The 57,336-nt window shown below is 41.7% G+C and overlaps 1 protein-coding gene across 3 annotated transcripts; it reads right to left on the minus strand.

The window, feature by feature from the left end:
• Window positions 1-2,773: 2,773 nt before the first annotated feature.
• Window positions 2,774-33,514, minus strand: SMAD5 (SMAD family member 5). 3 transcript variants are annotated; one of them, XM_058848521.1, is made up of 7 exons: window positions 33,359-33,514; window positions 14,440-15,055; window positions 12,977-13,228; window positions 11,893-12,012; window positions 11,059-11,280; window positions 8,519-8,775; window positions 2,774-7,578 (listed from the first exon to the last, which is right to left on the minus strand). In XM_058848521.1, exons 2-7 carry the CDS (start codon window positions 14,840-14,842, stop codon window positions 7,435-7,437), a joined length of 1,398 nt encoding a protein of 465 aa, XP_058704504.1. In that variant the 5' UTR covers window positions 14,843-15,055; window positions 33,359-33,514; the 3' UTR covers window positions 2,774-7,434. The 3 variants fall into 3 exon arrangements, with proteins under 3 accessions (XP_058704504.1, XP_058704505.1, XP_058704503.1); XM_058848522.1 differs by lacking the exon at window positions 33,359-33,514 and adding an exon at window positions 25,065-25,219 and having other exon boundaries at window positions 14,440-14,975; XM_058848520.1 differs by lacking the exon at window positions 33,359-33,514 and adding an exon at window positions 25,065-25,219.
• Between the last annotated feature and the right edge of the window lie 23,822 nt (window positions 33,515-57,336).

Raw genomic sequence — 57,336 nt, forward strand, 5'->3', positions numbered from 1 at the left:
AGACCTGATTGTGCTCACAGCACATTTGTGTTTAGGAGGCTCTTTCTTCCAGAAACTACATGTGTAAGTAGAAAAGTTTGCTGTAAATCCATTAATCCATACAGAAAATCTCCCAGGCAACAAGGTACAGACACAGTTATGTCAAGTTTTTTTTTCCTCTTCTTGCCTTCCTTTTTGCCCTCCTGGTATCATAAAATTCTTCTCTGCAGGGCTGAGCATCTGCATAGGGCACCACTGGTGAATTCTATTCATGGACACAACCTGGTCACTCCTAAGTTTGCACTTTTAAAATACTGTATTTACCTTAATTTCTTAGAGGAAACTTAAGAATTCCTTCTATTAAAATCTTTTTATGACACTGCTCATCAGAGACCTGAAATTTCAGAAAAAATAGTCTCCATTTGGCTCTTACAGAACAGAGCCCGTTTTGTCTGTTTTGTGTCTGAAGTCAAAGTCACACACACAGCTCAAAGCTGTCTCAAGTGACTCCTGAGTTGGCCATCAGCAGTTTCTCTAAGAGACTTCAGAAAATCAGGATTTGCAGGAGTGACTGGGTTACACAGCATTTCTAATTTAGTCCTGGAAATAAATTCTGTTATTGCAAACAACAGTTATTTCAAAAAAGAGAATGGAAAAAAAGGGAAAAAAATATTTATAAACAACAAAGTAAAATTTGCCTTAGAACAGAAAAGCTGCTAATTTAAAAGGTGTGGGGTTTTTCTTCCAATGCCTTGTGGAAAAAAGGAGTCCTGCAAGAAGCTGGAACACAGAATGGCTGGAGATGACCCAACAGCTTCTACCCCCCAGAATGTCACCCTTCAACACCCTCACCTCACATCTCCATGGAAGTGGCTTTACAGCATTTGTCATTGGGAAGGGAAATGTTATCTAAGTACCCTTATTTCTGAACACAAGTTGGAAGCTTATTTTCAAGGCCTAAGTCTGAAAAAAAATTGATTTCCCATTAATCTGCTGGTGTGTATAAATAGCACCTGTCCTTTTGTCATGATGAGATTTATCCCTTGCCCTCGCTGTCCCACATCACCTGGAGCAGGGACACTTTGGTGCCACGGTCCCTGTCTGTGCAAATCCCACTCAGTGCAGCAGCTCAGTCCCTGCTGACTCTGAGCAGCTCTTTGGTGACAGCCAAGCCAGCCCCAGTCTGGGGCAGGAGCTGCAGCTGGTGACAGGGACACTCCTGCCCAGGACACCTCTGGGTGCTGCCTCTGCTGCTCCCTCCAGCACAGCACAGGCAGCTCCAACAGCAACCCAGCTCAGCAATTCCATATGGAACCGGCAGAAACCTGCCCTGAACTCCAGGACAAGCATTGCTCCTGTCCCAGGGTACGGGACACCCCATGTTTAATTACTTTAAATGACTCTGAGGTATTGGCTTTTCACATAGCAGTGAACAGAAGCGGCATCTGACTTATTTAACACACAGTGAAGGTTGGAGAGGGGGTGGAAGAGGGGTGTTTCACCCAAAACCTTTTTTCCATCTGTAAAAATCCCATGAATAAAGAATTTCAGAGATTACTTTGGCTACCTGCTCCTGGAGTTGTTACTGTACCTCCAAATTCCCCAGAAAGACCAGTAAGATTAAAAAAACCCTCTTCATTTCTACATTACTTAAAACTTTTAATAATCAAAGTATTTTGTTTTCTTGATTTTTACTTAAAAATAAAATTCCAGCTTCTGGAAAGCAAATAAACCACTGAAACTTCATCTGAGATCTTGCTCACAAATTAGGCTGTATAATCTGTGTAATACCATCACAGTAAATCTTCCAGGGATTATCATCAAAATCATTGTTTTGGAAGCAAGCCCATAAAAATAGTACAATATAAAGTTTAATTAAAAATACAATTTTTTTTTTACCTGAGTGATTGGATTTTCATTCAGGAATGAGAATCCAGAGGATTCTCATCCTGAGAGGAAAAAACCTCATTATCGAGAAAATGGCAGAATTTCAGAGTATTACTGCAGGTGGCAGTCTGCTGGTAAAATTAAATCCCAAAGCAGGAAGCCCAGACAAGATAAAGTTGTATCAATATTTTCATTTCAGTTTTATACTAAATAAATTATTTGTCATTGTGGAACTAGGATTCAATGTTTTTTACTCACACTGCCAAAAAAAAAAAAAAAAAAAAAAAAGTACACCACTTTTCAGCCTCTATTTCTGTAGTATTTTGGTAAAAAAGGGAAAAATTGCCTTCCCATCAATCTTTAAAAATAAGCTAATATACAGTTCTAAATGTACATTTTATTTCAGCAGTAATGATACAAGAGATATCTGAGCAACCTTCAATTCACTGAAACACTTGGTCATTAGTTCAAAGCTCAACACATTCAGACCCATTGAGTTGTTTCAAAATGTTACAGTTGGCCCCAGTGGTAAAAGAAAACCCCAACCACACCCAACAATCACCAGACTGCTGAAGTCTTACAGATAAACAATTTTCTGTACTACCAACTGAAGTATTTCTGTAAGTGTATCAAAATGATACCATTTTGGCTACTGCATTCTACAAGAAAAAACAAAACTCTTTAAAATGAAGTAATGAAATAATTTAAGTCTCTGCTTCCAAGAGCACAGCAGCTTTTATGTTACCAAAAAGCTGCAGAAAAGTATTTTCAAAAATACAGGATCACCTCTGTGTGAGGAGGAATATGGGCATGGAGAGATACCAGCAGCAAGTTACACATGATAAATTAACCCTTGTAAACAAATACTTGAGACACAGAGTTACAGATAAAAGAAATCAGGAGAATATGTGGGGTTTTTGTTTTGTTTATTGAAATATGAGCAGCAATATGCAAAAAACATCTTTAAAAACATTACATAGCAAAACCTAGTAATTTTAAAATTAACAAAATAAAAAGATGTTTAGAGTTAAATGAAAAAAACCTCATTGCTAGAACTGTGTTTCCTACAATGTAAACAAAAGCATAAAGGTTATGCTCGCAACAAACACAGAAGCAGGTTTATGGAGCAGCACAAGAAAGCAACATTACGTTGTAATCTGATGGTTTGGTCTATTGATTTGAATTCAGAATGGCAAACCCTCCTCAAAAGAAACTTCTCAACTACAGAAGAAAGTTAGTCACATGTCTGTCATTTGAAGCAAAACATTCAGAAAATAGTTTGGTTTCGTTTTTGGTTTTTGTTTGTTTGCTTTTCCAGAAACTATCACCAGCAACACTTTGAGCAAGTAAAACAATACCCTGAAAGTTATTATTTCAGACTAGTGAGGACATTTTCATGTCTTCTAGAGTTATACTGCAAGAATCCAAGTTGATCTTACACCCAAGAATTGACAACTTTCACACTGTAATACTGTAGGGAAGAAAAAAAATCATTGCTTCAAGTAAAAGTAAAAGAATTCCAGCATTTTAAACAATTCTATCCTGAATCATAACACCTGGGCTGTTTCATCACTATTTTGCCTGTTGGGCTGTTGTGTCAGATTTGTCTCTCACTGCTCAGTTGTGCTAGAAGGTTTGATTTTGGTCCTGTAGATTCTACAACCCAGTGTCAGCCCTTCACAGACAACTACTTGATGCTGATGCAGCTCACGAGTGTGATACACAAGGCACTGCCTGACTGCCAGCAAGGCCCAGGTGTCTAAGGAGCAACAGCCAAGCTGCTGTCCTATCTCAGGGACTAGAAAAGCACTCCCAGGAAAGTGTCCAGGATACGCCTGATCAAGGCTCTCTGCTGGTATTGCCAAAGCTGACAGTCAGTGTGGGGTTGGTGCAAAGCAGAAAGATGCTCAGAAAGAATGCACTAGGAAAGCCAAATCATTTTTTACTGAGGAGTAACAAGGGGTCTAAGCTGGGCTACACTGGAAAGGCTCCATCTGCCACTGTCTGAGTCAATGACCCCATCCCTCCAGCTAGACCAAGGGTGTTTTCTGCCCAGTGTGCTGTACCAGGAGCAGCACTCCCTGCTCTCACTACACTTTACACATCGTTGGCACCAACTTTCCATCCAATCTATCCATGCACCCATGTCTGAATTTTGTATCAGCAGCACAGATGAACAAAACAGGATTAGCAACACCATGAACCAGTAGCACACAAAATCTGCTCACCAGAAAGCTCCCAAAAAGCCCTAATAGGAGAGAAGTGGAACGCAGACAAATCTGACTGGGTTTGCTCCTGCAAGCCTGCCCTGCCAAAACCAGCAGTCACAAGGATATCCCAGCACTGCAACTATTACAGTCCCAGAATATGTACACAAGCAGAAAAACACCAGAGCATTTCAGTACTTAATGACAGCATCAGAATTGGTTAACTGGATATTATTGCAGAAATTATGGTTCAGTGCATGGGTAGCCAATCTAACCACAATACTAGCACTAAGCACCAGCTCTGGCTCACAACACCCACTGCAGCACCCACTCTTGAGTCATTCAGTTGGCCACACATAAGCATACAAGTGAACAGAGAAGAAGCCAGGCGAAAAACATTTTGGATAAAGTAAAATCTTGTACCTACAACTGCAATCTTTTCTTAATTCAATGTGCCATGTCGTTCATTACATAAGCTAGTCAAGAAATAGAATATACTGTAGTGTCAGAACAGCAACTTGACAAATGTCAGGCCCCAAGAAGAAAATAGAAGCTGGATCCTGTGGCCAACTGACTTGGCATCTTATTCAATCAAAATAACTCTGTGTGGGTTGCAGCATCAAAGAATGAAAGGGAAGAAAACAAACCTATGTGGCAAATAATGTCACTCCCCCTTCTGAAGATGCACTCATCTGTTTTCAAACATACTTGAGAAACTGTTTAAAAAAACACAACAAAACACAAAAAGCCAAGACAGTAATACAGAAATTCCTGTACAAAAAAACATTAGGGTTCTGCAGAAGTGTTACAGTTTATTCCTTTAAGGCAATTCATAAAAAACATTTTAATGACACGTAAACAATTTTAATCCTTTAAGATAATTTGTTACTTAGGTACCATACGATGCACGGTTTCCACATTTGAGGAGAAACTGTCATTCAACAGAAGACACAAGAACTTGTTTAAAAATAATTTTCTCAGGATTGCAGCAATTAACTGCAACATATCTTTTAGTAAATATTTGCATATTAGTTTTCAGCTTCTCCCCCAAACACTGAACCCTTTTCTGAAGAGGTGCTCAGGAAAGAGAAAAAGCAAGGTGAGGTTAAAAATATAATAGAGTCTTTCTGCATGCAAAAATTTTGTATATAATTCACTTCTAATTTTCTTAACATGTTTCAGCCTCTTTTTTATCATATAAAGGAGGGAAATATGCATATGTTATGTAATTGATTTTTAGTGTTTAACATAATATTTAAATTCTCTACCAAAGTTTGCCAAATGCAAACATCATGAAGTTCAACAAAGTCAAGTGCAAGGTCCTACAGCTGGGTCCCAGCGATCTGAGACACACCCACAGGTTGGGCAGAGAAGTGACCAAGAGCAGCCCTGCAGAGAAAGATTTGGTGATGGCTGATGAAAAGCTCACCAGGAACTGGCACTGAGCACTCAGAGCCCAGAAAGCCCATGGAATCCTGCGCTGCATCCCAAGGAATGTGGGCAGCAGGGTGAGGGAGGGCACTGCCCTCTCTGCTCTGCTCTTGTGAGAACACACCTGCAGTGCTGACAACAGTTCTGGGGCCCTCAGCAAAAGGAGGACATGGAAGTGCTGGAGCAAGTCCAGAGGTCACAATGCTGGTAAGAGGACTGGAGCACCTCTCCTGCAAAGAGAGGCTGAACAAGTTGGGGCTGTTCAGCCTGGAGAAGGAAGGTTGAGTGGAGACCTCATGGGAACCTTCCACTGTCTGAAGGGGCTACAGGGAAGCTGGAGAGGGACTCTTTGTCTGGAGCTGTAGTGACAGGACAAGGAGTAAGGGGTCCAAATTGAAAGCGGGCAAATTTAGCTTAGACATACAGAAGACATTCTTTACTGTGAGGCTGGTAAGGCACTGGCACAGGTTGCCCAGAGAGGCTGTGGATGCCCCAACCCTGGTAGTGTTCAAAGCCAGGTTGGAGAAGGCCTGGAGCAACCTGGTTTGGTGGCAGGTGTCCCTGCCCATGGAAGGGAAGTTGGGACCGGGAGATCTTTAAGGTCCCTTCCAAACCTTAATATTCTGTGATTCTTTAGCTATGAGAGAGAAATTCCATTGTCATATAAATACAGTCCTTCAATCCCATAAAGATGCCAACCACAGTTACAAGTCTTCTGATTGAACCCCTGCCATCAGGGACAGGATCGAGAGCACTGTTTAATTCAGGCTACAAAGAAGTGATTACTTTTGGTCATTACCAACAGGTCTGAATTAAATTACATGATCTGGAAGTAAAAGCTTCTGCATTCAGTTACTCATCTGCTAAGCCACTCACAGTCTTCAGAGACTCAAATTCATACTTGAAAGTGAATTAAATACAGTGTCATCACTAATACTGCATAGTGTCTACTGAGAGACTAAAAGGCCTAATACAGATCAATTCCAGACAGGCAAAATAAACAGCTAAAACACCAAAAAGAAAACAAAAAAACCTAATCCTTCCAAAAAGTAGTAAGCACTGCCATTTACAAATAGTAGTGTTTATGTTAAAATAGAGAAAGGTACCTAAAAAGAAATAGCCTTGGCAACCAAATCCAAACGGCATGAGTGTAAATCAAAGCAAAACAAGAATCACTACTCCAGAAACGTGCAGGATGTTTACCTTGGATCAATTACTACTTTAAATGGTGGTTAAAAGAGATATTACAAAACCAAAGTGGGAAAAGGCTAAGAACTGCTATTCTGCATTAATATACATTGTGTTTATGACAGCATTTTCCAATAGAAAATACAAGTATTTTTACACCACTCCAATATTTGTAAAAAGTATATTTCATGTGTACACTTACAAAAAAAAAAAATCACATTGCTCCATCTGAGGCAAATTAGCCATGATAAAGTCTAATTTTGCTTATGACAGATGTCAACCTTAAGATGTTAAAACACTATGCTAAAAATACAGCTTGCAAGCTTTGCTGCATATGTTCAAACAGTTTCATAAACATTAAAAAATCCCAAATTATGATATGTATTTATTTTCTGAAGTCAGTCTTCATTAACTCTCATCCCTACAGGACAAAAAGGTTTTCCAGTTAAGACATTTGTCTGTTTAAGCTTTAAGGGGAAGAAAAGTGTTCTGAATTTTTCAAGACTATTTTTTCCCTTAGGGCTCAACTGTCACTTAAGCATCACAAGAACAATTTGAAATGTAAAACTGATTAGCTATACACAATGGAATTGGTCACAAGGGATCTAAAAAAAAAAAACAAAAAAACCCGAGAAGTTAAATCATTAGATCCATTCTCCATATAGCTCACAGTATCCACTGGAAGTTTCTCTAGAATTAGAATAAGTTCGCTAAAAATAAGGCTGAAGATGGAATTTCAGCACTATGAAACAGATGAGATGGGATTAAGAGGAGAACCCATTTGTGTAAGTACTTTATCCAGCCACTGGAGGGGCCCATGAAGATGAATTTCTATCCAGCACGGGGTGCTTGTGACATCCTGCCGGTGATATTCAGCTCCCCAGCCCTAGAAAATAAACAAAGTGGTACTGATCAACTTGAGAACATGATTGTCTTGTAAAATGTAACTACTAACAAGAAGCAGGAAATCTTGATCTCAAGATACTTATCTGAAGGTAATTCACAATCTAATAACAGTGATCAAAAGGAACAAACCCGAGGCTGGGAAGGAGCAGGAAGGAAGCTGCACCTGGAAGTCTGAATCAAGTCCTGCGTGCTCCAGCCTCCTGTGGAGCTCACTGTTGACTTGAGGATGACTCCTGGCCATGGCCAGGAACACCTCTCTTCACTTTCAACCTCCTGTTCCCTTCTCCTCCACACTCTCAAACTGAGCAGTATTCGTCATAACTGACTGACAAAGCCAAAGAGACATCTATTGGACAAGATGCAAACAAAATGCCTGGAAAGCCCAAATTTGGACTCCAGACTAAACCTGAGACAGACTGAGATGCGATTAAACAATCCTCAGGAAACACTCCTGTGACAGTAACAGCACAGCTTGACTTGAGCTGTGTCAAAACTCAAATTCTGTCTTTTTTCCATAACCAGGAATTTTTTAAAACTAATAATCAATTTGAAGAAGCTGAAAATTTTCTTCAATAATTATGCTCCTTTCTACTCACATTCTTTTAGTGGACTTGTTATTCACTTTACTCCTTGAAATTTAGAGCATAAACTTAAATCTCCTTTAACAAAATTACAGCAACCATAATGAATAAATTCCTGTTCTGAATACTGAAGTAACTGAACACATAGCCAATATTCAATACAGCAATCTGTGCTTTTCCTTTCTTGCACTGATTTCCTTCTCCCCCAGTTAATCACTTTAATCACTTATCATTACAAAGAACCACATCAGGCCAGAACAGCTTTTGCTACAGTGCTAATGGAATTACTGCTAAATACCCAAACCCACAATAAGCTTAAATACCCTCGCCATAATTTACCTTTACAAAACTCATTCGAATTGTGCACATTTTGGTGAGCTCATATACTGCTTCAAATCCATGGTTGACAGACTGAGCTAAAAGCTGAGCAAACTCCTGATTGTTAAAAATTTTCAGACTGCATCCGCTGGGAATCTTGCATACAGTTGTTGGATGAAAGCCATGGTGGTAGTTGCAGTTCCTGCTCTGTACAAATATGCTGCTATCACTTAAACACTCAGCATAGACTTCTCCACCAACATAGTAGAGATGAACTCCTTGAAAACAAAGATAAAAACATTTTAAATTACTTTGTTGTCTCTGATTTTGAGGTAATCGTAAATTCTATTTTATTGGAAAAAAAAAAGAAGTATCTGCCTGAGGAGGTTTTCAGAAATGCTTTTGCTCACACTGTAACACACTGTCTCATTTCAACATAGCAGGTTCATGATACACCAAGCCACTAGATGTCCTTCTCTGATCAGTTACAGAATAGAATTAAAAAATCACTGCTACATTTCAACTGTTATTTAAAGCTATTTTTCTAGAGAATTTATGTGGATTTCCAGTTTTATGCACCTGGCAGCTTCTGCCTATGCCAAGTAGAACAGAAATAGGTGTGTCCTGGGAAAAGGGTCAGTGATGGACATAAAGGAGAAAGTATATCCACAGTGTGCTCTAACTTTCAGTACATTTTATCAAGCCAAAGGACAAGTAAGTCCAACAGTTGCTGCACTTAATTAGCATCAGGCTTTACAAACCTTAACATCAACAAAGTCCCCAGATTTATCACATCTGTCTGCGTTCAGCTATGCATGTTTTGAAGTCTACACAGCATTATTACTGACTAAAAATTAATATACAGAAGTTGCCCATCCCTTCAGCACCCAAAACTCAGGTGGTGCTGCTTCACTGAGACACCTGATTTCTTTCCCCTATCCCAGATTCTACATGGTTGGGATACAGCTCCTCCTAAGTCTTCCCTGCAATACCCTGAGAATCCACTATGGACTATCCTGTGGTGTGCAGAGGAGGCTGCAGCAAGTCAACAAATGCAAGTTAATCTTTCAGACAGCAGCAACTGTTGTGAATGTTGCTAGACCCGCCTGGGACTAAGGTGGGATGGAGGTTACAGAGGAACCGTTGGTTCAACACCTACAAGCAGCTGCCAGGCAATCTGGGGTGGGCAAGAATGCATCTTCAAAACACAACCCTACTTATTTAAAAGTGACCACCACTTGCCAGCTACAGTAAAAAACCTTAGCACATAGGATTGGGTGATTCTAAGGAGGCAAAACCTCACGACCTTTCAAGCAAAAGTCATAAATAAACAGTATTTTATCCCTAAACAACCTTAACTGTTGTCAGAACAGTTACCATAAAGCAAAGTTTAAGTTCAATAATTATTATTAGAGATGCAGACATTTTAAAGCTCATTACAACATGATGATGGGTCCTGGTTACACTTCTGACCTTATGCAGATGCACAAGATTTCTCTGCCAATACCATCAAAAGGGGTGAGCCAAAACAAAAGAGCCTGACAAACCACCCACGCCCCACAAATCATTTGTTCCCTTTATAATATTATTTTATTTATAATTTTTTTTTGACAACTGCATTGCAGAGCCAAGTTTCCAACAGATAAAAATAGAACTTCTGGTCTCCAAATTATCTGCAAAATTTTGTCATATTTAACATCGTTTCTAATTAAAAGAATCTTATGGGACGGGATGAATTTTCATCAGTCAAAACTCAAGACCAACTTTATCAAATGCTTTTAGGTGGTAAAAAGGCTTCCAAACATTGGCAAGAGAAACAGGGTTCCCTCATCAGGACCCATCACAAAAAAAACCCACAAAAAAAAAAAATCAGAAAAAGTGTTCTACAATTTAAGATAATCCAGGCACATTCCATCAAAGATGAAAACTCTGCATCTCTATGTACTATCAGCCAAAACAGTACAGGAAAACTAGAAGATCTTGCAAAACCTGCTGTCTCCAGGAATCCCTCCCACACACATCCACACCCCATGGATTCACTCAGACAAATGAGCCCTTGCAGTTTTGCATTAGCACTTCAAAGTCCTGCTGCCAACTCACCAAGATATTTGAACATACCGTAGACAGCAGGTAATACCTTACAACAACAAAACAAAACAAAAAATCTGACATACTGTAAAGGTGTAGGGAGAATTTGATTTAAGAAGTAGATATAATGTAGAATATCATGGCATATCCTGTCATGTTTCTTGGTGCTGAAACATAAACCACTACACATCATTTACCCTAACAAGCAAGCCCCAATGGCAATCTAGTTTGGTAAGGAAAGGGGAATATTTAGTCTTTTTAATTAGTGACAAAGAAAAATGCATGCAATTCCTGACTAATTAGAACCAAACCATGCCTAACTAAGCTGTTTTCTGATACTGGAGAGGTAGATAATGTATCACAGATTACCTCTAGCATTCTCATCTGAGAATAATCACCACTACAGTACAGAGAAGCTGAAATAAAACCAAGGACTTGGTTACTCAGTCGTGGGTAAGACAACCCAGTTTTACCTTTGCCAATGTGCCGTCGAGTGTTCTCAATCGTTGAGTTGCGATTAACATTGGAGAGCAAACCTAAGCAGAACCTGTTCTTGTTATTGGAGGGATCTGTAAACCCATCTACTAAGACACTTGTGGAAGATGCATGGAAAGCCTCCCCAACACGGTTATTTAACTCATAATACACAATGGAACACCAGTGTTTGGGTTCTTCATAGGCAACGGGCTGAACATCTGAAAAGCAAATGGAAGTAACAGTTTACATAAGTGTTAAAATAGTAAAGCTTCAACTGTCAAGCAAACCTTCCAAAACACCAACGACCAAGTAAAATCTTAGTGAACAATTACGATGGGCATGAAGTGTCCTGATTTAGACCTTCATGCATTTTAGCTGGCCTGTTGATTTTACCATTATTTTCCAGCTTTAAGCCAAACATTACACAAAAACAACCTTACACACACACACACAAGACTATGTGACAGCAGGTAAAACATAACTCTCCTGCCCACTTTCAAAAAATGTGTTTTAACTGGTATTTTGGGACTCAATTTTCAGAGCCTTTGTGCTCTTTGTGCTGAAATCTTATTTGTAGCAGAAAAGATATGAAAGTTCAACTCTCTGTAAGCGACATTATGCACCTGAGGCTTTAAAAGGAAAAGATGAAAATAAAAATAAGCAAGGCAAGTTTTATTTCTCAATTATGTCTCTCACAGCCCCAGTTTGCTAGAAGAACTGCTCCTACCTATCAGCAAGATTTACTGGCCCATTTAAAGTTATTCATTTAGTTTGGTCATGAGTTGCAAGAAGCTAAACTATGTAATTTTACACCAGACTACACAACTTACCTCTGGTAGATATATTTGGCATGATTTGAGGGATCATTGTATTGCTTGTGTCCATAGACTGTGAATTATCCTGTGCCATTTGTTCATCAGGGGGCATATATGCAGGAGGTGGAGTATCAGCTACAAACATGAAAAAAATAAGAATAAACTTCAACAGTTCAGAGTATTTATGAACTTTTCTTTCTGTGTTTTTTTTTTATCTTTAATACCTACACCTGCATTTGGACAAGATGACTCTGCTTTAACATTAACTTTCTTGATTACTGTCTTTTCAGTGTTCAGAAATAAAGCCACAGAAAAGTAATCATTTGTTTAGTATAACAAAGGCCTAGAACAGTTTGGGGCTTTTTGCTGCTCCTGCAAGCTGAGTTCATTATGAAAGTCTGGACCTGTTCTCTGCAATCAGCACAACACTCAGTGTGGCAACACCCCATTGTGCCCCATAAACGCATCCACCCCAGTGATCCCAGAACTTGGCCAACACAGATACCCAGACTGGGACACTTCTGGGGAACTGAGCAACCAGACAGAACCAACATGAGGCCACTGAGCTAGTGGAAAAATGACATCTTTATTAAATTCCTGGCTTTATAAACCACACCAATAATCAGACAGAATCAATAAGACTTCTTTCCTTCGCCCCTATCAATTGTTTCTTCTGTATTTTCCAACTCAGTTAAACAGAAACAGTTTAAGCCAATCTGTTCCCAACAGAAACATTACTTTTTTCCAGTTAAACACCATATTTTAAGTACTTTTATTCAATAAAAGACATCAGTAAACTTCCTGTTCAGCATCATGCATTTGCTTTTTTTTCATTGCTAAATATTATTCTAAAGTATGGATTAAATATTCTATAGTGAAGCTGTGCAAAATAACTCACCAGTATTACATCCATGACAAAAAACAGTCGGAAAAATAAAACTGTAACAATCAACCAGTAACAAAACTAGGAAGAAAATCCCATAAAATTCGAAAGAAAAAGCCATTTATTGCAAATTCCACAAACTCCTCAGGTCATAGGTCACAACAATATGTGACATTTCAATGATTTTTATTAAACTGACATTCAGGCTGTACTCACCTGGCAGCTGAAAGGGACTGGATGGCCCAGAGCTGGCTGGGGAGCTCGGGTAAGTGCTGCTGGCTGGAGAAGGGGGGTAGGGGCTGTTTGGCGAGATGGAGAACGGAGTGCTGTTGGGCTGCTGGAAGGAGTCTGGAAATGTCGCGTTGTGTGGCATGTGGGGCTCGTTGTGGCTGAGGTTCCTGAACTGAACTAGCAGACTGTGCTGGGGGTTGAATTCACTATGTCTAGGCACTAACACTGGAGGTAGAACTGCAAAACACAAACAAAACCCAGATACATTTAGATTAAAACCTGAGATATAAGGTAAGAGAACAAATAATGCGTTATTCTGCTCATCATGATAATTTCAACTCTAGCTGGGGTGGAAAGAGGAGCAGGGGATGAATATGGCGTGCCTTTACCCATCCTCTCGCCTTTATTTTTCTACATCATGCTTGATGGAAGATTCAAGCTTCCCTCTTGCAAGAATCATGAAAACACACATGTGTTTCACACAACTCGAAGATGACCTTTTTTTAAAAAATAATAAACCCAACCAGGCTACATGTGGCACATACAAAAATACTGATGCAGAAGTGAAAAACTCACATCTGCACACATCAGCAAATCAGAGAAAATGGAAATACAGTCTATACTACTACAGTCAAATTATATAAGTACATATTGTCCCTTCCACTGAAGAGAAACAAAATCTATACTGCAATATGTTATAACTTCAGGACTGGTGGAGTCTGGAATTCCATTGCTGCAGCAGTGTACTTGAGCACCACAGTCAATGCAGTAGAGTTACAACCACTTTGGGGAGCAAGGGAAGCAACTTCTCACCACACTGTCCACAGAAACATCCTTCATCTCTCCCACTGCAATCCCAATCCTCCTCACCTTTCCCACGGCAGCACACTTTGACAGCAGGCTCCTTACCTGACACACACCTTCCTCTAACTGATCACATCTCTTGGTTCTATTCAGCTCTGCTGTCTCCTAACTGGGAATTTATGTGGGGAACTCTATCACCCTAGAATTTGATTAATTTTACTTTTTATCTCCTCAGGTCATGTCACACATTGATTAAATAGCAAGTCCCTTAAAGGCAGCCATCAACCTCCTTGCAAGGACTGAGATTTTGAAACAAGTTTCTCAAAGAAACTGAAACTGAAAGAACTTATCACTGCTTTCTATTTTATGACAAAGGAGAGTTTTGCTACTAGCTTTAAGGGCAGCAGGCTTAAGAGGTCAGTGGGAAAAAGGTGATTAATCTCAAAAAAACAGCTAGTACAGAATAGACCACACACCTCCCCAAAACACCACCAGTAAGGTACACTTTGAACATTCCTCTCCCAAACTGCCTCATAAACCACTTTCAATTGGTTGCACAGTACCAGAGGAGGAGGATTGAGTGAACAGTTAAATGATTACCAAAGATTCTGTTCAGTTTTTAGGACAGTAACTTTCAAACCTACCTGGGCTCTCCACCCTCTTGTAGTGGTATGGATTGATGCAGACTTCCTTTTGTTTGGATCCAAAAGGAAATTCACAAATATCCAATGGCTTCAGCTCGTGATGGCTTTGTAGATCCGGCCAGCGCCACACACGACAGTAAATCACGTGGGGAAGGCCTTTTCTGTGAGAAACCTGGAGCCGTCCATCCAAAGAGCGGGGGATAGTAACGCACTTGCTGGGCTGCCCTGGACTGCTCAAGGCTTTCTCCAGTTCTTCCATAGCACCCTTCTTCTTTTTCAGCTTTTTTACCAAAGCATCGACAGCTTTTTCTGCCCATTTTTCCTCTTCATCTCCTTGTTTCCAGCCCAACAGACGCTTTACAGCTGGGCTAGTAAAGGAGAACAAACTGGCCATTGACGTCATTTGACACAAGTCTTCAGAAAGTTTGTTGGGTTTTGTCTGTTGGGGTTTTTTTGTTTATTTATTTGGGCTCTTTCTAAATAGATGTCAGTGTATACCCAAAGCAGTTATTACAACTGATGAGCCGTATTATTTCCTGGAGGATGACAAACGAACAGAGATGTCAGTGATGAAGTCTTCACATCAAAAATGATGATCGATTCCTCCAATTTAGTACTAGGAAAAAGATAATTTAACAAGGAATTAGCAAACAAATAAAGGCTGCGGTAAAACAAAAAGGCAAATATGAAAAAACTTCCTGTTTCAACCCCAGCATTGCACCTGATTTTGTTTCAAAACAAAATCCCAGAAGTACTATGATCACATTCCAAAAAAGCTCTCAATCCCCAAAGCTTCCATTATTGATTAGTGGGAAGAGGGATCATCAAGGGATGATAGGGACAGCACAGTTCCTGTTAATATTCCTTAAATTGATTCCTTTCTCTCAGAAGAACCTTGTGGAATATGCTTTAAAACTAATACTACCCCTGTCACAGTGCTGCATTAGAAGACTAAACTTGCTATGAAGAAATGAGGAAGAGGCAGGGTGGAACCTGCCAATGCCAATTCTGCACAGAAATACTCAGCTTCTCAAATGGATATTTATTTCCAAAAAGGAAAAAAAATCTGAAAGCATCTGCTTTCTCTTGAGCTCTAATTAGTTTCCCCATGTTTTTGGGAGCATTAAAAAAAAATAAGAAGAAACTGTAGTACAATTAGAAGAAAAACCCAATGAAGAGCACAAACCATTTTCTATCCACCTAGAGACGTGGTCAACGTTTTTTCAGCTGTAGCTAATTTTATGCTGCACTTCCTTATATCTTTTAAGAAGAGTATTTGAAGAGTTAGATATTTTTAGCCTTGGCAAAAAAAAAAAAAAAAAAAAAATTGTTTTCTTCTCCCCAGAAAAAAGAAGTGGGGAAAATACACGGTGGAGTCAGCAATAGGAATGCGACCTTTACTACAAAGTGCCTCAGAAAGGAGAGGAGCAGAACAACTGGCTCATGAATGGTGTTTTACCACTCACCAGCCCTAATGCAAATCCTCCCCCCAGCAATTCAAGGAGTACCGATGACAAGAGGAAATGATGTGCTGTGGCAACGAACTGATAAGAACTTGTAAAATCCCTTGTGAATACTAAATAAGCAAGTATAGACAATGAGCAGCTGGCAAAAAGCAAGAGCAGAGCTAAGAGAAAGGATGTCAATAACAAAAGATGCTTCCTCTCTTGCTACAGAGACTGCCAAACAACATTGTCTCTCCACTTTTGATAAACCACGGTGAATTAGAACACCTACCTAGCCTGAGACACCAAATCTGCACATAAGAGGAAAAGAAGGTGGGGGGGGAAGCAAAATGTTAAATATCTGTGCTGGTTCTTTCAGATTGCTACCTTTAATCAAGAACATCTTTTTTCCTCCCATCTTTGATAAACTAAAAGTCATCTGATAAGGCTTTTTAAGTGTCTGGGCACATTTACAGGTTCATTCAGGCACCTGGACAGATACTTTTATATAACAGAACTGTGTACTAAGCACCATCAGCCAAAGCTAAAGCAAACATTCCTAGGCAAGGCATTCATGTCCCACAGGTAACCATCCTATGTCTTCTATTATGGAGTTAGAGTGGGGAAAGCAGGGAACAAACCCAAGGACACTTGGTGTTCCTTTACAGGAAAAAAATCCATTTATTTCATGCAGTAGCTTAATCCCATTGGTACTTATTTGATTACTCAGCTTTGTTTCAGTAATATGGAAAAAAAAATCAGAAAAGCAAAACAAACAGAAAAATTGTTTGAAGGTCTTTCTTCCTAAAGCTCTCTTAAAAAAAAAAAAAAAAAAGGAAAAAAATAAGATAATAGAAGCCTCCCACTGCTTCAGTAATTCCTGAGAAGAAGGTATTGAGAAAAAAAAAGGAATAAAACCATCAAATAATTACCTATCACCTCTGTTTTCTTCAGAAATATCACCATGTCTGCACTTTCAGACTAATTTAGTTCCCCCAGACTTACACATGAGAACCTCTGCACCCTTCAAAGTAACAGGAAATACATAAAGGGAGATAAACTTGGCCAGGAACTCAGACTGAATTTTTTCTTTTACTGAGGATAAAAGTTTAGTGTTTTAAAAAGTAAAAGCTGTTTATAGTTGCAACTAACTTGCTTTCAAGCCTTGCATACATTCAATAGCTGCAAGATCAGCAACCGCTCACACCCCTAGAAAAGGAAATGAACCCACCTAGCATCTCAGACCAGAAGACAATTAAAATGTTCTATTTTTTCTTTCAGCTATGCTTTCAAAGAACCTTAAGCATCATTAAGGCAGAAGATACACTGAAAATTCCTCTAGTTAAGTTGAGCTCAAAGAAGATCTTAACAAACATCCCCTGATCTGACCCATTACAGGAGCCCCATCTATATTAAAAAATCAGATTTAAAGACCTACAATTCTATCCTATGATCATGTAAAATTTTGGTTTTTAGTATATTTTTAACATAATGTATCAACTAGGAAAGATATTTTATTGGTTTTACATAATTTCAACATCATTTACCCACAAGTATGCTCATGGAATAAACAAGCTCACTAAGAGGAAAGGAAGTTGGAACAGTTCTACTAAGATGATATTTTGCAGTAACTAGTATTTGTAGGGCAAGTGTCAAGGGAATTAGGATAAATGACTGTCCTACAAACTATCATTTTAGAAATAATCTGCTTGCAGTAAGCAACAGAGTTAACTCTAAAAATTTTACATTTGTGTGAGGGCCCAACAACAAAAGCAAAGCCTGGTAAAACAAGTATTTCAGAAGCATCAGAACAGATTTGATCAAAACTGCTTCAACTTCTTCAAAAAAAGTTTCCACATACATGCTTGTAACTTTAACCACTGAAAAATGAGACTTGAAGTTTAAAACCTTAGTACCATTCACTGTCACTCCATTCTGGCCACTTATGAGGCTTTCAAGATTCTTCAGTAGAAGTGTATTTGAATCTGCTCAAGAAAATCAAGGGCAAGAAAGAAAATGCAACAGAATATTAATAGGCTTTGAGAAGTACAAAATTACTCTGTGTTTCTCCCACTGCACACCTTCCAGAAGTTCATTTTGGAAGGCAAAACACTGACAGTTTACAGGTTTTGCCTTTTCTTAAGAAAACAAGGCAGAACTAAAAAGCTTCATGAATCATGAGCTGGCTTCATGAGCTATTTAAGGCCACAAAGCAGTAGGTTCAGGTATTTATGTAGAAACCAAACATTTCCATGTAGAAACTGCAATTCATGTAGGGTTTTTAGATTTCTGAATGTGTGGCATAAAACACATTTAGAACATTTACTTATATTTGCTGTAATTTCAGCATCTAATTTGTGAAAGGTTTCTAAGTAATCCTGACATCTTCCAGGAACAGCTTCCCCAGATCATCTGTACTTACAATCCATTTCTTCTGAGGCTTAAAAGCACAAGTTATGAGCTGTGATTGCAGTACCACAGAGCATCACTGAGCTTTGAATATAGAAACAAATGCTTTAAAGAGTCACATTTTCATTCAGTGGTGCACAAATTACTCGTATTGCTGCACCTCTAGACACAGCTGGTAACAACTTTCATGGGGAAAAGAGCTTACTTAAATTTCCTTAAGAGGCAGAGGGTTTATTATGCATTACCTTCTTTCATTAAATAACTTTTCAGCTGAGCTACAAGAGAACATCAACTGAAAACCACACTATTACATTAAAAAAAATGTACTCACTCACTCTTTAAGGAGTGAGTGTAATGAATTACATGGAGTAGTATGAGGGGGCTTTTAAAGGGCAAGTAAAAAAGGAAGTAATCACTGTATCAAAATTAGACTTTGGGGCATGCATTAGTTATAGTTTTAAAGATCTTGTTAATGACTACAGCAAATGGAAGGAAACTAGTTGGGTGAACAGGTCCATTGTTTGAATCCTCTCCTTAATACCTTATCCACCCAGCCAGATATAAATAAAGTTGGCCAACAACAGAACTTACATTTCATTTATGGAGATGGGAGAACTCTACCATCTTCCATCTACCATCACAAATACTGAGCAACTTGATTTCCTTTTAGCACTTCTTGTGAAATTTTCTTACCCTACTACATTAAACTGGCACGTTCTGTAGGTTCATACCAAGGAATCTCCTTCTGCCAAAAAAGGACCTGAGCAAGAATCATTGCAGAACAGAGAATGTAACAATACATACAATGTACCTATTTTCATGAGATGCATTTTGTATGCAGTGTGTTCTCTCACTGATTCCAAACTAATTTCCCACCTGCAGAAGCTAGGTCTGAAGTACCATTAACCAAGCAAACCCATCATCCCAAGCAGCAGGGCAAAGAATGGTGCTTTCACAAGCACAAGAATAAAATGGGTAAAACCAATGACCCTCATGCCTTCCTACTGCTGGTACTAAGCCTGTGTTCAAATGTACAAGGACTATTCCCTTCCCACTAATTTATTTGTTTGCAAATTCAGGGAGCCTCCTGTAGCATCATACCCAACCTGAAACAAGGAACTTCACTGCAGATGATTAGAAGCTGTTTTGAGACTCAACTTCATACAATAAACAAAGCACCACTTATAACCAGCAGCACAACTGGGAGTTCATTAAAGCTGCTGCAGATCTGCAGTTAAAGCTGTTCTGCAGTCAGCTCTTGTGCTTAACTTTATTGCCCTTCAAACTCAGAAATGCTCAAATATTTTGAATTCATACACACACTGACATACATACTCATATAGAAAGCTCAGAAACTCAACTGCAGTATATTACAGCACATTATGCTATATACAAAGATCAATACTTTCTTTAAAACTACAACCTCACACATCAATTTCACCTGGTTTTATTAAAATCCTTCTTTCCTTATAAATTTCCTAACAGGAACTGTGCAGGATTGTGCTTGGGTTTTATTATAATTTTCCCAAGTCTACAGCTTACATTGCAGCCCAGCACACAGTCCCATTCAATGATACACATTAGAGTCTTTTCTTGAGAACAAACACAGGAGAAATGTTAGCTCCACAGTTTCTCCATACACATCAAGCATAGAATAAATCCTAAGATGACACTGTGGTTAAAAAACTTGCTCAATAAACTTGAAAGGCCTGCATCCTTCAGACCATTGCCACAGCTTCTCCAAGTAAGATTTTACTTCAATTATCCTCTGCAACATCTCAGCCACAAAGAATACCACCAATGAAAGATCTTCTTTTCTCCCTTCTCCTCTTAAGTTTAAGATAAAAAAATATTTTATTAATTATATCAAAAAGGAACTTGTGGTATTTTCATCAGAACTGGGCTTGCAGTACAAATGTACATCTAGCTGACCAAAATCTATGGTAAGTGCTTTTACCCTAGCTCTAGATTTCTTGCTTCAAACATGCCTTTTAAGGCAATATCATCTAACTGATAATATATGTAAACAAGAACAGAAAAGAACTGTCTGGTGTCTTCAAAACTTTTACTAACCATGACTGCCCTCCAAACAGAAAAATCTACTGACAATTGCTGACAGGGCTTTCTCACACAATACTTTTGCTTTTAATTTCCACATCTGTACACCATCTAACACAGCTTAAAAAAAAAAAGCTGAAGCATTTAGCTCTGTCAGCTGAGAAGTATTTAACCAGCACTCTCTTACAAGAAACCTAACAAACTCTGAGGCCAAGCACAAGCAGAAATATAATATACATGGAAGATACAGCTCAGACAGCAAAGTGATGCTTTTGCTTCTTCTTAAAGTTTCCTCAAAAACTACTGTTAAAAAATAGTACCAGTGATAATGATTTATACCACAAAAGAGGTCCAGGCAAAGAGATCACTAAGAGAGCTCCACTGCATTGCCAAAGCACCCTCAATTTCATCTGTTGTCAATAAAAACTCAAAAAAAATTATAATCAAAGAACAGTTTTGAAATTGTCCTGCATCATGGCAAAACTTGAGTTTAACTCTGACACAGGGGAACGGAGAGGGAGGGAGAGAACACCAAAACTTGCCATGCCTAAAAAGCACTATCTATTTCTTAAAGCATCCGTATTTAGAACAAAAAATATCCAATGTTTCCATGGCCCTGGTCTCTGCAGCTGCTCTAATTACTGAGAATTAGCTTTTGTAGAAATTCTCAAAACTAGAAATTCCATCTTAGAACCAATACCTGTTTCCCTTAAGTGTTTTGTCAGAACTGTACATTTTCTCACACTTCTATTTCAGCTAACTGGCACTTTCCAGCAGAAGCATTATGCTGGAAAATGCAGCCATCAACAGCAGACAACCCTGAAACTGCCTCCTGTTTTTAAGGTTAAGATCTACTCTAACCAAAGCAGATGAAGTACAACTTAGAATCCATTTCTTAATTAAAATTCCAGAGAAAAGCACTGCTACATTTCACTAAACATGAAAACAAAGGCCTATGCCTCCATTGGTAGGTTGGTGGACATGGACAAGCAAGTGGGTGATTAGGAATGACCTCAGTACTACACTTGGAGACAAAAATGGGAAAATAAAGGGCATCTTGTACTTTTCACAAGCCCTAAAGAATGCTAAAAAATTAACAAGCTGGATAAAGCCTTCTGAAAATTTAGATGTTCACGTGCAAGACCTTCATTAAAGATGAAGATTCCAAATACTGTGAGTTGGCAATAAAAAGTATAACCTGGAAAATGGGACACTCAAAAAATCTTAAAAGAAGAAGAAAAACAAAGATGTATATGTGTGTGTGTATACACTCCCACTCCAACTGAATTGCATTAAGCCTGTGACAAGTTTACAAAAGCTACAGGATTGGAGGGAACACTGACAATACTAATTCAGCAAGCTTTCTTTTCCCCTTGCACAGAATGAATGAATGGCAAAGTATTCTAAATTTGTCAGTTTGTGACATCCACTGACCCAGAATTCAGAGACACTACTTCATAGTTGGTGTATCAGTAGCAGGGACTCTGACAAAGATCCTCTGTCAAGGATGACAGTGCTGGCAGGCTCAACCTTGGTGGTAGGTCAGTGGGATACAGACTTGGCAGGCAGCACCCTGCACCTTGCCAACCCACGCTGGTCAAGCGCGCTCCAGTGCCAGCCAAACTTTTCTACGTGGTCACAGGAACACGGCTAAAAAGGCTTCCAGAAAACAGTGCAGGAACCTGCATTGTGACTAATGATAACGGCAAAAGTGTTAAATTACTGCTCAACTTGCTTTTAATGAGCTGTTTATCGTTAGCCATGAAGATATCTCAAGTGCACTCAGCTCACACAAGAACAAATCTCATCCTGAACAAGAACTCCTTACCTGTTATTAAAAAAAATCAGTAAAGATCTTTAAAGAAACATTAACGGATTAAAACAAAATTAATGCCACCAAATCTAACAAGGACATTTGAAGAAATTTGAATTAAGAAAAAAAAAACGAACAAACAACTAACATGAATATAACACAGGGACTTGCACAGAATTGCCACAGGAGTATTTCTGCAGGTATGTAATTCATCCAAGGGCAATAAAAGAGTTCCTAGCATTTTCCTTAAGACATCTATAAAGAAAATAGAGAAGACAGTTTTCTGTAATTAAAAGTGTCCTCCAAAGCACTAAAGATCACAATATAATTTGCAAAGAATATTCAAGTAAACCCAAAAAGTTTCTTAACTGAGCATAAGTACTCCATCTTGGGAAACATATTTTTCCAGCTCAAATAATATTCTGTGATCATTCTGTGATCTGCACAAATAACCCACTCCAGGTGCAAGATTAAAAATCTGACTTCCTAACAAGTACAAAATAGTACAGGGTCAACAATTACAGTTCCTTCAAGTTCCATCAGAGGTTACAACTACAAACCTCAAAAAAACCCAAAAAACACACCCACCACAGCTGTACACAGCAGCACACCCTGTTGTGATCTTTTGTCATCAAGAGAAAGAAATGCAGAGGAAGCCTCTCTTCTTCTTTCCTATTTCTCAACCCCATCATGATTGTCCATCTGGGCTTCCACTAAGAACATCCTCTTCAGAAAAAAGAGAGAATTCCTATCTTAAATGTATGTCCCCCATATATGAAAGGAAAAGAAAGGTTTGGAAAAGGTAGGTATCCCAGTAAGCACATGGTTTATTGGGGTTTTATTTCAGAGAAATAAGTGGCATTAGGCACTTAGCAGCAACTGCAAGGCCAAGTGAACAAAATTTTAATATCAGAGGTAAGAGTAAACCACTACCAAACGGTAGGGATTAAGACATTAAATCCAACACAGACAGGGCACTCTCAAAAGTTACAACACACTAATTATGAAACATCTTCAATTAAGTTATTTGCTGCTTCTATTAACTTCCACTACCACTAGCTGCCAACTTCATAAAGCATTACAGATTTTGATGAGCACAGGCACATGACTGCAAGTGTTTGCACCTTCTTCTTTACTCCAGTCAAACCGAGATTCCTCAGAATACCAGGAGGATATTCTGTGCAGAACTTCTGTAACACATGCAATGAACTACACTCATTTCAGTTTTCAGGATTTTAAAGCCACCCATGGAAGGCTAATTATCTGATATTAATGAAGGAATGAAAACCAGAAAGAGATTTCATCTAAAACCATCATATCCTGACAATCTAATTTCCCATGACAGACAAAACTTTGCTGATGCAAATTCTGACAATTATTCCTTGGAGGTTTTGTTAAAGCAGCGAGCCCAAGTGATTCACTGCACGGAATTTCTAAATCCCTACCTATTCTACCAAGAGACTCAAGAACTATTACTGAACCTATTCAATAATACATTCAACACTACTGCTGAATCAGTTCTGCCCTATCTCATTTTCCTGCGAAATATCACTCAATTACCTTAAGGTCACATAAGAAACCCCACAACTGGAACAGAGAACAGATCACTTGATTTCTAGTCTTGTGCTTTTAACCGCAAGAGCATATTTCCTCTATTAAATTTACAACCCGCAGAAGAGAAAAATTGCCATTCTAAATCATCGAAGCCGTGCATCTGTTGTCAGGCAGCTCTCAGGGCTGGGCGCACGCGAGGAAGGCCAAGGTGGCCAAGTGTGTGTTTGTGAGCGGGGTGTGTGTGTGTGTGTGTGAGCACTGTGTGTGTGAGCACTGTGTGTGTTTGTGAGTGTTGTGTGTGTGTGAACACTGTGTGTGTGTGTGAGCGGTGTGTGTGTGTGTGAGTGTTGTGTGTGTGTGTGAGCACTGTGTGTGTGTGTGAACACTGTGTGTGTGTGTGTGAGCACTGTGTGTGTGAACACTGTGTGTGTGTGAGCACTGTGTGTGTGTGTGAACACTGTGTGTGTGTGTGAGCGGTGTGTGTGTGTCTGTGTGTGTGTGTGTGAGTGTTGTGTGTGTGTGAGTGCTGTGTGTGTGTGTGAACACTGTGTGTGTGTCTGTGTGTGTTTGTGAGCACTGTGTGTGTGTGAGTGTTGTGTGTGTGTGTGTGAACACTGTGTGTGTGTGTGAGCGGTGTGTGTGTGTTTGTGAGCACTGTGTGTGTGTGTCTGTGTGTGTGTGTGTGTGTGTCTGTGTGTGTGTGTCTGTGTGTGTGTGTCTGTGTGTGTGTGTCTGTGTGTGTGTGTCTGTGTGTGTGTGTCTGTGTGTGTGTGTCTGTGTGTGTCTGTGTGTGTGTGTCTGTGTGTGTGTGTCTGTGTGTGTGTGTCTGTGTGTGTGTGTCTGTGTCTGTGTCTGTGTGTGTGTGAGCCCTCACTTCGCCTCCCGCCTGTACACCAGTGCCTGTAAATGTGTTTGTTGCTCTCCCCTCGCTCGGTCAGGCCTGACTCCAGCTACCAGAGTCCAAGTCTTAAAAAAAAAAAACACGAAAAAAACCCCAAAACAAAACAACAACAACAAAAAAAAAAACCACAAAAAAATGAAAGACGAGCCCCGCTGAGCCCTGCGATGTTCGCTCCTGTACCGGCACCACGCGTGTCCGAGCAGCCCCGCGGGCGGCCCCGCGCTCCCCTCTCCCTGCCGGGGCTGCTCCTTCCCCCGGAGGCCGCTCTCCGTCCCCTCCCGCCCCGCCGGGACCCCCGTGTCACCGCGGGCCCGCTCGAGGCCTCGGCCCCGTCTCGCCCACCACCCCCCACCGCCGCCCGGAACCCGACTCGCAGCGCCGCGACCCCGCGGCCCGGAACTCCCCCCACCATCCCGCCGCCCCGACACGACACGACCCGACCCACCCGGCGCGGAGCAGGCGGCCTCCCCGGGGCGGGTGTCCGTGAGGCGCCGGCTGGGCCGCGGCCGCCGCTGCTGCAGCAGCGAAAGTTTGCCGGGGGAGGCGGCGGGACGGGAGCGGCGGCGGCGGGGCCGGCGGGGCCAGCGCCGGGACCCGGATGTGCGCGAGGGGCGGGGCCGCGCGCGCGCCACGGCGGCGGCGGGAGGAAGCGGGAAAAGGGCCGGGCCGGGCCCGGGTGCCGTGTGGGAAGGGGCCCTGTGGGGAATTGGCCCCAGTCTGTGAAAGGGAGCGAAATGCATGCAATAATAAATCAGTAAATAAGCGTGCGGGGTTCGGTGTCCAGAAGGCAGCGTACCACATAACCGAGAAAGAGAAAAGGCCCCGAGGGTCCCGCTGCGATGGCGGGCGCTCTCCCCCAGCACCGTGTGCTGCTGCCGTACAGCGGCTGACACGGGCCCTGGGCACCGGGGCTGTTTCACATTGTCACAGGCTCACCTGCCTTGGAAAAGACCTCAGATCACTGAGCCCGAGCTATGACCAACACCACCGTGTCAACCAGACCATGGCACTGAGGGACACGGCCAGTCCTTCCTTAAACACTTCCAAAAAGAGTCACTCAGCCACCTCCCTTCCAATGTCTGAGCACCGTTTCTGCGAAGAAATTCCTCCTGATGCCCAACCTGAACCTCTTCTGGTGGAGATTAAGACTATGTCCTCTTGTCTTGTCACCCAGGAGCACAGCCTGACTCTAACCTGGCTACAACCTCCTTCCAGAGAGTCGCAGAGAGTGGGATGGGCCCCCCTGAGCCTCATCTCTTGTGGGACTGGGTGTTATCCACAATGTCTTGGGGCAGCCAAGGTCCTTCAGGGGCTGCGTCTCTTACTAAAATACCCAGTAAAGCTTAAAGAAAATGTGTCAGTGGTGTTAAGGATGGCTCTAGAAAGGATTGCACAGATGAAGAGTTGTATATATATATATATATACTGTGTATAATGCCACTACAGGACAAACTCTTCTGTCCTCATCATGTCACATGGAAGTGAGCACTGTTGCCTCAAAGCTGCTGTTGGACTGCACAGAAGAAAATTTCAGAGTGATACTGGGCCAAAAACACATCCAATGTGCCACAGCAATGTCTGACCTCGGTAAAGCATATTGGATGCGCAAGTGTTTCTTGTCATTTTGAACTGAGTGAATTATTAGATATGAGGATATATTAAAAAATAATTGGATTCCACGCTGTGACTTGATTGCAGAAGGTTTTCATTTTTTAAATTGCTGTTAATACACAACTTACTTTTGGTACTCCAAACACCCCAATTTCCACTAAGGAATGTGCTTTCTTCCACTGAAATCAGTTATAAAAATTATTTGTCCATGCAGAAGTGTCTCATGGCACAGGAGGACCGGCCAGGTCTTGTTTGCTTTACAAGAGATGAGGTGCTGTAGAGCAATGCGTGCAAGGCTGATGCATGCACTCAGCTCTGTTCTTCAGGACCGCGTGGAGCCACTCACCACAAACTATTGTTGAGGTCTGAACTCCGATGGCTTGGAAATATTTATTTTCATATGGGCAACAGGAACATCCACAATCAGAGAAAGTATTTCATGCTTCAATTCACAAAGTGATTGTAAGAAGAAACTTTTCCTACAGGACAATTATTTCATAACCCAAAGGCTACTCTCCTTAGAGGAGGCTGATGATGGCCAGCTTCAGGCACACTTCTGAACTAAATTAAATCCTAGTCTGATAACTACAAAATTCCTACAGAAGATTTTCTTCCTCTGGTCAAAAAAAATTGTGTAGGAACAGATGTAGGGGGCAAAGCCATCATTTGTACATAAATTTGTGTCTCTTGTAGAACACGTAACTACAGTTAGAAATCTGGCATGCCAATTGTATCTGGCATGCCAACTGAATCTTGCTATCAGATTCCTTTTAGAAAAAAAATAGAAGCACACAAATGTAATGAAAAGTGATTTTATATACATATAAAAATACATAGATAATTAAGCTAAAAAGAAGCCACATGAAACTCTGTTTTATTTGTGTAACTTAAAGGTAAAACATCTACCAAAAAGAAAAAAAAAAAATCAAGAAAAAGCGATGTAAAGTTGACAGAAATAGGGAAAAAAATCAAATGAGCCAAGCTGAAATTTCAATTTCAAGTATGTTTGAGCGTTAAAGAAATTTTCTTCTGGTTCAAAACTACACGGCTCTTGATTATTTTGGATGTAAGCAGAAGCTCTTAAGAAGTCAATTAATAGCCCAACAGGCTATCTCTACTAAAGTTCATGACAGCAGTGAAGGAGCAAGGCTTTGGTGTAATGTAGTCCCAGAAGAGAGATTATCTTTGGGGACTCCTCTGTATCTCTGCACCAGCAATTGTTCTGCTTTGGCCAGGCAGTCCAAAATATGGGACAAGAAAAAACAAAAACAATAACTGTTGGCATTCTTCCAAACCTTTTGTGTAACTTAATTAATAAACCAAGTAACAAACAACAAATTGGCAGCAGGCATTTTAGGTGTTGTTCATGTGCCAGCCATCATCTAGAAAACAAAATGTTCTCCTCTGCTGAGGTGTTACAAAACAGTTGTATACTGCTGGGTGAATCTATATCACAGACCTCCAATGCACTTCCTGCTGTGGAGGTTTCAGAGTTCCAGTGATGAGGAAAGCTGAAGGTGTGCATGCAAGAGCATGGGAAGACAAGGAAAACTCTAAGGTTTCCAAAACTAAGTTTTCCTAAAAATTCTTTATTTAAAAGTACAGGCAATTGAGACATGTCTGCTTGTGGCACACCCTCCTCAGAAAGCGGTGATTTTTAAGCACAACACAGAGGCTGTTCTGGAGTGTGGTGAAAGGAATATGGTAATTGGTCTGAAAAGTAGCTTTCCTTTTTTTTTCCATCCCATTTTTTCACATACTGCTGTTGAATGGGAAAACCCCAAATGTCTGAAGTCAAATTATCTCTTTGTAGTCAATGAGACTGATAAAATAAAAATAAGTGACACTGGCTATCGGGTGATTCAGGTCTGTGTGCCCTTAAGGCCACAGGAAAATTAACACCACTTTCACTACTGCCAATTCATACATGGTCTCCATCATTTGGATCCCTAGTGCCACATTCCAGTGGGTCCACTCTAATAACTTACCATATTCAATAAAATGACAATATGGAGACTCAAAGCACCCCGAACACATTTTCCAGAAATCATGTGATTTCACAAATTCCTGAATTTCACAACTCATGGAACCATTGATCCTATTTTATCTGTCAAACCCAGATCTTCCAGCACAGACATGCAGCTGTATTAATCCGAGGAAAAATGACTAGCTAACCTCCCCCTTACTTAAATATTTTATTAAATTATGTTAGATTCTGCAGAGACAACTGCACCTGTTTATACTTTGGGGCCTGCCTTGTAAAGTCAGCTGAAGTAAAAGTACCTGATTCCAGGCTAATGGCAATGAGGGCAGAAAAACACCTTCCCATAAAGCTGCTTTATTGTAGGTGTTTATGTCAGAGTGAGAGATAACCTCAGGCTGATCAAAGTACAAAACAACCAACGTAAGAACTACCTGCAAGTATCAGGCTTTCCATGATTGGGAAGTTTGAAGTTGAAGAAGTTATCTTAAATTCCATTATTTTCATTTTACTCTCCAAATTTTGAATACAATTCCTGTATTTCTTAATGAATTTTTTTTTTTGGTTAGAAGCGAATTAGTATGAAAATCAAATAGATAGCTTGAATTATAAGGAAATAGTTTTATTACAAAACATTGTTCTTTCTGTAATTTCTTAAATGGCCATATCGTTCAATTTCATACTCTATCAACTTTCTAAATTGCTGGGGGAAGAAGGTGGAATGTTGTTTAAAAAAGAAAAATAAATATATGTAAACAGTTGCCATGTCTCTACCCACATTAAGCATTTGCAAAGCCACTCTATGTTTAAAAAATCCTGTACTGTGAAAGATGACTTGGATATTTAAACCAAATCCAGCTTAAAAACAGAATTGGGGGAAATGGATAGGATAGCTCAAGAAAGTTCCACTCACAGCTGTCAGCTGAGAAGAAATGGGGGAAGGGGGAAATGCTGAGAAAGGAATTTATTTTTTTTTTTTTGGCAGTGAGGAGAGGAACATGCCATCCCTGTTTGAAAAGTTTCAGGGTGGGAAAGGCTAAGGAGGGGCTAACATACTATACATACCTTTATGTATATTTTTGAGGCAGAAAAGCAGTGTAGTGTTTAAGCAGAGTTCAGCAAGTGGAGAGGGAGGTGACATTCACTCTGGCCATTTGGTTCTCTTAAATAAGCCCACAATTGACAGCAGACTGAGAACAGGCACAGGAGGTGGTAAGAGGCTGCCTCCCAAGAAGACAATACAAATGCTGTGTATCTTGCATCACATATGTAAGAAAATGGAAATAACCTTTAGTGTCTGGAGGAAAAATATTAAAGAGTTTATCTACAAGGCCCTCAGAGGTGTAGGTTCCTGTAAAGTTACGCTTACTGGCTCACAGCCTTTGAATCCCCAGAGCTAATTCTCAATTTAGGTACCCTGTTATTGTTACAGCCACACTTCTGGGCACCTTGCATGATAACTCACAGAGGAAGGGAGAGAATTAGTCTTGTTTCCTGAAGCTACAGATAGAAAACATTAACATGAAATTGCAGACAAGGGGAGAGAGGGAAGGCAAGCCAAAAGTATTCTTACCAGCAAGTTTACAGCTGCAAACTTTTCTTCCTAGACTGGAAGAAGAAATGGGCTGAGACATGCACCTGAATAATGGTATGGGACATCTATGGGGATGTTAGAAACCAAGACATAATTATGTAAAAGTTTGGTAAGTTCAGCTTCACTCCACAGAATAAACTGTGAATAGATGGGGTATGGTATATCCAGTTCAGCAGACCTGAGAGCCACTTAGGATGCAAAACTGAAGACAATTCACAAAAAAAAAAAGTCTGAAAAAGATATTAAAAAGGTAAAATCCTAAGAAAAGAAAAAGGACACTGCAGGAAGAGTAAGACGTGTATGAAGGAATGAATAAGAGCATTTGCTTGAGAATTGTCACAAAGTCCACATCAGAGTGGAAACTACCATCTGTTGATACCTGTGGATAGAGTCTGGTCAGGGCAGAGTATTCCTAAATAAGATCTTCTTCTTGGAATGGGGTGAAAACCTTCCCAGAGAAATGGAAAAAATGTCCCAGCAGATGAACACAAAGTATTATAGTTCTCTCAGGGAGGAAATGATAAAGAAGAGAGTTTTAACAGCTTGATTCCTTTGACTGGTGTTATTTTTGTGGACCATCCCCAGCTTGCCCCCACCATCACATCAGCAGTATAGAAACATGGAGTGCTCTCATTCTTTCTAATCAGTGATTTTCAACTATTTCCAGAATATGACCTCGCATTACAAGAACACTTTCTGGGATCTGACACCCGCTACTAAGCTCAGAAAAGAGTTGGCTCTTGCCTTCTCAAAGCTGGCTGCAACAACCAGACCAATTTCCTATGGAAAACAGAGAAGTTGGACCATGGGATTGAGATAGAATATGTTGTACAGAAATAGGATGAATCTGACATCACAGTGAAGCCCTGCCATGTACCATAACCCTGTGATCACTATGAGCTTTTTTCTTTGATGAAAACTGGGCTTCAAATTAGCCATGAACAAAATTGCGTCTTCCTTTCCTAAAGGTTTACTCCCTTCCCTTCATTTGTTTTACATCCCATACCATTGGCCAAACATGGAGATTTCTGGGTGAATTCTTCAATGTTATCTCCTGCATGGTCCCAGATTTTCCTAGGGTTTTTCAGTGCCCAGCCCAAGCACTGCCTCCCAAGCATGGTCCCTTTTAGTGGTTCCTGGCATTTGGGTGGGACACACGCTCACTTCAGGACAGTGAGAAATTCTGACATGCAGCCTCACACTCAACATAATCATCTGCTGACACAGTCATGAGCTGTGTCATCCATTTCTTGCAGGAATTGAAGGAACCAGCATCCACAATAGCTGTGCACTGAAAACTTGCATTTGTGGCTCCATGGCCAAAACCACAGGAAAACTATTTTTAGCACAACAGAGCTCTAAATAGTGGAACCACTGAAAATTTAGCTCACATCATGGGCCAAATTCTTCTCCTGGTTACACCCACTCTATGGAGAAGCTTGAGTGTAGTAAACAGAGACACTCTGAAACAGAAATTAATTTTTTTTTAGAAGTGAAGTTTTGCTTATGAGCAAAATAAGTATTTTTAACTTTAAATGAAGAAGGGTATGCATCCTCCAGCACTTCCTCTGGAATGAAATGAAAGGAGAAAGGAACGGTTTGAAATAGAAGCTCTCTATTAGAGTAACTGTATCTGTTGTGATAAAGGTAATTCTTCCCACTGTGTATGTGTGAACCATACCCAGAGCTGACATCTCCCCATTCATTACACGGCCACTTTTGGCCTGGACCAGTGAAAAGAACACTGAGTTTATCTGTATCTTGAGAGAAGGTGACACAGATGAGTATACCTTATGAGTAACAAATCAGGTTTTAATAGCTAGACCTACACTTAATTACTCACAAGCCAACTTTCTAACAGCCGTTTTATCACCTCAGGATTTCCCAACACAAAACAATTAGTGATGGCACTGCAGAGCACTCAGGCTTTCTCATGTACAAACTGACAGGACCTGACTTTCTCCTTCTGGGTGTAATTCCAACGGAGTCACCAAGTTACAGGGTGCTGAGCCTTTATAACTTGCATTTAAATTTTGTGGCACACTTAGGGACACAATTTTTTTTTTTCCAGCCTCATGACCAAATAGTTTGGTTTAGTAATTTCCTCCACCATATCAAGATCTGCATATACAAGCATAATAATGTCTGCTGTAAATTAAAGTGCTTTTGGGCATAGTGTAGTACAGGTTTTGGACTGTGTTGCAAGCAATTTCTTTCTCTTACCAAAATTTCCACCAAATTTTTCTTTGTTTTTTTTTTAGGGGAAGAAAGAACTGGATCATCTTCTAAACCCAAAAGTTTTTGGAAAAGCCAGTAAGATAAGAAAATCATAGAACAGTAATATAGTAATGATAATGTTATTTCTCACTATCTTATTGTTGATTAATCTTCTTTCACTCTTTAAGCACTGCCCTATGACATATGTTTTAAAAGGAAGTACTGGAATGAAAATCAAACAACACATTTTCAATTTGGTTACATTTTTTCTAATGTGAAACAAATTAGTATTGTTGTTGTCTAAATACCTTCATAAGTAACACAGTAAAGGGCAAAAAATAAATTCATAAATGCTCCAGCTGCTTAGCTGGGCCCTGTGTAAGGCACTGCCACTAAAATAGTTCACACCCGTAATTACAATTCGCCACATCTTGGGAATGACATTTAGGATTCTCGAGGTGCTTTTAGATAATTTTTAGACTCTGCTTAGAAGTTCAGCTGTTACAAAGTCAGTTTTATTTTGTAACAGATTTTATCCTTTGGAATGTTATGTTTGGAGTGAGCTGAAGATATGGAAAAATACATGCAATATAGTTTGCTTACTGGGCTGAAATATAACTCCTAAAACAAAGCTGAAACTTTTTTTCCCCTTGATGTTCATATTCCAGCCTGTGCTTGTCCACAGCTATTTAAATTTGGAAGTGGGGGCGATGGGGGGGGCAGCAGAAAAAACTCTCCTCTACTGCACTATTCTGACTCCATTAGTGGAGTCAACGAGAATTCCTGCTCTCTCTCCAGTAATTAAATAAATATTTAACATTGCGGGATGTAATTGGAATCCCAAAAGTTAACAATAGCCTCAGCTATCGGTGTCGCTATCTCAGGGGTTCTGTTTTCACAGGGGTATATTTAGATCTCGGCCACATCGCCCACTTGCATTACGAATAGTACAACCCCCTCTCTTAAAGGAAAAAGAAAACAAAACAAAACAACAACAAAAAAAAAACCAAAAAAAACCAACAAAACCACACACACACAAACCCCAAAAAAAAACACCCAAGAAACAAAAACACACAAACAACAACAAAAAAAACAAAAAACAAAAAACAAAAAAAAAAAAAAAAAGGAAAAACCAAGAAGCTCGGTAAAATCTGGAAACTTTTCTAAAGTGACGCCATCTCCGCGGATCTCCTTCCCTGCTGCACAACGCGCTTCAAAGCCCAACAAATGCAGCGGCCGGCAGGCTCGCGGAAAACAAACAAACAAACCAAAAACCCAACCAAAAAAAACCAGCAACAACAACAAAAAAAGCAGTGAGGAATGAACAGAGCGTTACCTTCCAGCAATTACTGCAGCTCCATTTTCTCGCCCTGTGTTTTGTCACTCTCTCCCTTGCAGGGGATCCCGGTTCCCGGGGAGGAGCCCGCGCCGGCTCCGCGGTGACACCCCCGAGCTGCCGGCGGAGAATCCCCATCCCCGCGTTACAAACCTGCTGCAAAACCCGTGTGTGGCCTCTGCTCTGCTTCCTTCTTCCATCCTGGAATATCGCCCTTCGCCCGATGCAACGCAGCCATCTTCTGTGCTGTGCCTTTCCCGCACTCCCTGCGTTTTGCCGGTGTAAATTCTGGCTTTGCCTGAGCACGCTGATCGCTTTTGGTGATTAATTTATCTAGTTTACAAAACGGGAACTACGATCCCGTAGAATGTATAGGTTCTTTGCGTTAAGTCTATGCACAGAAAGAATAGGCACAATCTGAGTTTTTTATGGATATAAATGTGTATATGCATGTATAATACATATAAATACATATGTATACACATATTTAAGATATTCACATGCTATGTCTATGTTCACATCAACACATACCTCAAAATTGGGAAGTTTAATTAGTATAATGATGCTTTTCATATAAAAACTACAATTATGAGGTATGAATGATCTTTATGCCAAGCTTATGTTTGTATTTTACTGTGTGTATAACCAAGATGGCAGAAATGGAGAGTAATGTTTGCAAATGAGACTGTAGGTCTGCAAAAGATCATTCTCTGTATCCACTGAACTAAACACAATAAAAACTGATTAGTCTTGTTGACAACAGAGCTCACAGAGGTTCCAAAGTCCAGTTAACAGCAGCAGTTTAACAGCTGCACCCCCTAGAAGAACCATTTAAAAGAGAAAATCAAATTTATGCAATTAGATGCCTACAGAATCAAGACATTTATTATTAAAATAATGAAATTATTATGATTATGGCTAGTCATTAGTCCTTGCTCTTCATGAGGATGACTAGAGCTGTGTAGGAATGACCACCTCAATCCTCTCAGACCACAGTTTGGGAGAAATTCTCCCTCACACTGCAAGCTTGAGTTCCCGGGCCAGAACATCAATGTTCTGACAAGACTTGAGGCAGCAGTGGAAAGGAAGGTTAAGACCCACTGTGAAGTGTTGGCTTGTCAAATGAAAGTCAGACTTTGCAGATTACTGCTGGTTTGCTTTGAAGGATTCAGCCAGAGCGTGAGGAAGATAATATTCTTCTTGATGTATTCAACCTGGGTTTCTAAAAGGCTCTTGGCAACGTCTCCCACTTTTCTTAGGGGAGATTATCTGCCAGGGAAGAAGAGGTAATGGTCTCCTAAAAGGTATAACCACTCAAAAGAAGGGTAGCAAAGAGTGGCAGTTTGTGGTTCCTTTTCACAGCAAAGGCAGTGGAATTTCACAGGGAAGAGTGCCCATTGGAGCTGCTCAGTGTGCCACTGGCTGTGCTGGAGAAGGCACTTAGATGAGCTCTGGATAACAAAGTCATGTATGAAAAAGTGAAGATGAGGACTTGGTGTGAAGAACTGAAGGAGGAGTTTCCCACACTGAGTGGAAAAAAGGCAGATGAAATCCAGTCTAGATGTAAATGTAAAGTAGCACACATGGGGATGAAGTAACATCCAAAATTACATGATCTAACATAGTATCACTCACTAGCTATGTTTTTAATAGTTCAGTGCAGGTATTGGATGAATTTTTGATCACCAGGAGTGCACTGAACATCAGGAATTGCTACAAAAGCAATAGCAAACAAAGCAAAGGTTGATTCCATGCTGAGAATTCCTGGTGCACCTGCATCATAGGTTCCAGGCAGAGGGCCAGTTCTCCATCTCAAGGAAGGAATGCTAGAACTGGTAGAGGTACAGCCAAGGCCAAAAGGAGTGACCTGAAGATCTGATGGGTCCCATGCAGAGCATGCCTAAATAATCTCTTCCATCTGGAAAAGAAACAGCTGAAAAGGGATATTAAAGACATCTGCACAAAGCCCAAATTGAAAAGGTGAAAGAAAAGCCTTTGTCTTCAAGTTCTGGAGGAAGAAAGCTTAGCTGCAGGCTTTTGAGAAGAAGAAGGTAGTTCTTCACTCAAAGTATAATAATAAGTTCAAATTTCTGCCATCAAACATTGTGGATACTAAAAGTTTACATGAATTCAAAAATCAAAACTGGTGATGGAGCAAATTCACAAACGAAAAGCCCGTTAAAAGTCATTAAATACAAGACACTGGTGTCTGGCTCTGGAATTGCCCTGGTTGCAAACTGGTGGGTGAGGATTCCATGTTATCACTGCTATCCCAGTACTCGCATTCTTCCTCTGGGCATCCCTGGTGTGGCTGTTGGACAGGACACTGAGCTAGACTGAGCCTCTGATCCCTCCTGCAAGGGTCACACTCATTTTCTTCACATGATGTCAGGAGAACTGCTTTTCATTCTGAAGCTCATCTCTCACTGAAGTCATATTTTATTGCCTATAATATCACAAATGCTGCTCTGCATTTTTCTAAATTGTGTGATACTCCAGTTCTACCTTTCCACCATTCTACAAATACTTCACATCTACATAAATAATACATATAAAGACATCTGTTAATAGGAATAAAAGTCTTCTATTTGAAAACTGTGGAATTGTTTTCATTTATGTACCACTCTGGCTTTCTCAATAGGCTCAGAAGCAAAGATTCCAAGAAGTCAGTAATGAGTTTACACTCTTGAGTTTTGAGTTTAAAACTCAAAACTTCATCAATTATTCTAATCTACACTAAGAAACTATTATTAAGAGTTCCACATTAAAGGTAATTTAAATAGAAACCTCAAATTAGTGTAGCTTCAGTATGGTAGAGCATGACTATGAGAGCTCATAGCCCAGTGCAGATACTGAGCGAGCAAGCCCTGTTGCATCTCTTCATCCACATTTTTCATTTAACAGTGAAAGTTATGTTTTGAAACAGGCATCTGGTCTCTTCCAGTGATAAGAGGGCCGTGTAATAATGGGAAACTTCCTTTCATTCCAAACAAGGGGAAAAAAAAAGGCTTTTTTTAATTTTCTGTGAAGAGAAAATGGTAGCAGACAGAACAATAATTTGGCATTTGAAAAGCTTTGTTTGATGGGAAAAAAAAAATCCTTTTGAAACAGTAGCACCAGTGAGGAACATCTAACGGAAAAGCAATTTTCAAAACTTGAGTTTTTGACAATATTGACAATATTGACAATATTGACAATAATGAAATGGGGTTGCAGCTGAACTTCTTTTGTCCATTCTCCTCCTCTAAACTAGCAGTAAAATACAATGTATTTCATGAGGTTCTTTAACAAATTTATATAGACCAGTGGAAGAGATGTAGGACAAAGCTTCTTTGTTCCAGCTCAAAAGGATGGCAACATACTTGAGGAATATTTGATTATTCCACTTTCTAAGAGAAAAGTGTTTGCATTGCTATTAGAAATATGAAGAAAATTAGGTTCAGCTACAAAATGCCACATGTCCAAAATCAGTCAGATACATCAGTGGCAATTTCAGGGCTCAAGCTTTTAATTCAACCCCTACTTTTTTATTCCAAAGACTGCTCTGATGCAGAGGATCTTTGGTGTATAAACATAGAGCAGTTATAGTTGCTCTGCAGTTCCCACTACCCCTAAATACTGAAATATTTTGGGGTTTTGTAGAGCAAGAAGGTTTTTCCGTTCTAGATTGCCAAAGAGCTGTTTCTGAGAAAGCCACACAATTCAACTTGAAATAAGCTCTTTTCCTGCCTTTCTTACACATAACTCATCACACCCAGATTTTAATATTTGTGTTCTTGTTTCAAACCTACTCTTCTAATGTATTATATGAGCGATATCTTTATTTTCATGCTGTTGAACGGATTTCTTGGAAAAATTCTGGTTTTAGTGCCAGGTATTATTAGTGGGATAGTTGGACCTGCTGATAGAAGGCTATAAAGTTTAGTTTTAGGAAAATACTGATTAGTGCTTACATTTAAGCATAAGATTAATTCCCATATTAATTAATTAATTAATTAATTAATATTAATTAATTAATACTCCCATTTATTCAATGAAGTATTTATGGCTGTGCTTTACTTTAAGCACACGTTTAAATTCAGTTAACTTCATTTTAATAATGGACTTAAGTGCTTTGCTCTCTCAGGATAATAAGACCATTGGCATTTCATTTAGCTGGCTGAGCTTGTTTTTAAGTAAATTTTGTACTCTCAAGCAGAAACTGACAAACATGCAAATAAGAGTTACCTTTTTGCCTAAAGACAGAAAATGATAAACCAAGTAGTTTTCCAGTCCATGAGGGGAAACACCTAGGCAAGGAATAGATTTTCATTTCCCTGATACTATCATATTAATTGTCTGGAAGTGAAACACTGCCTAGCAAGGAGGCTTTGTGCCATCTTTGATCTCCTTCTGTACCTGAGCAAGGAAAGACATAAGTATTGTTTTCCATTGAAATGAAAAACATTTGTTTGCTTGTTTTCTAGACAAAGGCAAATGTCTTTGAGACCTTGTGGGCCATAGCTCCACTTGATATAAACTGGCACATCTCTTTCATTCCAGCAGAATTACACTAATTTTACACCTCAGAGTGCATCTCAGAGACTTTCCACGTCATGTATAAACTTGAATAGAGAGATTCTGTATCATGAGGTGAGATCATAATATGCAAGTGTTTCACAGACATAAAACTATGAGGTCTGGGAATGCTTGACAGTAGCTAGTAAATACAGTATGGTCTAGCCATTAAGTGGGACCAATTGTTTATAAGTAGAATAAACCAGTTGGTAGGCAGAGCCAAAAAGCAGTTTCCTTTACCATGGCACTCCTAATTAATAGCTTTTCCCCACTAAAGCAATAAAATGAAAAATTATTATGGATTTTTAAAGTCTTATGTGGCTCAAAAAAAGCCCTTTTAAATGTCATTAACACTTGATCCGTTCACCAGAGAAGCAACCATTTTAAAAAGAAGTAAAAGAATAATTGAAAAATTTGAGCATAAACCAGCTTATAGAACTGGCAAGGATATTTTTGATGCAAATTGAAAAAAAAATGCCAATTTTGCCACCATTCAATGTTAAAGGAAATAAATTATGTTGTCATAGTTACTTCAATTAATGTGAAATAAAAGACTTTCAGTATTTTCTAACACTGGTAATATTTATGGAACCAGACCAAAAGCAAGCCCAGCAAAATTGGAATTTCTGGCTTTCATACAATTACTTCTATGAATAATATTAACAAAGGCTCAGTATGAAAAAATACCTTGAATACATGTAGCACACTTCCATTTTGTATATTGTTAACATTACTGTGATTATTTTCACAAACAGGAGAAAAATAATGCTAAGTAGGATGGCTTCCCCATGTCCTGCCCTTCATCTGACTGATAAACACCTTTTTCTAAGCTGAAGAAATCCTGGGTTTGGTTTGAAGAAGTGTCTCTGGCTGACTGCTCCCCATTGCCTGCCTTTTGTCCTTTCCACCTACTTTCACAGGCTTTGCATAATCTGCCTATAAACCCTGAAGATATTGTTTAGTCCTTCCTTTTAAAAGGCAAAAAAGTCTGAGGACAGAATGATTTCAGGCTGTTCAAATTCCTGACATGGAAAACCCTGTGGTTAGTCAGAAGTAATCCTGTTATTTCCACCAGTTTTACAACACTATAACCATCACTTCCCGTTGGGTGGTTTTGATGCTACATCAATGTGAAGGGAGAACAAAGTTAAACCATCTTCTTCTGAGTACAGAAGGGCTTTGGAACCTCCATTAAACTTCACTTCCTTGTTGTAAATGATAATAATTCAGGACAATTCTTCATAGGTTCTTTGCATTTAAACATCAAATGACACACAAGGCTTCAGAAGCACTCACAATCTGCTGAGAATAAGAGGAAGGGAAAGCAGTAAGAGTTAATAACTTATTTGGAGCAAATCATCGTTTACAGCTGGTTCACCATTAATGTGTACCTGAGCAACCACTCTGAGTTCATAAAGTTCAGCAGATTCAGTAAATTTAAATGAATTATTGTATATTAAAGGCCGAGTCATATGTATTCTTATGCAGGCAAAAGCTTCAGTGTTTCTTTCTGAATAGGGCCTGATTAACAACAGCAGAATTCAGCTCTATGTTAATGTACCATTTAGTACCTCACTTTTGCACAACTGCAATGCTGCATCTGTGCCCATTTCATGTTCTCAGCTAAGTTAAAAGCCAAAAAGAATTGTGTGCATTGCAAGTATCTCACACACAGTCTTCCTCATAAGCTGAATGGCTTTTTTTGTAACCAGAAAACAGCCTCTTTTCCTGACTGGAGGCCTTTTCTAAATCTGAATCTGGCTTTTAAAATTCTTTATGGTAGTAGAGAGAAAAACCCCATAATCTACATTGATGTTGTGCTTACAGATTGTCTCCTTGCACAGGGCACAAAGAGCTGCCTGGCTGGTGTGTGGTTCCACGGGAATCATCCATTTTTATCACTTTCAGTTATTGTTTCCTTCCCTTGCCACAAATATTTCCCACAGTGCCACTGTTTTCCCTTGGCCTCCTTACTCATCCAAGCTAGTAGTTAGGGGCACACTGGGCATTTTGTTATGCTTTTCTTTTTATGTTCTGGTAAGCATGAAAACACTCAGTAGGGATTCCATTATGTTTTAGCACTTGTGTTGAAGGGTGAAATAACTTCACAGCCTGTCAGAGGAGTGATGCATCATGAATAGTTCCTTCCTTTATTCTACATATTTTTATTTAAACATTCCTAGCCTTGTTTTGTTGCTGCTTTCACTGTACTAGACTGTCCAGAGGAGGAGGATCTGTTTTAACTTTCAAATGACCATGAAAGATTGGAGAGAAGCAATAAACAAGAACATCTCTGTGTTAATTTATCAAACTTCTAGCAGGGACCTGAAGCTGGAGAGCCCAATGTTAGCAAAGAATTTTTACCTTTGTTCAAGATTTTGCTACCCTTGTTTTCAAAATTTTCATTGTTTTCACCTGGGTATTGATTTCTTCTCAAACTGTGACAATTTTATCTCTTTTGTAATTTCTTTGAAGGCCGAATGTGTCAGAATTTAGATGGAGAGAGCAATGGGCAAACCAGTGTCAAAACCCTAATGGGTACCCTTTTACTGAAAATCTTCACATTTTTGTCATGAAATTCTGTTTCCAACACAAGAAAATGTCAGCTTTGACATTTTTACTCTGTTGCAAGAATCCATCTCATTACCACATCCAGCTAAATAACTGCACCAAGCCTTTTATTAATGGACATCTCTGATGAGTGAAATACGCAAATCTCCTTTTATGATATCAAATGTGTAAAGGTCATTTAGCCTTAGAGGGTGGCCCTGCCTGGAAAGGACTGTGACATGGTCAAGAATGGATTGTCAGGGAGAAGAGGAAAGGGCATTTTCCTCCCCTCAAAGCTTTTCACAGTGCAGTTCAAGCCTGAAGTTACTGAGTATTTCTGGCTCTTCCTCACCTCTTTAAAACAAGAACATCAACAATGGAATGTTTTTGTATATATGCACAAATTGAAGTCAAGTCACAAAAAGTTAGCAAAGTCTCCTCCATCTGATAGTTTCCTTCTGGCTTACCTAGCTTCATTTTGTGTTTGCTTTTGGGATTTCTCAGGTGTTGGCCAAAGCCACCAGCTCTGATGGTGCATCAAACCAGGACGACACATAATCACCACTACAGCCCTCATTATCTTGCCTTATGCACCAACCTGTGCTTGCTGTTAACATTGCTTAATTAAGCCACATCATTATATCATAATGTGGCTTATAATTAAGCCATATTATATGTTCCTCCAGATGTTCATCTTTAAAAACAGTCTAGATATAAATTATGGAATGCTAAGTTGAAAATGTAGGAACAATATCTTCCCAATACTTGAGTCTAGAATATCTGTTGTCACTTTGCCCTAAACCCCACTCCTGGTGAGCATGACACATGCTGCCCAGAGGCAGGTTGAGACTTAGGTCATGACTCAGAATGCTCTTCATCTTCCTTCCTCAGGGTTTCCTTCCTCCCTGTGTCCAGGAAGTGGGTCCTACACCAGCTTTCTGCCAGGAACAAAGCATGGCCCCACTGCGGCATCTCGAGCTAACCTCTGGCAAAGGAAAGGAGTTCACTGTACACACAGCCCCATCAGTTCCTGTGGCTTCCAGGGGAGGGACAGAGCTGCCCTGCTGACACTGCTCACTTTGGTGCTACCCCAGGTGTTAGTGTCAGGAGCATCAAGAGCCTGGAGCTTGTCCAGGGATGGATGTGCTTGGCAAATCCAGACCTGGCCAGGTTTGAGCACCCTGTGGAAGTCCCTTCATTTCCCTCAGCATCCACAGGCTCAGGATGCTGGTGGCCAGCAGCCATGAAAAGCAGGGTCATGGCATGCAGAGACTGCAGACTGTGCTGGCTGTGCTTTGCCCAGAGTCACAGGGACATTGTGACAGACCTCCAGAAATCAGTGGTCTCATCTCAACCCCCACACTGAAAGCAGAGCTCTGCTTCCCAGCTGATGCATGGCAGTCTGGCTGGGATAGTGGACCCCAAGGTGCTTGGATGCAATGACAAGCTTCCCATCTCATTTTCTGCTCCTAAAGGAAAAAACTAGGGGGAAGGGGGGAAACAACACAGTAGTTTTTAAAACAGTCCATTACTCTTTGGCAAAGATAGCAGTGAACTGGACTTGGGCATCCTGCACAGAAGCAGGAGACTGAGAACCCTGTTCTTAAATCTCTGTAGTTCTGTGCTGATTTGCAAGTCCTAAAGACAAAGTTCATTAACAATATTCCCCTTATGGACTGAACTGGGAAAATTCTTTTTAACCCCTGGCTAGGAATATAACCTAAGAATGGTAACACCATATTATCCTATTGATGCAGTAGAAAAAGATTCCAAACTGATTAAAACATATGGCTGTGTGGATTCAGTGGCACAGATGTGCAAACTAAACGGTTTAACTAAAGGTTAATTAAATTAGCACCAAAATAATACCAGAAAGCTTAAGAAAAGCAGTGAAACATTTTGGATTTCTCCTCAAGCTGCATTGCCATTGATTTACTATAATGGGAAGAGTTGAAAGGCATCTTTAGCCTCAAAACCTGAAGGAAGTAATAACGTGGTCCCTAAAATATAATGGCAAATTTACATAAAATAAGGAGAAATTTTGGGGAAGTTCTTCACCATGTAACTAGGCTGCTCTTTTAAGAAGTCCATATAGTGGCTGGGGTTTGCAAAAGCTATTTAGTAAATTTAGCAGCATGAAGGTAAGAGTAACTTGGGGATTTTTTCAGTTTCACAATGTTGATAACAAACCAATTTTTTTTTTTTTCAGTTTTCTGAGAATTTTGAGAAAAACCTTTTTTACATTTTTTCAAAATAAAATCAGCTTTTCTTTTCTGATCCATTTTTTATGGATGTAACTGTGAGCAGCAGGATAAAATTGCTGGCTGCATGCAGTGTGTGCTTAAAGGACACAGACCAGACTTCAGGCTCCTCCTGCCTCACAGACATCGGTTGTAAGAAAATTAATAAAAACCCAGAACTGATTTGCATTTGCAAGCTCAATAAGAGAGGGAATGCAGAAAAGGTAATCACACGGGAATGTACAGAACATTAAAACCAGCAGCAAAAGATAGTGCACAGTCAAAACACAGGTGCTTCATCACCATATTTTCACTCAAGTACCCCTATCCTCAAATAACCTGCACAAAAATCCCTGGAAGAGGTGGTGGGGGGAACTCTGGAGGATGAAGGAAACAGTCTGAGGAGAGCATGGAGCTAGCACTGAAGGATCACAGGCAGCAAAAACTTTTTGTGTTAAACTTCTCACATCAGTACAAATCTGCCCAGTCACAGGCTGGGCTCTCTGCTGGGCGACCTGCTTTTATCTTCCCAGAACATACAGGACCTGATAAAGAAAATGGACCTCTCAGGTTTCTTTGGTTGTACATTTTACAGTTAAATGAAGTTCAGGATGAGAAGCAGACTCTTGCTGAAGAAGGGGAGAGGAGAGGGCAGGGCTGGACACCAGAGAGCTCAGCAGTGCCAGCTGCCGTAGCGAGTGTCATTCTTCAAGCTGAGTGTGCTGAAACTAAATCACAATGAAGAAGATGCCGTAAGTGTAGGAGTGTCTGCGTCGTGTTCCTCTGGTCACACACTCCTCTCATCGGGGAAGAAAGGTGCTTGGACAGCCAGAGCCACTGAAGAAAGGTCTCATACACACTTTTGCCATCTCTGGTCAGAAGAAGCAAGGAGAAGAACCATGTATGCCCATGGTTACAAACCAGGGGCTTGATCCACAGTCTATTGAAGTCCATTGAAAGGTTTCCATTGACGTCAGCAAGCGCAGGATGGGCCCCTGGAGCTTCACTGCACACTCACAGCATCATGACTGATGTCAGCTCCAGCTTCCCTGGGTGAATTTCAGGACTGGCTCGGATGCCCAGTTTCCTGTCCTGTCATGATGGGTGAAAGGGCAGCCTGCACGGACAGGGCTGCAGGTTTTTAGGCTGGTTCTAAACAAGGACCAAGCTTCTGCATATTGTGCAGCAGCCTTGGACTGTGCTAAATTAATGCCATCTGCTCCTGGCCTTCCTCCCCTGGCCTCCTCCCACCTCCTCCCTCAGGGGGCTTCTGACAGTAGAGAATAGCTGAAGTACAGTCACAAGCATCACGCCTCTTCCTGTCCCTAACACACCCTTTACACCCTTTGTTTCTCTCTAAGTGTCATGGGTGGAGTAGGATCCCAGTGCACTGGCTCCAAACCAGCTGGCAGCATCTGGCCAGGCTCAGCCCCATTTCTCCCAGACTTGGAGGACCTGAAGCAGGCAGAGCCTCAGCTCTACAATCTCCAGGGATTAATGAGGGTTTTTTTCACCCAGGAGAGGAGTTATTATCCCAGATGAAAGCTTATGAACATTCCAAATTCAGAGGAGAATTGCAAATACCATGTGAAATCTTTTCTCACCCGAGGTTGAAACCTTTGCCAAGAGCCCTCTCAGGGCAAGGATCCCACCGCTAGTCTGAAAGTTCAAAAGGTAGGAGCCATTTCTCACTATCAGCGTTTGTGAAACCCAGCTGAAAGGAAAGATCCTAATTACTTTTGGCATTTCTAATAGTCAGTCTCCCGCTAAACAAATGACATCGTTTGTGGTACTGGCAGTAAAAGAACCCACTGTAAGGGACTGTAAACAACAGTCCATCCAGCCTCATTCTTCTCTAACAAAGGAAAGGGAAAGGAGGGGAATTTCGCTTTTTTTTTTTTTATTTTATTTTTTTTCCCAAGAATTAGACATGTCCTGATACCTCTACAAAATGGTTTTGAAACGGTGGATGAAGCACACCCAGAAACTGGAACTTTTGGCAGCCCCGGGGCAATCCCTGCACTCTGCAGGCTGGGGGCTTTCTGGATCTGAATTTTGTGGGTCTTAAAGATCTGTGAGGTTGGTTTGAACCTACCTCTGATCATGGAATGCTGTATTTGATATTTCCATAGGATGCATTTCTTGCAAAAATGTGTGCTCCTTCCTCTTCACCTGCGGGGGTCACAGCCCACCCCTCTGTTCAGGGGGTGAATGGTTCTGTGATGAACTCCACAGGATTTTGGTGTAGAAATGAATCAGTCTGGCCTTACCAAGGAAATACCCTGATGCAGCAGATGTGCATCAAATCATAATTTAGGGAACAGACAAAAATCTCATTATATAATGTGTAAGACTGCTGAATTTCGGTCTCAGGTTCTGTATTTTCTGGTTTTTCTGTGCAACAGCCTGTCACAGGGCTGTGCTGGGAATCAGGACAACGCCAGCTCAGAGTGACCCATGCTGCCAAAACAGGACGATTCTTCAGAGCTCTTCTTTCCTTATAATGATCCTGCTTGACTCTGCTTAGTTTGTGATATTTGAGGGCATTGCAGCATGAGGTGGTACGAACACAGACCATTAATTGTAACAGGATGCTGGTAGGGGAGGTTTGATACCTGCATGCCCGTAACTGTAACCTGCACCCAGCTATTTTCACCCCTTCACGCAAATAAAAGCAACATTTACATTAGTGATGGATAATAAATTAAAAGTACAGTGCAAGGAAAAGACTCGTCTGTTCCATTAATGCCATGGCAAAGAGATGCTTTTTATTCCTTGCCAGGTTCTGTAGATGGATGCCCTGTGCCAGATTTCTTTTTAGGCTATTGCACTCACTGCTGAAAAACAGCTGCTCATTTGGGCTGGGAGCTGGAGTATTATCTTAATACTTTCCCACTACTCAGTTTTTGAAACCTTCTTCCTAGCTGCGCTTCAGATAGCTTCCTTGTCCTAAGGAAATGGCTTCACTTTGGTCTTTTTTTTCATTTGCAAAAGTATGGGATACATTCTCGATCCGAGCCTATGGGAAAATCCCCTCAGTTATGAAAGGGGATGTGTTCATAATGTTCCTTTCTCTTATTAATTTAGTTACAAGGCGCTCTCTGAATCCTGTGCAGTATCACCATGCAAACCCTTTCACGCTAGTTAGGCTTCATTCATAGGAGCACTCGCCTTGCCGAGTGTGAAAGAGGCCATTTATGCTTAATAATGATAATAACCAGCAGTTGGAGACTGGGAAAAGAAAGGAAAATAAAACCCTGCAGAACTTTACAGGAAAGGACATTTAGTGTTGCCAGGAGGGTGAGGAGGTCAGACATCTGGTGGTTAGTCTCGCCCTGGATTACAGGCAGGAATGCTCAGCCGCAGAGGTGGGGCTGGGCTGGCCACCGTGGCGCAGGCGCTCGTGGCCGATGGGACATTGGGGTGCCCCAGTGTGCCCCCACTTGCACCAGACCTCTTTTGTTTGGGGGTGCAGAGCACGCAGAGAGCTCATTCTGCATAGCCAAAGTCCCAGGGAATTACCAGCAAGGAGAAGTTAATGCCCTGGGAAAATTTAGGAGATTGAGTTGGGGCAAAGACTACCGAGGAAATATATAGGAAATCCCTCAGAAATCAAGCCATATTCATCCTTGTTAACCATGAAAATGCCCAAGACACAGGATCACAGAGACCTGTGTGCCCTCAGTGGGTGGTCCCAAGCTTTCTGGGCACAGAGGCCAGTGACAAACTATCCTCCCACTTGTAGGTTTTTCCATAAAGGGCCCCAGGCATTCCATTCCTGTAAGGAAGAAACATTGTGAGAGTACTGCACCTGAGAGTATCAAACCTCTTCAGAATGCTCCTGAGGAATTAGTGGCATGGAGAACTCCTAGGGTCAGATCTCATTTTTTGCCAAGGTCACTGAAATACAGAGAATAAAGCCTAGAATAATGCTGAGCCCTCAAGTTGTATCTTAGTGTCAAAGTGTAAGATCCTACGATGTTTTTCCTTTGGTGCTACAATTTCAACCCCCTCAGCACTTCACTGTAAGTTATCTCAGACACTTACTGTGTTCAGTTTATGTTCATCTCCATCTATTTTTAACAAAAAATAAACTTAGGCACATTGGAGCAAGACAGTATTTCTCTGGAGTATCATGAGACTGCTTGATCACATCTTTTCCTGGCACTTAGTCCATCAGTTTATGAATTATTTTGTTACACTGAGTACATGGTTGATAGTTTAATAGCTGGGAGTGATTGTTCTCAAAATATGGATGGAGTTGTCATGAAAATACATAGCTAGGGTTGCTAAGGCATGCTTAAATTAAGGCATGCATTGAATTCTCTCTGTTGTTTTAGCTGTTCTTTCCTTGCCATGTTTGGAGAACATCCTATCTGGTGCAGTCTTCCAGGACATCTTACTGGATTCCCCATCAGGCTGAGAAGAACCCAACGCTTTGAGTCCCCAGTTTGCCATCCCTGGGCTCCAGCTGGGCCCATGCAGCAATGGAGGGGCAGTGATTGGCCTCCAGCACTGCCTGTTTTGCAATACCAGGAATTCCTTCCAGCCCCTCTGAACTAAATTCTGAACAGACTTGCACTTCAACAGAGCATTTGGCTCCATGATACACAGGAAGGTTTTCAAGAGCATGAGGAAGTTCAGACAGCAGTAAGAGCTGGTTTTCTAGAATTTGATTTTTTAGGGTTTTAAAAGCTCTGATAGCAACAGATGGGGTCCAAGGAGATTTTCAGAAACACATCTTGAAAAGTGTCACCCTGGGATTGCCTCCCACAGGCCCATGCAGCAATTTGTTCAGAGAAGGGCACCACAGCAATTTCCAATTAGAAATTCAGATAAGGAAGATTTTCATTGAGTATCTCTGTACTTCTGATAGACCACAGCATTTCTGGCATCTCTTGAGAGAGCACAGCTGACACCAGTTACATCTCTGGTCATGTGTGACCGGTCACTGGGAATATTTTTCATGCAGTCTTACTGACAGACATCATATGCCTGGGTGGGATGTGGGATAATTACCCCAAAAGCAGCTCCTCATGACCAGCCCACTTCAATATTTTCAGTAGGTTTAGTCTGTGCCTCCCTATCTATGCACAGTGAAAAAGAATATCTAACAAATCCTTATTTTTATGCAAATATTTGTGGGAAAAGAGCATTATTGGCAATTCCATGCAAGGTCTCAAATCCATGTGAGTATTTGAAACATGAGTAAAGGGAAACCTTCAGACTGAAACTCAAGGAGAAAAAAAAAACAAACCAAACAAAAACAGCAACAAAAAACACAACCCAAAAGAAAATAAAAGGCCAGTCTATGAACATGTGGAAATAAAAGTTTCAGATTTGCTAAGTGAAACAGAAGCCCTATATTTATCTCAGAATATCCTATTGCTCTGGAAAAAGGAAATTCACAGCAATAAGAGCTAGCAAAGAAAAGAGTTTATCATCAAATCCAGTGACATAGGCTAATAACTATTCATTGCAACTGCAGTCAACACCTTTCTTGTAAATCCAGCAAATAAATATTCACTGCCCTGTATGTGATCTTCAGCCTGCAGTGGAGATGACCCCAAGTACATCCCAAGCACATGGGAAAAGGATAAAAACAAAAAGCACATGATGGTTCTTAAGAGAAATGACATTGTCCAAGGGACAAACACACATGGCCTTCAGATTCATGTAAAACAATACCAGGGCTGCAGCAGGGCTGGGGCTGGGAAAAGCAGATGCTGCCCAAAGTGGGATCTGCTTGCGAAGTTTAATGTGCACAACACACGTCAGGAAATCACAGCCCTTTCATGAAAGTCAGAAGAGCTCATGGGAAGTGCATTTCCAGCAAGCATCAATGAACCAAATGACAGAGTCAAGAGGCAGAATTCAGCCCAGGAGCCCCAAGTTCACTTGGTCTGCTTGAGTTTGCCTGTATGTTCAGCTTTTTGGTGAGAAAGGAGCCGGCTACAGAAAAAAGGCCAAGCTTAAGGTCAGCACCTACTGAAAACTGTAGGAACAATTCTGCAGCATTTCATGCTGTTATCCATGGCAAGGAGCAGAACATTTCAGCTGGTGCCTGTTCATGTAAAATTAAAAACTCACACAAAGCAAAAGGGTCCCTGAGACACATGGTGAGGGTGGAAATCCCCCCAAGCCACATGTTTTTGACTCCTCCAAAGACAAATTCAGTTTAACCTTCAAAGCTAGAGCTGTTTATGCAAATGTAAGAAAACCTCTAGATTTTAATATGTGCCAAACCCATTGCTTTGGCTAGAAACTCAGATTAGCTTTGGGCCAGTGGAACTGACCTAGTGATTTACTGAAGTCACTTTCACAGTGCCTGTCATAATTTTATAAACCAAATACAAGATGCAAAGAGTTTTGGAAGCATCCAAAGGCAATTGGTACAAAGCTGTGGAGACTGCCTGGAAGTTACCAGCATTGTTTCTGACAACTAAAACATCTTAATTATTTTAGCAATAAAGGGAGTTTGCAAAAACATCTTCATTTTTCCACATTCAGAGTAACAGACGTGGAAAATTTAAGCCATGTTTACAACTGAGTTAGAGCTAAGACACAGCTCAACCATGAAAAAAAGACAGATAAATCTCACTAGATAAAATAGACAGATATTGGTGGTGTTTATGTTCATGGTGTTCATGAGTATCTCCAGAGGAATTATCTCCATGAATGGTCCTGGTGGAAGGCATGGAGCTTCCTCTGTGTGTGCAGTTGGGAATTCAGTGGCTTCTGTGCACACAGCTTACAGATGGGAGAGAAAGAAACCTCCACACTCAGTTACAGCTTCCTGTAGGAATAGGAAAGGCCAGGTCACCACATTTCAGGTCCTCCATTCTTCTCCCACAACAAGGTTTTTGCAGTGAAATCTTGGATCTCTAAGAAGGCAATAAAGATTAAAGCTTTTCCTCATCTGTCATTACCAGGCACTAAGAGGTGATGCTCAGAGTCCCAGTGAGGAGGTGCAGGCATCTGCATCCTCAGTCCTCACTGATGCAGCACTCCCAGCCTCCCTGGATCTCCTGTGGGATCTTGTGGAGCCACTGCTGTGCCTTGTGAGCAGGGTCAGGTGAACAGCAAAGCTCAGGACAGAAGTGACCTGGGAAACATCTGGGTCCTGTGCAGGGAGGAGGCCACAGCACCAGTATTGCTGTTGGCTGCCCACCATGCCCGGGGCATCTGAAGGGCTGGGGCATCCAAACAGTGTGCAGGGAGTGCAGGGGCTGCAGCTGCCCAAGGTTTAGGATGTGAACGAGCCTGTCAGGGCAAAGGAAAAGCAGCTTGTGCCCTAAAGTTGTTCTTCCCTTTCCTTTCTAAACAAAAAACCAATTTATTCCAAGGCCCAAAATATTATTAAGAGCACAAGGGTGACACCTTCTCTAAAAGGATTTTTAAAAGAATCCTGTGCTTTTTCAGGGTGTTATCTTAGGGAGTGTTATGAGCATCATGTGAGGCTAAAACTCCCCTCTGCACCCGGAGCAACAACCCAGCCCTGGCACTGGCACATGAGCTGCCAGCCAGAGAAACATGCAAAGCAGCCACTTGAAAAACAAAATTCCCCACTTTCTTGTGCATGTGGAATGAGCATGATTTATCTGGGAAGGAATTTGCCCTCAGTGTTGATCTCCTTAAAAGAGACTGTAACTAAAATAGCTACAGGCCGCTCAAAAATTAACCAGTTGTCGTGTGCAGTGGCCTTCCCATTATTTTCCCTCATGCTAAACCCAAATTCTCATCCCAGTATCCATGTCAGTATGTCCTAGCCAGTCTCCCCAGCAGACAGGGCAGAGATGGGTGTCCCTGCAGGGTGACTGCGAATTCCACAGAGGAGCTGGGGCACCACTGTCACTGGCAGCTGGAGCAGAAGAGCTGTTCCCAGCCTGCCTGGGCAGAGGGCTTCCCAGCAGTGGAGAGTTATTTGGGAGGCAGGGAAGAAGCCAACTGACACAAATTGCTCACCCAGACAGTCAGGATTGCAAGTATCAGGAAGCAGGATTAGAATCACAATTTGTTGGCATAGACATTATTGGCTTAATACTGTTTGTGAAACCTAAAGTGAATTGATTGGGAGGAAGGAGGGGAATCAACCACCCACCAAAAAAACCTCGCAAACAAAACAGTCTGTCCTTTGTAGGTTCGTATACAAACTCTCCCACACAGCCTGGGACCAAGTTTTGGATCAAGGCCTCAGCTTGGCTTTCATTTTCTGGCCAAAAAAAACGGAGTGGATTTACAGGGGGGAGGGGCTGGGCAGTGTGAGGGAGGTTGTCATCTCCTTGTGTTGGCTGGGCTGCTTCATGTTTCCCTGTCTGCATCCCAGCTGTAGCAGCCTTTGCAAGGAGGAGGGAGAGGAATCCAACTCACTTTGAAAAGGTCCTCACGCCTGATGAGTGCTCAGAGCTGGGTAGGATTTAACCCCTAACACCTACAACTGTCTGTCACCAAGAAGTGATATCAAATCTGGAATGCCTGTGATGATGGGGCACACCTTGGGCAGGAGAGCTGCTGAGGGCAGTCAATGCCTGGGGAAGTTCCAGACACTCAGATTCTGTCCCACACTGAGGCATCAGCAGGATGTTTGCTCCAGCTTCATAAGAATGATGAGGTACCACCGGATGCAACAGCACGTTTACCAAGTCTTTTAACTCAGGTCATTATTCACAAAAATCTTTGGTTCAGTCTTTTGTTTGATAAAAAACAAGAGGTTTTAATGACCCTTTAAAGACATCACTTCAAGGACTGACAGATTAACTTGCCAAAACAGCATTATTGAGCTCCTGGAAATTCATGGCAAGGAAACGTGGCTTTAATGTACCTCATTTAACTCCTCTCATTCAGAGGAGTCAGCAGGTGTATTTCTGTGAAGCACTCGAGATGCTAATGGAGACAGTGTGCAGTCAACAACCTGTGCCTTGCTAGAACTGGAGTTACACAGCTGGAAGGAAAGACACTCTTTTTCTCTTCTCCCCAGAGGTCTCCAGAGGCAAAGGGATTTTTTCAGTCTCCCAAGATCCAGGATTTTTATTCCTCTTCGCTGCTTTGGCCAGAATTTATCCCCACCTCACTGTGAGCTTCACAATGTTCAGATACCCCATTCCAGGAAACTTCCCTTGATGGACCAATGCCTAAATATAGAGGCACCTATTTATGTACTACTCCTGCAGTGTCAAAGTAAATACTAAGAGATTTTCTGGAACACAGCTTGAATATCTGCCCTAAACAGCTGATTATTGCTCTTGGAGCAATATTGGCTCTAGTGAACCAATGTCCACAGGAACAAAGTCAGGGTGATGTCACAGGTGAGACAGAACAGATCTGTGTTTGAGGCACAGAAAACCCTCACTGTCTTGCTCACTCACCTGAGGAACTGAAACACCACTATGCAGTTTCTGTACTCTCCCCAAGCTGTTGCAGTTCTCGTGATCCCATTTTCCTTCCTGCAAACCCAGCTCCCCACGAGGTGCAGTCACTGCCAGCCCCACACTCATGCAGTACTCAGTTCTCCAGGCTGAATTCCTATTTTTTTGCACGAAGAAACTGAAAGCTGCCTCTTGCACTTCCCAAGAGAGTGACTACTGACAGTGGCTTGTGAGTCCACTGTTTTACCCCACAGTTAAAGGCTTTCAAATTATTGAAGATTCACTGATCTGAAAGCAGGATGCTATAGCATTGCTTATCCTGGCGTCAGGCAGAATGGCACAGTTCTGGTCTTTGCTTCCAAAACTGCTCCATCTGATGGTGAGTTGATGTAAAACATATCCATAACCCTAGAAATGCCCTTTACTCTAATCTTTCACCCCAAACACCAGTTCCTTTGGCAGCCTTGCAGCAGGGTGCTGATGCTCACACCCAGCTATTCAAAAGCCTCCTAGCACAGAGGCTCAATGCTTAGGAGGGGGATATTATGAAAGTGTCAAGCACAGCTACCCGTGAAGGGTAGTCCAACATCCCCAGGACAGCAGGCTGGCACCTGTGTGAGAGTTTAGGTGGTGTTTAGGTGATGTCTACCCCCTCCTCCATAAGCCTGGCAGTGCTCCCAGATGCAGCCTGGCCCCATCAGAGATGCTGTTGGTGAGTGTGCAGAGAGGAGTACCACTTGCCTGGGCAGATTTTGCCAAAACGACATCCTCTACTCCTGAGAACATAATAGCAAGGGAAGAATGACAGGAGAGGAAGAGACAGATCTTTATTGCTTGACTTTGTGCTCCCTAGGGAGAGCAGTGTTGGGGACCTCTCTCAGCTGGCCAGTGTTCACTCTCCCACGTACTGCTGGTGGCAAGTGTGTGGCAGCAAAGATCAGGATTGCAGACAATTGCTACTGGCCTGGGTGCATCCTAACACGAGACAGGAGACAGTTGGAGGAGATAAAAAGGCAATTATTCTGCTATTTCCCACAATGGAACTCTAGATCGTGCTAATGAGAGATGAGGACACCTTCTGCAAGCAGAGCAGTTTGAAGCATTGATGCTGTTTCCCTTGTTTCATTAGACCTTCCTGTGTGGCTCTGAAGAACACAATCCTTCCTGATGTCCTGCATCTGCTTTGCTCCATATCCATGTTCCTTTTTCTCCATTTACTTTCCTTCCCATGCAGGTATTTGTGGAGCAGTGCAGTCAGCAGCTGATGGGCACAAACTCCCCAGCCCCTCTGCCCTCCATTTCCCTCTGTGCAATGGGTTTCTGGAAACAATGTTGGATTGCTTCTGTTTACTAAATCAGTCCTGGTTTTTACAGCACCATTTAAGCTACTTCCTCAGGAAATTTCACAGGCACACTGGCAGGCATTGATTTCAAGCAGAAAATATCCCAGCAGGAAACTTAAAAAGGAAAGATGTGCTGTAATTATATCTGTTCTGGGCTTGCAAGACAGAGGAAGACAAGATATAAACTAACACATGCACTGGAGCTATAAGGTGCAGTAATGTTGTCTTTAATACAATCAAAGCACTCCAGAGCACAATTCAGAGCACTTTTCTTGCAAGCAGAGTTTTGAAGTTGAATTGCACAGCTATCTATTTGGTCACACACGTGATCCCAGCAGCATCAATGCTAAATGGCACAGACCATCTCATCTCATCTCATATCTCATCTCATCACTACACAATCCAGTTAGATAGGCACAAACAGTTAAATAACCGTGACAACTTCTGGCTCTCAAAAAGAGGGGACATGCAACTCCAGCCTTTCAGTTAATTTCTAGAAACAATAAACGCTTTAATAGAAGAAAGAAAACTGCACAATGAAAGGGGATAAAGACTTGGAGACATATGAAAGTACTTCACACTGTCACAACAGATATTAATTTTACACAGCTTCTCTAAAATGGCCTTTTTCTCAGCCAGTTTAGGATTTGCACATACAGTCTGCCCTTTACCTAACTGAAAATTCATCTGTGCTTTTTTCCTTCAATGCATACATGATTTATAAAGCATTGGGTTTTAGGGTGATGCTCATTTTCAAGTGAAATTCCCAAATGAAGAAATGAGGGTTGGGGTAGGAGATGACTAGATTTATAACTTCTTTTGTTTCAATTAAACTGATTTCAGGTCTGTTCTATGAACGGAGAACCCTACTAATCAAAAGGTATATCCTGCTCTGCTAGTGTCCCAAAGCCAACCCCTCATGATGGGCAGCAGGGACAGTCCAGAGCCAGACATTATCCCATAAAGGTTTAGATAGGGATTAGACCTGTTAGACAAGACCATTTGGGATGAAATTGAAACCACATACCTCATTGAACAAGGTGCAAGTGGGCACCAGGAGCCAGTGAACAAGAATGTTTCACTTTTAATGTCCTTGAACCTGCACTGGTGAAGACAGCTGCCCTGCAGAGCCAGTCCTTCTCCAAAGCAATAAAACCAATAATTTCACCTAAGGGATGAATACAGTGAGGATTTTGCTGAGGTTTAGCCATACTATTGGAAAAAAAATAATTAAATCATTCTATAATTCTTGTATCTGAAAATTTGCAAATAGAAACTTAGGTTTTTTTCCCTGAAACTGATTTTGAAGTAACATTGCCATTTGTATTTGTGACATACAAGTACTACATTTATTTATAACAGGGGAAAACAAACTAATTATTTGAGATCTCTGCTCAGAGCAGATTTACCTCTTATTACTGGTACAAACAGGAAATTCAGGCATAACTTTCTGACAAAGTTTTATAGATCTGCTTGTGGACAGGCCATTCCTTCTCTCCTGGTGATTTGTTCCATTTTCCTCACTACAGAGCATAGAAGAAATCAAGTTTTGATTTCCAGGCTCGGTTTTGCGTTCTTGCAGCAGGGCTATTTATACTCTGTGGAACAATAGGTGACCTTGGCCCGACGCGAGCGCTTGCTCAGCCCGTGCCTGCATTGTCTCCCACCATTCCCACCCCGCTCCTGCCCTGCCCAAGGCTGCCAAGCCCTTGGACGCAGGGTGGGGACATCACAGAAATCATAAACAAAGCAAGCCACGAGGCTCGAGGCTCGACCGACGGTGTGTGCAAAGGCGGGGAGAGGTGATTTCTCCCTCCCACGGCACGCAGGGATAAACTTCCCTGCTGACCTCTGGCATGGGATTGTTTCTGTGCTACCAACAGCTGCTTCTCCCAGGACAAGCAAGCCTCCCCGTGGCGGGTTTATTCCTCTCTTCCTGGCAAACAAGCCATGTGTCCCGGTTTTCCTCCCGGCTCGTTTCGCACGAGGGAAGCCGCAATCGGAGCGGTGCAGGGCCCGCCCCGCTGCCTTCACAGGCCGCTCCCCATGCCCTGTGCGGCAACGGGGGGATGCTGCCAGCCCCACCGCCCTGGGACAGAGCCTGCGAGCTTCCCGGGACAGAGCCTGCGAGCTTCCTGGGACAGAGCCTGAGAGCTTCCCGGGACAGAGCCTGCGAGCTTCCCGGGACAGAGCCTGCGAGCTTCCCGGAACCTGCCGGGCATTCCGCAGAGCCTGCCAGGGCTCTTGGGCAGATGGCCGGCGCCTCTGTGAAAGCAGAGCCGCGATGTGCCGCCCAGCCAAGGCCAGCATCGGCTGGAGGCCCCGGCAAGGAAGGGGTGTCAGGAATCCCTCCCGGAGCAGAGGTGTCCCTCGCCTGCCGTGGGCTCAGATGGACAGAGGGGCTGTCCCCAGCCCTGCCCAGGGCCGCGGTGTCGGTGCAGCTCGGGGAGGTGTCGGTGCTGCTCGGGGAGGTGTCGGTGCTGCTCGGGGAGGTGTCGGTGCAGCTCGGGGAGGTGCCGGTGCTGCTCGGGGAGGTGTCGGTGCTGCTCGGGGAGGTGTCGGTGCTGCTCGGGGCCGGCGGTGGAGCGGAGCTCCCCAGCAGAGGGACCTCTTGCTCAGAGCTGGGAGCGCCGGCTCAGGCCGTCCCGCGGGCCCGCTCCGGCTGCCCACAGGCCGCCTGTGCTGTCCTGCTTCTCCCTGGGCCAACACCTCCCTTCAGCTCGCCCACAGGAGGGGCCAGGACTCCCTGGGTAGGGTGGGAGGCTCATGCGGGCAGCAGCTCATCTCACGGGGCACGGGGCATGGGAGGAGAGGGCAGCCCCACCTTGGCTGAGCCCCCTCAGCACGAGGCCATCACAGCTCCCCCGAAACGGGACCTGGCTCAAGTCAAATCTCTGCAGTGATGACGAGGAGCAGAGCCCGAGCTCTCACTTCCAGCCCAAGCTCGGATAAATATCTCGGGATACAACCGCCAAGCCCCAGGGCAGCAAAGCCCTGTTCTCATTTTCAAAGAGAAGACACATGCTCCTTGTTCCAGCATCAGCTGCCCCTTGCGAGGAAGGAGGAGCAGGAGTGACAAGGGGCTTTTGGCCTCACAGGTTGGCAAAGCTGCTGAGGAGCCACCATGTACCCACTGCAAGAGCACCGGGACTTCATCATGTCAGCAACTTCTACCCTTCCACACCCATTCCAAATCAAACCTTGGTGAACAAGAGAAAGTGCACATGCCCATGAGACAGACCAAGATCCAATAACCATTCACTGAGAATCACATCCTTTTCTGCCTCATTTAGAGCCTTGTATTTGCAGTTTAAATCCAAGGAAAGAGAGAATATTTTTCATCCTTCACCGTAACGTTTGTGTAGGGATTTAATTCTGATCTTTATATTTCCCAAGCAGAGTGGACTGAATCAGCACATTTGCATACAAGGGTTTAAGTAAATGGATTCCTCATCTCCCATTAAAAACCACTTTTTTGTGAGATCTTCCCATCCACACCTTGGAGGAGAGATGGAACACCCATCAATGCCCAAAACCAAGAAGCCAGATACAATTAACCCCTCCATGGGCAGACTGGAGGCTGAATGGACCAAAGGGATATTATCAGTGTCTGTTTAAGGCTGCACAATTTCCTCCTCCCTCTCCCAACAGGACCCTCAGCTGGCAGGGTGCCCAGGGGCAGCAGGAGCCTCCCATGGAAGCAGTCCTGAATCCCAGCTGCTCTGCTGGGAGATTTTTTTTCTCTTTAGCGTGAATCTGAGTATAATTAAGCTCCCACAACAATTGGATTAGAGGTTAGATTGCCTCCCCAAATCCCCAGGAGAGCCGCAAGAACAAGGAGAGGATATGGAGCTGCAGTTTGTGCCAGCACACACCTGCAGCAAACCCCAAGCAGCCTCACAAACAGCAGCCAGCAGGTCAGG

Source organism: Poecile atricapillus, chromosome 13, assembly GCF_030490865.1.
Source record: "Poecile atricapillus isolate bPoeAtr1 chromosome 13, bPoeAtr1.hap1, whole genome shotgun sequence".
Lineage (NCBI taxonomy): Eukaryota > Metazoa > Chordata > Aves > Passeriformes > Paridae > Poecile > Poecile atricapillus.

Coding starts and splice junctions, on each gene's coding strand:
- SMAD5 (XM_058848521.1), bottom strand. CDS start 14,842: ATGACGTCAATGGCCAGTTTGTTCTCCTTTACTAGCCCAGCTGTAAAG. Junction 12,013..12,976: donor CAGTCCCTTTCAGCTGCCAG/GTGAGTACAGCC, acceptor TCATGTTTGTAG/CTGATACTCCACCTCCTGCA. Junction 7,579..8,518: donor TTCGAATGAGTTTTGTAAAG/GTAAATTATGGC, acceptor TTTATTTTCTAG/GGCTGGGGAGCTGAATATCA.